This window comes from Xyrauchen texanus, chromosome 24 (assembly GCF_025860055.1).
Source record: "Xyrauchen texanus isolate HMW12.3.18 chromosome 24, RBS_HiC_50CHRs, whole genome shotgun sequence".
NCBI classification, from domain to species: Eukaryota; Metazoa; Chordata; class Actinopteri; order Cypriniformes; family Catostomidae; genus Xyrauchen; species Xyrauchen texanus.
The window spans coordinates 20,712,327-20,784,415 of NC_068299.1; the positions used below are offsets into that span (position 1 = coordinate 20,712,327).

Genomic DNA, 72,089 nt, shown 5'->3' on the forward strand with positions numbered 1-72,089 from the left:
GCATAATGTCGAGATCACGCTTTACAATAACGTACATGTACTATTTGGTAAGTGGGGCATTGAACCAGGATAAACGCTAAAATACATAGGGTATAACGGGGCTAAAGGCAAGAAAAATTTGCTTTTATCTGGTGAAGGTGTAAGTTTATCAAGATTCAAGAAATGCATTTATTTTGATTGAATATTGATGGAGCAACATAATTTGTGTGAAAATAAATAACAACAGAAGGTTGTTTTGATAACAATTATAAAAAAAAAAAAAAAAACACCAAAAACTATCCTTTCACTTATTGGACATTAATTAATTTTGCTATATATATTCATTAGCTACATACATTTGCAACATTTAAAAAATATATATTAAATATTAGATCAAATTACCTCAAAATCAAACTTTAGACACCACACGCAGTGATCTCATGGAACAGGGAAAATTTGCAGAGCATAGTGACAAACAGGCGTTTAGATAGTAATGTGGAAATTGTTTCATGCTATTTAGGGTTTTGGGAGAAAATAAAATCAAAGGTGCCTTTTACCCCATTGTACCCTACTTTTTTAAAAGTATATCCGCAAGACTAAAACCTTATTTTAACATGAGACTAGTGTGCACAAATTACCTCCTTTGTCTGTGCAGAAGTATATCAATCTGCATCATTTACATGATCTGCGCAAGGATTCCTGAGAGGCACTGCTTTGAAAAATATCTACCCATGGGAATTATGTCAGAAAAGCACAACCAGAAATTCATCCACCTAGAAAAGTAGTCCCACTGTTAAAAAGATAATGTAGACAGATTAGCGTCTCAAATAACACATTTTGTTTGGACAAAGTGTGTGTGTGTGTGTGTGTGTGTGTGTGTGTGTGTGTGTGTGTGTGTGTGTGTGTGTGTGTGTGTGTGTGTGTGTGTGTGTGTGTGTGTGTGTGTGTGTGTGTGTGTGTGTGTGTAAAATATATATAACAGTTAGTTCCGGTCCTCGAATCTGATTAGACGAGAGACGTTCCATGAGCACTGATGGTGTCACAGCATCAGCACTCAGACACTTCACTGTGTGTATCACTCCACTTGTGTTCGTCCTGTTCTAAACTAAAGTATAAGCGTAGTGCATATGTGTTAGGAGTTACTGTCTTTATTTTTGAAGTTACATATGTTAGCCAGCAGGTGGTGGCAAAAGATCGTTTTTGTGTGTAATATGAGCCAGTTGGTGAGGTAAAGTTTGTCCTAATATTTTTTAAATGTACTTGTTCATTGAACTGTCGTGTATAAGCAATATCACACTCGCAATTGTGCTATATGGCCCTATATCAGCACTTTTGGAATGACCTACGGCACTCGGCCTGAGGCCAAATCACAGCAGTGCTGATGTAGGGCCATATCGCACTCTTGCTCATGTGATACTGCTTAAATACGCTTTAGCAAAAAGCTTTAACAAAAATATGAACGGCACGTTTCAAACTCCTTCAAGGATCCTTTAAGCAACATATGAATTAATTTGGGATATTGATGGTGTTTGAATCTCTTATTTCCCATAAAACCAGCAAAGAAACATCTTTTTCCTTTTTGAATGGTAGCCAATTCTTGACGTCAAGTTGCAAAACAAAAATAGACAAAGTCAGATTTTCACCCACGGGTAATGAACTCATCCAGCCCACTAGTGTGAGGCCCGGCCCAGCCACAGAATATGAGCGCTCGCCTCTAGATGACACTTCCCCTCACTTGCTTTGACCGAGACACAGCTTGCACATATAACTGTGCTTTACCTCTGGGACACACAGTACATGTACACAGGACATGCATCAGCAACAACTCCACTAACAGTATGTCATGAATAACATGACCGCTCTCTGCCTCATCACAAAGTGTGTAAAACAGCAGTGAAAATGATTTTGCAGGATAGTATGTGTTCCTACATCAAAAGTTTTTGTTGGTCTTTGAACACTGCACTTCAAAGGCAAAAAAGCAGTTACTCCTACAATGTGAAGTATATGAAAATGGCTTCAAATTCAATTGGTTTTAGTGTAGATTTTGTTGTTACTACAATTCACACACTGTTTTCTCTGAATCTTGAGCATAGTTGAGCCAAACCCGCCTGTCAAGGGACAGATCATAATCTAAGACAGGGGTTTTCAAACTGGGGTTCAGTGTAAAGGATGACCGATAATAGATTTAGCTGATAACGATAACTGAGATGGTGGAATAATTTTTTTTTAAATCAGTTTTATTAAACGTTAAAAAAAAGAAATTACTTACTATGACGGGCAAAGACACCGAGGCTACAAGAGTACAAAATGTTTAAAATCCCAAATGCAGTTTATTGTGCAAGCAAAACCCCAATATAACCAGAAAAAAGGTTCATGACTCAATTTTGCTAAATGTTTAGTTACTGCAGTTTGCCTTTACATGGCAGCATAGTCTTAAACCTACACCTATCTCTAACTGAAACTTGCTTCTGAAATCAGAGGGAAATGATTGTTTCATAATAATAATTTTTAAGACCAAGATACAGCCCTAATGTTTCTGCAGGACCAAGATGTTGATCTAGGTCAGCATAATACAACTTAACACTCATTATAAGGGGTCTTCTATATCAGCTGGACAACAGTAATTTAATGAATGTTACAGAGTTGTCTCATGCTACATCAACTAACCCCTCCCCAACCCCATTCTCTGTAGCCAAAGGCAATAGCTGACAGCCACAGTGGACTGGGAGGTTCCACTTGATGGGCTCTAGGCTGCCTCAGTCAGCTCACTTTAATGGAGGTAATGGCTGTTTGTCATCCAATAGCCTTCTCTGCTCTTCCTTCTGTGCACCACTGCGTTGGAGAAAACTGCGAGCACCACAGGAAGGGCTGACAAGTGAAAGAGAGAGAGAGCGGGGAGAGCGAGAGATAGAGGGGAGAAAGGGCGAGAAAAGGAAACTGTGGACCATCTTACTGGAGCAGTCGATTTTTTTTCTTTTTTGCCTTCGAGTCATGGAACATGCCTGTAAGTGCTCATTTAACTCTCTGACTCTGTACATGTGTCTGTGTGAATGCATGTGTTCGTGTTGTCTTAAATGAGTTATGAAAGTTTCTAATGCAGTATTTTAACAACTGTTCGCATTTATACTAGCACAATGTTTTAATTTGGTCTGAAAAGGTTGTCCCCATGTGTTACTGTAATAATAATGATCTGTTGACAGATGCACTCTTGTGACTTGTATGCTTTTAACATGTCTTAGATTGTATTGATGTTTTCAGTATCGGCTTACATTATGGGAATCCAGCTTGCATGATGTTTAGTCGTTGAATAAACAGACACAGGCTAGCACTGGTGCTGTATTACAGGCAAGCTATATTTGGTCCATGTGATATGATGTGTTCGATTGGATTTGCAATGCTTTTTTTTTTGTGTCACAGTAAGATGGAAATGCGGCTATTAGGTTCTGTCTGTCATTCTGCCTTTTTTATTTTTGACAGTGGAGAGGAAACCTGTATGAATTAGACAGAAATTGAGACAGAAATCATTGCTGGTCAGTCTGTTTGTGACTCTTGTAATTGCAAAAAGTGAAAATCTGAATTGAACAACATTAAAATTTACTCACTGTGGTTGTAACCAAGGTGTCAGGTATACCAAAATAGAGCTGTTTTCCTGTCTGAAATACATTCCATAGTGTTATGTGTGTGTGCACACGTGTAATTTTTCTGTGTTAATGCTTTTGACACACACTACAACCTCCATCTGGATATTTTGCAAAGCAAATCCTTATTTGTTTGAGAGTGGTTTGCAAACTCTCAGGTTTTGGGATTTTACACAGAAAACATATACATATCTATTTACATACAAGCATGGTCATTCTTTCATGCCATGAATGAAATGTAGATAATTTATGCTATGGCAAATTTGGTCATGGGGTTCAATTGAAATCAGTGGAAATGATACAGAATATGAGGCATAACCTGCTGCTAAATTAAAAGCCATTTATTTCTAATATGTTGCAGGTTACGCTCATCATCATGCAAGGATTTGTGTAGCAATATCTTGTAGTAAATGATTTGTGTGTTCATTACATGTACTCTAGGGTTGCAACGGTATGAGATTTTCACGTTATGATAACCGTCTCAGAAAATATCATGGTATCACAGTATACGGTATTACACAATTACTATTATCAGTGAAAACAGAAGGGTTATTTTATTTATTTATTTATTTTTGAGCAAACACTTTAATATAATTGAAACTTGAAACCATTTATTTTATTGAAGTATGTGTAAAAAAAGTCTCCCTTTTGAAAATAAAATAAAAAGAAAAAATAAGATAGCTAACAGAATTATAATAAACAGAATTATAAACATGATAAAAAATATAATTTTTAACTATAACATGTTATATAACTAAAGCATGTTAGTTTACATGTTAGCATAGCATGTTAAATGAACTACTAAATGAAAAATAACATCAGCTGTGTGAGCTTTTGTAGTAATGTCCTGTGATTATTAATAATTAACATCTACTGCTTCTGTCTGTACCTTTTGTCTCAGTGGTTCTCAACTGGTTTTGCTTCAGGACAGATTTTACATTGGACATCAATTGGCGACCTGCCATAGATCAAACATAACCTGTATTTAATGTATCCTGGGTTGCATTTCCTTTTATGTTGTATAGTTTTGTTCATGGATTTCCAGTACAAGGACATGCCGTATAATACTTTTCCTTGAGCAGAATATTGCACTACAGATCGCTAAGTTTGATCAAAGGAGAAAGCGAGACGTGCATGGTTGCCATGATTGCACAAAATACTTATAACAATAGGCAGAATATTTCAAATTTTTCTCAAACTGGTGGTGTTTCGTCTCTTATCTGGCAACCCTAAGCATTTTAAACGCTTGTGGAGACACATTAGGTCCCAATACAAGTGAACTGAAATATCCAATAAAAAAAAAAAATGCTTTTACGATAAATGAGCCGCGGGCCGTATGTTGCCCATGTCTGCTTTAGCTGTTTGCGAGATTATCATTAAATCAACGTCGGCAGTCCTAAATAGTCTATACCTTGGGCGGCCGCCAAAATATCATCAATTGGAGAACCTGGCATTGTTCTTTCCCTACTGTCCCCGACCCAGTCCAACTAGACCAGTTGAGAAACACTGCATCAACTCGCACACAAACTCATGTCAGATCCCGTTGCCTCACTTTTCTCAGACATTTTCTCTGCTGCGCGCACTTGTGCGTGTCGCAAGTTGACTAGTCTGACAGGCAGACAAGGAATAAAGAGATGCGCATGCGAGATTCTCCGTCCAGTTGCATTTTTTTCTCAATACCGTAGATAAGCAAATGTACATGGTATGATAACCGTCAATTTTCAAACCGTGGTATACCATGAAACCAGTATACCACTGCAACCCTAATGTACTCCGTATGGACCCAACATTGCCAAAATGTTGTGTAATTGTAATAAGTAATTCTTCTGTAGTTTGTGATACTTTAGTAGTTTTGAAGTTGAGCCCATTTTCAATTCAAAAAGTATGTTGTGCCCGATTAGTCATCTACATTTTCAATATTTTTTTCGTGCCGATTTAAAAATTTTGCAATGCAAAAATGGTATACAATGCGTCTGTACTTTTTATGTCAGGTTTTGTATGGTCGTAAGGTGGACATAATCATAACACTAGTTCACCCATGAATGAAAATTCTCCCATCATTTACTCACCCTCATGCCATCCCAGATGTGTATGCCTTTCTTTCTTCAGTAGAACACAAACAAAGATTTTTGGAAGAACATTTCAGATCTGTAGGTCAATAAAATGCAAGGGAATGGGCCCCCAAATTTTTGAAGCTCCAAAAAGCACACAACCATCATAAAAGTAATCCATACGATTGAATATCTATGCTCTGTTGTAAAAAAAACCCGCTGCATTTCCAGATTTTTCTGTATTTCACGGGTCAGTTCTCATGTGAACTTGCCAGTATGCTTACGAGAGGCAGTTTGGATTTTTTGTGTTCTGCTGCAGAAAGACAGTCATACAAATCTGGGATGGCATGAGGGTGAGTAAATGATGAGAGAAGTTTAAATTTTTGGGTGAACTAATCCTTTAACCCTGTATACCATCAGAAAAAAGTAACAAAAGTTGAATGTTGCCTTGTCATATAAATCCTACAAGTAATAAAAAATAATAAATCCTACATATGTTAAACTTAATGGCATTTTGTTAAACCACATAAGTAGTGTTTTCCATTTTTTTGCATCCTTTTACCACTCAAGATTGTGCTATTTGTCTCCCCTCAGCCAGAAAACATTGGTGGTCCACCCAATGTTGGGTCAAGTCTGTGTATGTTTCCAATGGACCAACAGCATTATTAGTGTCTGTTTCAATGCTTGATGAAATTTAATGCTCTTCACATCCCCCTCAGATGTACTATTATTAAATGTCCCAGATTTACAAATAAGAGCCATCTTTGCAGGAGAAAAACACTAACAGGCAGGATGTCAAGTATTGATCGACAAGGTTTTCCATACCTTGTTGTACTCCATTATTGGGTAAAAGGGCCAACAGGAGCCAGAGCCCTGTCAATCCGAACATCCCCAGCACTGCATCCCCAAGAAAAGGATTGATTGGTTGATCTTTGCATGTCATATCTGAAGTATCACTATGATCATAGTGATGCTTAAAACTTGGTTAAAGGGATAGTTCACCTAAAAATGAAAATTTTTATTTATTACCCTCATGTGTTCAAAACAATGATTGCCATTGTCAACATTCACTTGCATGTTATGGAAAAAAAGATTTGATCGAGGCTAACATACTACCTAATAACTCCTAGTGTTTCAAGGAAGAAAGAAAGCGATATGGGTTTGGAACAATGTGACAGTCAATAAATGATGCCTGAATTTTCATTTTTGGGGGAAATATCCCTTTAAGAAAAGGGGAAAATGAAATGTATGAGTTATCTTAGGTTCTTGGCTAATTTAGGCAAGAGCTGGTTTCTGTGGTCTAGAACAATGGTTCTCAGCTGATGGGTCGCAAACCAAAAATGGGTTGCATGTCTGTTCCTGAATGCAGATAAAAAAATGCACCTATTCCTATAACTGTTCATTGTTAGGATACCAAATTAAATGGGCTTTTTAACTTTTTTAAAAAGGAAGGAGAAATTATTGTCTTCTCTTTAGTTGCTGACATTAAAGGCTGTAAATCACACTTCTGCTGCTTTTTGTGCATTTGCAGAATTGTTTCTCATTCAAGTTGTCATGTAGATTAACAAACTGAGAACCACTGGTCTAGATATTTGCATACCATGACAAGGGCAAAAAATCATGTTTCCTCATATGTAAGAACTTTTCTCAGGGTTTAAAGTTAATAAATAAATCATCTGAGCAGAGGAAAGAACTAAATGGCATCACTTAAACAATAATTAGCTTATATTTTGTGCTGAGATTAGCATTAATAATTGATGAGTTCTTCCGATGTCTTTTCCAGTGATACAGCAATTACATTCAGTGGAAAGTTTTAGGATTGTGGGTGGACTCCAAAGATATTGAATGAAGTGATCATTTTGATTAACAGTATCTCAAATCTGACCGATATGTTTTTTTTTTTTTTTAATGGCTGATGCTGATATCCAGAGAGCAGGGGGGCCGATAGGATGATACAATTCCGATATATCACACAATTTAATATAGTAAATAACAAACATAAAATTGCAACAACAAAAAAAACTCTGCATAAACTTTTATTTAGCACTATTTACTCAATTTCAAACAAAATTTAAAAATAATATTGTATTTTAAATGGTAGATAGCAGTTTCTACAGATTTCTGTTTAGTCCTCAATTTTTATTTTATTTATTTGCACATGAAGAAGTTGTTAATATATAAGAAATAAGGAAATGACAGTACACACAGTAGTCCAGCAACCATGGATGGCATGTCCAGATTAGCAATCGCATTTACTCAAAAAATACTGAATCAAACCAATTGTACATACAGTGCATTGTGAATAAGACATTTACTTATAGCACAGGTCAAGTGCTTTTACCTTGGGTTGCATCCGAAAATCTAGGCAGCTGACTTGCTTCCTAGCTGCCTAATCCAGTGGTTATACATTTTTGGGGTTATGTTTTTTTTTTTTTTTTTTAATCCTCATCCAGTAATAATTAATGACTGTGACTGTGATCCAAGCCAGCACTATAAAAAAGTATCACATGACAGTGCTGTCTACATGCTTTTGGTAGCGGTCAGGACCTCCTACCAAAAAAAAAAAAGAAAAAAAGATTTGATTCATAGAGTGGAACTTCTAAGTTTAAAAGCTGAATTACACCAGGGACTCTTATTTTGAAATGGTTGCACTTCACTGCATCCAGCTGCTCACTTTAACAGATAAGGGAAACAAAATGTGCAATCCTAGAATAATCTATAACATATTACAATTGAAACAATTAAAAGTAAACATTGACATATTTCATCAACAGTACATCATCCACATCATCATCATCCATTGAGCATTAGTCATAAATTTCCGATATAGCATAATGATTGAGAACTGCTATGCAACAACTGGAAATGCTCACAAGCCCCCACATGCATGGAGGAAATACAACAATCACGTTTTCACACTGAAAGAAACAGCACATGCATATATTTAGTTAAATCACATTCTTTAGAAGTTTGATCATCACATTAGGTCAACCATGATTCCCATCTTTCCGCCTCCAAATTTTGTTGTATCATTTAAGATATTTAAGACTTGTTCTGACCTTCAATTTTGGAAAACTGAATTTAAGCCCCAATGAACTAAAAAACAAATGTAGGCCTACTTCATTCAGAACATATTGAAAACAGGTTGGGTCTTCATAAATGTAGCTTTGTGTAAAAAAAAAAAAAAAAAAGCCAGTAAAATTAAAAAATGTTGTCTTTGTTTCCCATGATATTGAGATTATCATGGGAAACAAAGACCGTAGCCTATGCACTATATAGGGATTAGGGAGGGATCGATCAGACTGTTCTTAAGTGAACTGACAAAATCAGACTGTTCTAAAAGCTAAATGAGCTAGCTGATTAAAGTCATGTGTGTCTGCGTGGTCAAACGCAGCAGCCGTGAAAAGATAAAATATTTTAATCTTGTGCAGTGTGTGCTGTAAGCAGTCATGAAACAAAGCAGCTGATGTCTCCATAATAAAAAAAAGCTCTGCTGCTTCATTTCTTTCAGCCACCCACGCTGCCTTTCTCCCATTGACATTATGGAACATGCTGCTACCGAGGAACTATGTAAAACCACCTTTTGTTACTTAAAAGTTTTTATAATGACTGGAAAGGTGGATTCACAATGAAATAAGATAACAAGCCACTGCTTTCTTTAAACATTAATTAAAGAGAGTGTAAAGACTCCGCAAAACTAGTCCAATGCATTTCAATAAATGAACAGCGACCGATCAAACTAAAACAGACACAACCTTTTTAGACTATATAAAAACAAAAAAACATATTGATTGTTCCACAGAGATAAGATATACAGTGCATCTGGAAAGTATTCACAGCGCTTCACTTTTTCCACATTTTGTTGTTACAGCCTTATTCCAAAATGGATTAAATTCATTATTTTCCTCAAAATTCTACAAACAATACCCCATAATGACAATATGAAAGAAGTTTGTTTGAAAAAAAAATAAAAAATATCACATGTACATAAGTATTCACAGCATTTGCCATGACACTCAAAATTGAGCTCAGGTGCATCTTGTTTCCACTGATCATCCTTGATGTTTCTACAACTTGATTGGAGTCGACCTGTGGTAAATTCAGTTGATTGGACATGATGTGGAAAGGCACACACCTGTCTATATAAGGTCCCACAGTTAACAGTGCATGTCAGAGCACAAACCAAGCCATGAAGTCCAAGGAATTGTCTGTAGACCTCCGAGACAGGATTGTATCGAGGCACAGATCTGGGGAAGGGTACAGAAAAATTTCCATCATCCGTAAATGGAAGAAGTTTGGAACCACCAGGACTCTTCCTAGAGCTGGCCACCTGGCCAAACTGAGCGATCGGGGGAGAAGGGCCTTAGTCAGGGAGTTGACCAAGATCCTGATGGTCACTCTGACAGAGCTCCAGCGTTTCTCTGTGGAGAGTGGAGAACCTTCCAGAAGAACAACCATCTCTGCAGCACTTCACCAATCAGGCCTGTATGGTAGAGTGGCCACACGGAAGCCACTCCTCAGTAAAAGGCACATTACAGCCCGCCTGGAGTTTGCCAAAAGGCACCTGAAGGATTCAGACCATGAGAAACAAAATTCTCTGGTATGATGAAACAAAGATTGAACTCTTTGACCTGAATGGCAAGCGTCATGTCTGGAGGAAACCAGGCACCGCTCATCACCTGGCCAATACAACCCTACAGTGAAGCATGGTAGTGGCAGCATCATGCTGTGGGGATTTTTTTCAGTGTCAGGAACTGGGAGACTAGTCAAGATCAAGGGAAAGATGAATGCAGCAATGTACAGAGACATCCTTGATGAAAACCTACTCCAGAGCGCTCTGGACCTCAGACTCGGGCAAAGGTTCATCTTCCAACAGGACAACGACCCTAAGCACACAGCCAAGATAACAAAGGAGTGGCTATGGGACAACCAGCCAGAGCCCAGACTTGAACCTGATTGAACATCTCTGGAGAGATCTGAAAATGGCTGTGCACCGACACTCCCCATCCAACCTGATGGAGCTTGAGAGCTCCTGCAAAGAAGAATGGGAGAAACTGCCCAAAAATAGGTGTGCCAAGCTTGTCGCATCATACACAAAAAGACTGGAGGCTGTAATTGGTGCCAAAGGTGCTTCAATAAAGTATTGAGCAAAGGCTACGAATACTTGTGTACAAAGATTTCAAACAAACCTCTTTCACGTTGTCATTATGGGGTATTGTTTGTAGAATTTTGAGTATAATTCATTTATGAGAATAATTAATTTAATCCATTATGGAATAAGGCTGTAACATAACAAAATGTGGAAGAAGTGAAGCGCTGTGAATACTTTCCGGATGCACTGTAGTTGGCAAACATTAACTGCACTGAAGTTGATGCAATTAATTCGTTTTTATTACCATAACACCGCCCTTTCCCTTTTTCACCGTGAGCGCGATCTCCAAAGCAGCACTGGACATTGCGTATTGCGGAGCATGACTTGAATGGATTTGGACTGACACAATTTAGACAAATTAATAAAGATTTCTGCCACAAGTATTCATTTGTACATGCAATTATCATTTAATTATCAAAGGTACAAATACTCTTTTTGAAGTTGAAATATTCCATTCAAAATCCTCTTGGCTCAGTGATCTAAGAGGGCACGTGCCCTTAGTCTGACTGGGCATGCCCATTCTGAATGTGAACAGAACGAAGGTTGGAGTTAACGCTAGGTCATTCTCTAATGTGCAGCATAATAAAGACTGATACAAGTATTTGAGGGTTATGTTTGTTTTGATGGTTTGCAAAGAGATTCGTTTTGCCATTAGCCGTCTGCCATTACGGTCTTCCCATATGCACTTAGGCTGCACTCTAATGCGACTGGATGGATTATTCTCTCTACAGTAAATCCATGCTTCAGTCTCTTGGGATATCTGACTATATTGGAATTCAGATTAAGGTTCTCTAGTTTTCTCAAAACAGTCGAGCTTACAAGTGAATTTGACTTGTGTGACTGGACAGATTTACTTATTCGGTATGGTGATTCATGCCCCAAACCCATTTAATTATAAAATACAAACAAAATAACTAAACACAAAATATCTTTTGTGCTCCAAAGCAAAAGGTGCAATCACACACCGTTCATAATTCTCAAAAGATTAAACCAATTTGCATTCAGAATGGATCGATGTGGTCAATAGATGGCAGCGTTCTCCAGAATACTGTCAAGAGCATGAGGAGGTGTGTTGTGCTTTGGTGACTCACCATGCTCCACTTCTGTTTTTAAACTTGGGCCTGAGGCATAATCAGTTGTAAGGAACTCATTATAGAATGCAAGGATTCAGATCTCTTGTATGCATACAACTGAAGCTGTCTTTAATAGTTTCCAGCAATGTATTTTAATCATTGCAATTCATTCCAAGTTTTTTGTGCTAAAAATACAATGTGAGTTTGACCTGATCATAATTTGTATGTCTGTAACTTGGTCTATTTCATCTTTGTCCAGAATACACAGAAAATTATAATAATATACGGTTCTGCAATTAATTTGCTCTTACAACTGGGTTGTTTTGGCTGAAGTTTGCTTTCAATAGATTTTCTGGGGCATATGCATGCATCTGTTTCTCTCTTTCTCTGTGTGTGTGTGTGTGTGTGTGTGTGTGTGTGTGTGTGTGTGTGTGTGTGTGTGTGTGTGTGTGGGTGGAATTATGCAGACATGTTAACTGATATCAGACAGACATGCATCTCTGACCACTTAATGGCCATTCAGAAGTATTTTAACCCCAGCAAAGGGGCTCCTTTTGGCCAAATGAAACTACAATAAATCTATAACAAAAGTAGTGGATTAATTAGAAAATGTTTCAGTTTGGTGTTTTTGCAGGGGGTGTGTCTCATGCAGCAGGACAGGATTTTATTCAGAATCTTCCTTAGTTATTTGGAGTTACCGGACGATATTATCTGTATTACAAAACAGCACGTTATTGCGGGGGACAGTCCATTTAGAGCAATCTGACTTTAAAAATATCTTGCCTTAGGGTACATTGTGGCAACATGATCACACAGAAAGTTGGCATGTTGTTTTCAAGAGTACTGGTACCATAGGATCGGCCACATTGTGCTGACTGACCGTCAAGTGCCATAACCCATCAGACATTTTTGCATCAACATCCGAGTTCAGATCCCATGTTGAAACCAGGAAGTAATCTCCTTTACATAATCTGTGATTATGCATTTTCCCCTCTAACGTTACATTTTTAATTGCATCTGTGGATAGGTTTAGGTTTGGGTTGTGGGTACAGTTTATAAAATATGCATTCCTCTTCACTGTATCACAGCCTGTACAGCTGAAAGAAACTCACTACACAACTTGCTTTTGGCGCCCCTCCGTGGACATTTCACCCAGAAAATGGAGCTCACGCATGTCCATACACTCAACAACACTACAACTTTGGCCACTGGGGCAGTGATTAAATTTTTCATTAAACAGACAGATTTCAGCTAAAGTTAACATACTGTTTACAATTTCACTGAGTGATCAGTCTGCATTGTGCTAAAGGGTTTACTCAGTAGCTTTCCAGTTATTGCTTGCCCCTATCAGGGTTTGTGACTTTTATACAAAACCTTTACTTCACAGCATCTAAAATCAAAAAAATAATTTGTGTTCATTAACCTTTTAAACTGACTTTTGCATCACAGACCACTAATAAAAAACAGTAACAATTTTAAAAAAAACAATAAACCTCGTAAGTAATGCAATCTGAATGCATCATCAAATCACTATATTTATAAATTGCTGTATCTGATTAGAAAAAAGTGTTATAATTGATAGTAAAGAGGACCTTCAGGAAGCGGGGAAGGGGTGGAGAGCTAACACTTGATGAGAACATTCGACTTGCTGTGCGCAGAACAATAGCTCACATCTCTCGAGTAGGCTTGTTCCGTAAGCCTTCCTGCACGGAATTCCACCCACCAATTCTGCTGTGGAAAAGAGGGTTGGGGGGGGGGAGCGTGGGCCTAAAGTCGACAGGGCATTTGGCCTCTTCTGAAAAAAAAAAAACAAACAAACAAAAAAAACAGAACAGCATACTTTGTTCTCATGCAACCTATAAAAGCGGAGCCGTAGGCTGTAAATGTGTCCTTTTATGAATACAAAAAAATAAGTAAAATACTGGTGTTTTATAGAACACTGTAGCTCAAAATTCTAAAGAATGTAATATAAGTAACATAGATTCAAGTAAAACATGTAAAAAAAAAATTATTGGCATAGGAAAACCATTAATAATGGATGATCTTTGGGTTTTAACCTAATATGAACACTCTGAATTAAAAATTAAAGAATTAAAAATTCAGAAAGCCTAGTTTTTCTATAATGTCAGACAATTAGCAACACACTATTTCTACACATGATAAACAGTTTAATTTGGTTTCTACTGTATAGTATAGCTTTATTTATAGGCCAAAAATAACATGAATACTCACAATATGCTGTATTTTCGTATGATGACACTTTTGTCCACAGCTTCTTCTTTTTTACGGACATAATTTGTCTATGCTTTAAGCGAGGCTGTGCAAGGAGGGGCTTGAAACTTCCTCTTTATTACCTCTGACTGGTTGTAATCTGCAAAAAAGGAATGACAGGCATTTCAATCCGGACTATTAGAGCACGACTGCGTTTCTTACAAGTTTACAAATGTATAGCAAAGCTAGTTTGAGAAGAAGATCTCAGAGTTGAAGAAGTGAAATGACTCTTCTGTTATGTCGATCGTGTGGGCTTTGTTGCAGAAGTTTTGAGGCGTCGTATGATTTTTGCTTAGCGGCCCATTGAAGAGAGGGATGGGCCAGACGTCTGTCTCCAGCTTGTTTCAGAAGAGAGCGAGCGGTAAGTGTCCGAAGAGCTTGTTCAATGAGTTACTGTTTACTCGCCTGTTCCGCTGTCTCTTTAAACGCTCAGGAAGTGGACACTTGAGGTGGTCAATCCTTATTAATGGTCTTAATACGTTCATTTAAGATCTTGACGTTTGCACATTGGCTTTAACCTTTTTTTTTTTTTTTTTTACACCGCAAGCGACGCAACAAACTAGAACGATCATGTTACAATCAAATAGGGCTAAGTTGTCTAAAAGAGAGCTTGTCGATCGTAGTTTGCTCGCTTGAGGGCAGTTTACACCGAACGCGCTGTTTTTCTATGTTTTCCTATGTAGGCTAAACATACGCTAGAAGAACGTCTTTGACGGTTGCGTCGCGTTCAGATTTTGTTTGAGCGTCTCGCTCATGAACGCCGCGTTATTTAGACGCCGTGTCAGGTTCTACCCTTAAGAACGCGTCTCGAGACGTCCTCGTTCTGTTAAATGCGTTGCGTTGGTTCGCGTCTAGATTACTTTACTTTTTTTTTTTTTTTTTTTGTGCAATAACGAATAATTTAGTTAAGTCTGAACGGCCCCTTACAGCAGTGGTTCTCAACCAGCGGGGTCGGGACCCACTGGGGGCCTCATCCCACTTCCATGGGGTCCTCAAGATCTCTTAAAATGATTTAAAATATGATAGATTATTATAATTTGTTAATAATGTACTGCCCCATGTACTCAGGAAATTACTGTTTCGCTCTTTTATTTTGCTGTAGTGTTTGTTGTAATATGAAGGCGATACTGTTGCATTGTTTGTGTTTACTGTTATGTGTAATTTAGTTCCTAATTGTTGTCAAGCCAGTGTGCGTATTATTTATTTTTGATCCATTATCAAATTCTGAACCATGGCCTCATATTTAGAGGTGCTAATCCTCATCCCAGCTGCTTCACACTCGACTGCCAAGCGATCCAGTGAGAGCTGAAGGTCACGGACCGATGATGACATGAAGACAACATCATCTGCAAAAAGCAGCGATGATATCCCCAGCCCACCGAACCGCACACCTTCCCCACCCCGACTACGCCTCGATATCCTGTCCATGAATATCACAAACAGGATTGGTGACAAAGCGCAGCCTTGGCGGAGACCAACCCCCACATGGAATGAACTCGACTTTGTGCCGAGGACCCGGACACAGCCCTCGCTTTGGACATACAGGGATTGGATCGCCCTAAGAAGGGACCCCCCCACCCCGTACTCCCGCAGCACCTCCCACAGTCTCTCCCGGGGGACCCGGTCATACTCCTTCTCCAGATCCACAAAACACATGTAGACCGGATGGGCATACTCCCAGGCCCCCTCCAGGATCCTTGCAGAGTAAAGATCTGGTCCGTCGCTCCACGGCCAGGACGAAAACCGCATTGTTCCTCTTCAATCTGAGGTTCGACAATCGGCCGAACCCTCCTCTCCAGCACCTTGGAGTAAACTTTACCAGGGAGGCTGAGAAGTGTGATACCCCTGTAGTTGGCACACACTCTCTGATCCCCCTTTTGAAGAAGGGAACCACCACCCCGTTCTGCCACTCCTTAGGCACTGTCCCAGATTTCCACGCAATGTTGAAGAGGCGTGTCATCCATGACACCCCCTCCACATCCAGAGCTTTCAGCATTTCTGGTCGGATCTCATCAATCCCCGGGGCTTTGCCACTGCGGAGGTGGTTCTCAGCAGGAAACCGATGGAGTGCGTACTCCAGGTAGGGAATGAGGTTTTGCCCCAAGTGAAGGAGTTCAAGTACCTCGGGGTCTTGTTCACGAGTGAGGGGACAATGGAGCGGGAGGTTGGCCGGAGAGTCGGGGCAGCAGGGGCGGTATTGCACTCGCTCTATCGCACCGTTGTCACGTAAAAGAGAGCTGAGCCGAAGGCAAAGCTCTCGATCTACCGGTCAATTTTTGTTCCTACCCTCACCTATGGTCATGAAGGTTGGGTCATGACCGAAAGAACTAGGTCGCGAGTACAAGCGGCCGAAATGGGCTTCCTCAGAAGGGTGGCGGGCTTCTCCCTTAGAGATAGGGTGAGGAGCTCAGTCATCCGTGAGGAGCTCGGAGTAGAGCCGCTGCTCCTTTGCGTTGAAAGGAGTCAGTTGAGGTGGTTTGGGCATCTGGAAGGATGCCCCCTGGCCGCCTCCCTAGGGAGGTGTTTCAGGCACGTCCAGCTGGGAGGAGGCCTCGGGGAAGACCCAGGACTAGGTGGAGAGATTACATCTCCACACTGGCCTGGGAACGCCTCGGGGTCGCCCAGTCAGAGCTGGTTAATGTGGCTCTGGATAGGGAAGTTTGGGGCCCCCTGCTGGAGCAGCTGCCCCCGCGACCCGACTTCGGATAAGCGGTTGAAGATGGATGGATGGATGGATGGATATCAAATTCTGCGTCTATGGGCACACTGTGACTGGTTTGGTTTCAATTCAAGAGAATATTCAACACATCTGGTGACTATGAAGGATGCTGATTTCAAGTTGTTTTTTAAGCAAACGAAACTCAAATGGCGTGTTAAGCTTCAATCAAACTAATTTCAAACAAGTACACTTTGCATTAAACTATAATCTTGTGCTTCTTTCTGTACCAATGTTTAATCACGAGATCTACCCCTGCATTCATTTCTGCATAACTTCCATTATTGCCTGAGAGCTATGATGTAAAAACCTCCATGACCTTTTTGGTTTACCAGACCTTAAAGGAAATTATCCTTGTGTGTTTTCATGAACAAACAAATTGCAGATGTATGTCATGATTTACATATTTTTTTATTTGGTCCTGTATGTAAAGTATACACTCGATGTTAAAGGAAATGTGAACACAAACAAAATACCTTTTAATAACTTTTGGTCAATTGAATTAACTCTGTTTAGATAGGTCCAGAAATCATTTGATACTCTCTTTGGCTAGGCCTATTCTTTTTATGTTGTATTTTGTACTACATAATTTTGTAGTAGAGGCCATTTCAGACCATTATGAACTAAAGAATTTCCTTTCTGTCAATTGGGGAACAAAGTGTTTACTGAAATTGGTCTGTTGTTTTTTCCCCCTTTGCTGGATTAAAAGTCTGAAATGCAGCTAGTTAATGTTAATACAAACACAGATTTAAAATGTATAGCCTTACACAAAGCACTTAACTGATGTAAAAAAAACAAAAAAAAACAGGTTACAATCACTTTGAAGATTAAGTTCTTAGAGTAAGTAATGAGAATTAATCTAAACTGATTTTCAGAGTGGCTTTTTTGAGACATCACACTTAACCCTGATCTCTCTTTACACACTGTATTTATTTTTTAGAACATTTAAGGCAAGTGAAATGCATGATTGTTCTATAAGAAATATGCAGTCAAAAGTTATGAAATGAGCAGCACTGAAATATGATTCCACTGAGCTTTTTAAACATTAAGTCGCGCATGCCACCTTTAGAGGCTTATTGTTTGAATAGAAGCCTTTATAATGGTCACACATTATACATAATTTTTTTTGGCATATATACAGTGAAATTCTTTTTTTTTCACATATCCCAGCTAATCTGGGGTCAGTGTGCAGGGTCAACCATGATATGTCGCCCCTGGAGCCGATAGGGTCAAGGGCGTTGCTCAACAGTGGCATCTTGGCGGTGCTGGGGCTTTAACCCCCGACCTTCTGGTCAGTAATCCAGAGCATTAACCAAAATGATGTACACACTTAAAAGAAATGTAAAACAATATTTGAAGCACATAATTTTGCTTGGCAAAAAAAAACATTTAAATTACTGTTCAAAATTAAGAAAAAAATATTTGAAGAATATCTCAGCTCTTTAGGTCCTCTCAATGCAAGTGAATTGGTACCAAACTTTAAAGCTCCAAAAGCACATGAAGGCAGCGTAGAAGTAATACATATGACTCCAGTGGTTAAATACATGTCTTCTGAAGTGATACGATAGGTGTGAGTGAGAAACAGATCAATATACAAGTCATTTTTTGACTATAAGCATCTGAAGATGAGCTCACGAGAGAGGACTCGAATTGCTTTCGCATCTGTACAATGCATTATTAGAAATAAATGTTTTATTTATTTATTTTTTGATCAACAACTGACTGTAGAGAACAGAAAGGGTATTTTGAGACATTATTCAATCTTAAAAAAAAAAAAAAAAAAAACTCTGTGCAGTTGTGTAACATAATTACATACTGAATAAGTCTGTGAGGCCAAAACGTCTGTGTTCTCTTGTACTGTGAGATATGAAATTGAGAAAAAGTAGTGTGGATCATCATGCTGTTGAGACTGTCAAATAGTTTTTGTGGATTTAAGCACCCTGTACTGGCAGAGCGCAGGAATTCCATTTCTTTGAGACATTGTTCAATGAAAAATGGGAATACCAGCCAGTTGCCAAATATATACACTTAAGTCGCATAACATGACATTTGGTTGCAAATGCGAATGATTTCCACTCATTGTAGTAGAGGGTTGCGTATGGAGTAAAATATTTATCTTGGGATTTTAAAATCAGTAATGAGATCTTTTAAATAAAGATTGCAATGCATTGGAAAATCTATATTTTTCCCACCCCTAAGATTGATGGAAAAAAATGACTTAAATATTGATCTGTTTCTCACCAACACCTATCATATCGCTTCTGTAGACATGGTTTTAACCACTGGAGTGGTATGGATTATTTTTATGCTGACTTCATGTGCTTTTATAGCTTCAAAATGTTGGTACATGTTTACTTGCATTGTGAGGACCAACAGAGCTGAACTATTCTTCTAAAAATTGTTGTTTGTGTTCAGCAGAAGAAAGTCATTCACATCTGGGATGGCATGAGTTTGAGTAAATGATGAGAGAAGTTTCATACATCTGAAAATGGAACCTTTTTTTGTACTTGATTAAAAAAAAAAAAAAAAGGTCTAGAATCCTTTATTTGCTGATGCCACTTAGTTTGATATTTTGTTATGCAATGATTCATACATTTCTAAGTGTGGACCTAAATATCCAATTATGTGATGGGGTCACTGTATGCACAGATTATTGTTTCAAGCATTGTCAGGGCCCTCCCCTTTAATAGATGAGATGAGCAATTCAGTCACTGAAATCTAATGCACACTAAATACTCAACGTTGTTTCTTGATCATAATTTGAGGTAGCGCTGATACAGTATATGTTCATATTATTTGTTTAATATAATCATGCAACTGTTTAAGTGCCTAAAGTATCAGACTGGCATCAGTAAACAAAGTAATTCAATAATGTAGCTCTACCCTGAAGAATCTCCATCTGTGCCCTTCAGATGAATTATCCTTGCTCAGCTGTGAACCGGTGCTCTCTTTGTTTTAATTGATCCTCTGAGGCTTGATCTTAAGAACTGTATGCATCACTGGGAGTTATAGGAGTAACATAATCTATTAATAATTCAATCAGAGGCTAACTGGTTGTTGACAGGCCAATGAAGTCTGTGTCTGTGGCTCCTTGAGGAGAATGGGTTAGTTAAGAAGCTTTTTGGTATTCTCATGATGATGGTGGTGAAATGACCACGGACATTACATTTATTATAATTATTATTACTTTCAGGACATAAGATCAAAAGTTCCTTTCTTTTTCTTGTAAAACTTAAAATCTACTGTTCATTAAAGAGTAAAAAGATCCATCAGGATGTAGTGGGACTAAAACTCAGTCTAGCAGAGGGCAATGGTGACACCAGAATAGAAATGCTATTAATTCTGTCCTGCTGAAAATACATAATTATTTTAGATATATGCTTGTACACTGTCAATGATTACATACATTTTAAGCATTTCAAATTAATATTGTAGGTTTTAAAAAATATTGTCACTGATTTGCCTACATTTTTCTAAACTATTCTTTTCAAAATTATGTTTAATAAAATAATGCTTGCCATAGTATACATTTACCGTTGAAATCAGACATTACTTTTGGCATTTTCAAGAGAACCATCAAATATCAGGACACTTGGCATTATTGTACATAATATTCAGCATTATACAGTTTAATATAGTACAATCATGTGTAAGCACAGTGCAGATTTATGCTGAAAAATCTCATCCCAGTGCCCATTGTATTACATGCGCTTGCTTGATGAATAAACCATCTAAAACACTTAAAAACAGGCACATCTTGACCTCTGAGACATCAGTGATATCCACAATTGCACAATTGATTACATTGACACTGAAATCGAGATATGATGTTGCACAAAATACTAACCGCAAAGCGCAGTTTAATCAATATGATTGCGCCATTTTGATTTAATAAATGCACTCAATTGCTAGCTTGGTGTAGTTTAACGGAGACATCTAATCGATAATGAAATTCATTGTCGATGATTTCTATTATTGATTAGTTGTCGCAGCCCTACTGCCTGGTATATTCCTGTTGCATGTGGCCTCATGTGGCATGTGACTCTCAGTGAGCCTCACACATTTCTGTGTGAAAACATCCAGTCTTTATTGGAAGTGTTTGCTGGTCGCTAAAGTTTTTGCAATGCTGGTTGCTTAAACTTTTTAGGATGTTTTGTGCTTAAGTGTTTTAGAAACTTTTACCTAGAAATGGAAACTGGAGTCTAAGAGGAAGTTGCAAAAAATGTACTTGAGACTTTTAAGCAATTGACTTCAGAAATTTTCAAAATTAGAAATTTTGAGCTACACAAGTCTTTAGGTTTACAAGGATAAATATTTTTTTTCTGAAAGTTATTGTACTGTTTAGATAAAATTTTAAATCTGTTACCCTTTTTCCTATGATAATATGTGGGAATTGGCTTCTTTATTTAACAGCAGCTTCAATACAGTTATGCCAACCTGATTTCTTGAAAAGTTGTATATATTTTACGAGTTGCTTATTTCGTATGTTCTCGCACGATGTTGTTCGCATAAACTCATACGACTTCATCACGTGCATATTCCCGGATGTCTAATGTGGAAGTAAGCATGAGTTCCACGCACGAGGCATTAAGGACCCCTTATCTAAACTTAACCAATCAGCAGAGTGTGTAAACGTGATAGGAAACTGTTGTATGTGACAGAAGCAAGTAATTTTTGCGTATTAGATGGAACGATGTCCAGCGACGTCATTGGCTGTAGTGAAAGTCGTTGGAATTCAAATGAGTGCAGTTGTACGATATGAAACGAATTAGCCTAATTTAGAAAAGTCGTACGAATCCTGACGACTTTGCCATGAGAGTGTGTTGGTTTATGCATTGATGATAAGGTACATAAGCATACAGACTCTAAAAATGGCATAGTATTAAAGATAATTTTGATAAAAGTCCCTGTAAAGCAGTCAATGGAAAGGAGGCGGCGAGAACCGGCTTTTCAACATAAATAATAGTTTAATAATAAACTGAAACAGAATACACAAATACACAAATGAAGGACATGTCTGTAAACTATCTCTCTATCCCACACAATCCTCTGCAGTCGGCCTTTATCCCTCTCGGAGGCCTGATAAGGGACCGGGTGTGTATGATCACAACCCGGCCACGCCCTCCGCCCTGCCACAGCCCCATATTAGTTCTATTTAAGACGGAAATCTTAGAGATTATGCTTTAAAAAAACGTATGAAATTAGTCTGCAGTCTATATAGAAAACTTTTACCAAAAGGGATGTAGAATTAAGAATTAAATTAGACTTGAGATTTGAATCTGTAGAGGTGTGTGAACATGACTCATTTTATTAAAATGTTTTATGTATCTATTATTGTTTTATGCATATTAATTATTGTTATTTCTGGAATAGGGAACTGAAAAAAAAAACTCATGACGACCACTTTATTACTTCTTTTTCTGTTTTAACACGTACATGCTCAACTGTATTTTGAGGAGCTTTGTGGGATATGTCAACCAGTCAGTTGCTGATACATTAGCTTAAATTAAAAAAAAAAAAAGTTCTGAAACTTAAAAGGTCATTGTGAAGAGAGTAAAAAACAACAAATGAAGTGTGCCTTTGAGTTCTGTCTTTTAGTTTCAGTTTGTCTTTTTTTTTTTAGTTTGTTAGCTTGTGTTTTGACAGTATAATCAGATAATGTGATAACAGCTCATAGTTCAGACCTCAGAGAAATAAATGTGAATGTTACTCTTTTCAGTATTTATGTAATTGATTTTTAGTTAGTAGTGAAGCCCCCTTAACAATGACTCCCCCAAACCTACTAGTGACCAAGGTCTTTTCTTTAATTTCTGCAGAGAACAATATAAGTATGTATGCATTTGCTTGGAATGACCGATTGTCTCATTGCTTTGGAGCCTGACTCTTTATTTGTTGTTCTCAGCACTTTGATTGTGATAAGCCACTTGTTAATGCTCTTGTGATAATTTTACACTTAATCTGGTGAGATGTACCTGTGCTGTTTAGTCAGATTCAGCATGTGTGTCATTGTTTTTGTTATGTTGGGATGGAGTGTTAAAGTATATTTTCTTTAATATCCCATTGGATGAGCCATGGGGAAAAGCAAAGAAGGATTAATGTGTGGTTGAGGAAAAGAGTAAAATTCTTGGCTGAATTGCAAGCCTTAAACTTCAAGTTGGAACGTAATGAAAAATGAGTCTGTTCTGTGACTGTGTAATGAAAGATCTTGCTTGACCCATTTTCATCAGTTTATTCAAGTATTCATATGCATTCATGGAAGAATATATTCTTGCTTCTTAGTAAAGCAAAACATTTAGTTTTGTGGCTTTTATTTATCTATGTGCTAGTGTAGAGCAAAAATGTAACTTATTGCATATATACACATTTCAAACGTACAGTCGTTGTCTTCCGCAGATACAGAATAAAAATATTGATGAATCATCTTGCACTACACACATTTTTGTCCAATCAAATGCTTTCTAGAATGAGAATGCCCCCACCCCCTAAAACCACCTGCCACCAACTTGTAAGCAAAAAATGTATCCCATTGATTTGTCCCCCCCCCAACGTCCTGTTTCAGTGGAAATATGTTAACACCGGAAATAATTCTGATTTGTGAAGTGATTTCATTGGTTCTTTAATTTTTGGTGTTCGCTGTGGATAAAAACATTCATTCACACAGACATATTTACTGTTAAAAAACATGTCGACACTTTTCCATTGTTTAGCTCTGCTTAGTATTTTGATTTCTTTTTAATAATTTCTCTCACCTCTTTTCTGTGTTCACTTTTAGTGGAGGGACTGGAAAAATCTTCTCTGGCCAACTGTGATGTGGTTGGAAGCTCACAGTCTCCTCAGCTCAAAGAAAAGGGGAAACTCTCGACTTTGGGCAAGATCTTTAAACCTTGGAAATGGAGGAAGAAAAGGACCAGTGATAAGTTCCAGGACCTCTCCAAAGGTACATCCCACTAGCATTCAGGAGCAAAGCAAGATTTGTGGTATGCCGCTGACACATCCCAATTTATTAATAGGTGTTTGCATGTCTTTTAACCAGCCTGATCTCATGAAATTTACGTGAACATGACAACATTTTTCAATTCAAACTGTATGTGCTCTATAACACGTTTGGCTGCAGGTTTCCAGTGAAATGTCCAGCTGGGGGCACCAAAAGCAAGTAAAATGGTGTTGTATTCATGCAAAGTTTTAAGGTGAATTGTAGATGGATGTTTTTAAAGCTTACCTCCCTAACCTAAAACCTTTGCCTGAACCTAACCAATAGTGTTTTAAAATATGAACGAAGCGTTTAAAAGAGACATCTTACCAAATTAAACCCGGGCTGGTTTGAGTATTTCTGTAACTGCTGATCTCCTGGGATTTTCACACACAACAGTCTCTAGAATTTACTCAGAATGGTGCCAAAAACAAAAAACATCTAGTAAGCAGCAGTTCTGTGGATGGAAATACCTGGTTGATGAGAGAGGTCAACAGAGAATGGCCATAATGGTTTGAACTAACAAAGTCTACGGGAACTCTGATAATCGCTCTGTACAATTGTGGTGAGAAAAACAGCATCTAAGAGCGCTATTCTGAGATGCGGGTTGTCGCTGTTTTGGCAATATGGGGAGGACCTACACAATATTAGGCACAATGTTGTGGCTGATCAGTGTATATAGGTGGGTCTTTAATACAAGCATTAAAATTGATCATTTTTCAAAAGGTGCATTAGAGTGAAAGTGGATATCATAAAGTAGCAGGATTTGAGTACTAGAGAAAAAAATAAATATTTAAGTCATAATGAGTTATTAAATTCATGAGTTGAGTGAAAGTAAAGAAAACATACAGTTGTTGTAGTGCCTCAGTTCAATACAATTCCTGGAAACTGCAGGGCATTGTACCTGGAGACACGTATAACAAGTTTTGCAAAAATGTATATAGTGTCACGTTTTCACAATGAGACCAGGTTGCTTTTAATGCTTACTGCAACACTAAATTGCATATGTTCATTATGTAATAATTTTAGTGCTAGTCATTTTCTCGCAACTCTATTAAGAAAGTTGTTGCATCTTCCAGCATGGCATACAGTTGGTGATTTAATTTCCATGTGCGATGGATGGACACATGGATCATACCTTTTTATTGCACACAAAATATTACAGCTGCCTTCAATTTCATTGAACTGTGACAACAACAGTGGCAATTTACAATAATAACTTGATATAAAGATAGCTTGACATGCTCTGTATCTTTCATCTTTATAGTGTTGGAGAGGAAAATATCCACCAGACAAACTCGAGAAGAGCTCATAAGGAAAGGTGTCCTTATACCTGACCAAGGTGAGAATCTCAAGAAATGTTATACTGAGACTTGGGTATATTTTGTATGGCCAGCCCAGAGCATTCATACAGTACATACTCCTTGCACTGTTGGTCAGTGAGGTTAAAAAAAAAAAAAAGGGTCTGTTTGTGTTTCATGAAATTACAAGCCAAATGCGACAAAGACGTCAGTTTACAGCTTATAAACTCAAAGCTTTTTTTTTTTTTTCTCCGGGCCATTAGGCTACTTGATATTATTTTATTTGTGAGTGAAATAATGTAATTTACTCGAACTTTCCGATCGGCTTGACAATTTGGCCGTACTTTTGACAGTAGTGTACTAGTAGTAATAATAATACAGTATTTCATAAGTTATGGACATGGAACGCGTCTAATTTGTCAGCAAATTATAAGGCACCTGATAAGAGTTGGTTATATTGCTATATGCATTGTAATGTCTTTAAACCTACACCAATGTTGTGTTATTCAGGTGAGTAGTTAATTAATTTGATGATTTGTTTTTCAGCATGGAATGTCAAAAGTATTGCAAATTATGTATTATTATATTTATGTATTATTCTTTAAGTGATTTAAGATCAAGCATACAATAATTTTCTAATTTATTTTCTGTAACATGTATTACAATCATATGTAGCCTACCTACATTTCAACATGTTCACATACTTTGAACTAATTTTTGATGCTACATTAATTTAATAAATATTTTTACTTGCATTGGTTTTGCTTATTTTTGAAACCTATAGTTAGCATTTTTGCTGTGTACTCAGAACGACGCAGACAAACCAACGCAGGACTATAAATGCAAACAAATGTGTTGGCCACTACGTGGAGCCTACGGCATGGGTTTGATGCAGAAATATAAATCAGCCTTTACTAAGGAGACCCTATTTATCCAAAACGGCTTATAATACATGTCTCTTTAGGGACAGTTCCCAGACGCATCCCAAGGTTAAATGCCCTGCTCAAGGGCACAATGGTGATTGGAGGACTCAACGTGTATCCACTTCATGAAGTGCCAGTGGGTTTTCAGCCAAAATCTTTTAAACACTATGGTTCCACCACCGACAGTTAAGACAAATTAATTAGCACATTTTTCTGTCCATAGCCACACGTACCACTGAATAGTCAATTGAGAACCAGAGGAGGCTTCTACAAGTCAAGATTGTTCTTTGTTTTAACACTCAAGTACTTTGTGAAAATGTATTTTTTCATTAAATAGCTTCCATTGATGTTCTCCATTTAATCAAAGCTTTACACTTTGCTCTACACACATTCAAATTGAATTGAATTGACTTCCCCTATATGTGAGAACAGAAGATTCCCTGTCAATTTTTTTAGGCTTTGATTCACCTCTTTCAACTTAGTCTTTAAAAAATTCAAATTGGCAAATTTGTTTAACTTTTGTATTATCTCTCCTTTTCAGGAGGTATCTTTCTAAATTGCACATTTTACATCTATTGAGTCCTCAATCTCACGTGTGAATCTTAAGCAATGTATGAATTTGCTTTGCATAATAAATGAAAATGCAAACAAAACTAGCAAGCTACTCCAACAGCAGAAAGAGTTTTACAATACCAAAACTCTTGTTGAACAGTGTTGTTTAAGAGCATGGCACTAGCAACACTAAAGTCACATGTTCGATTGTCAAGGAACACATGAACTGATAAAATGTATAGCTTTAATGCACCTAAAGTCATTTTGGATAACAGCATCTACCAAATGCATTAATGTTGCAGCTGTTTGACTTGTCGTTTAAAATACAGACATGCAGTCTAGATCAGATTTGGTAAAAAGTTCCATGATAACTGAAGCCATGTTTACCTATCTTTAGATGATCCTTTAAGCACAGAGACCTTGAACGGTCATGCCGTGCCTGGTGAAGTTACTGAAAAAGTCAAAGTGGACATTGAGACACAAGACAAGGCACCTGAAGAAAAGGCAGAGTTGTCAACTGTTGCGGAAGACCCAGAAGGTAATGCTTTTGAGCATTTTTTAAGTGTGTCTTTTGTTTAATTCATCCATAACAGGGGAAGAGGGCCAACTCAATTGTAAGATATGATGTGAAGTCTAATCTTGCCACTAATCTATCATTTAGCCTCTTTTGATCTTAAAAATTGAGGCACTAATGAGTAACATTACTCCGCTTGATTGGAGAGCTACTGATTGACCCTGTGATACTTTGTTCAAACAAGTCTTTTTATGGATTTTGCAGCATGCTTGTATTGTTGTTATTTTCCTTGATAGTATTTTGCTCAGTGCATGCACAGATCAAATTGATCAATATTTAAATGGCTATTGTAGAAATTGTTAATCTAAAGGCAAAGTTGTGATGCAATTATGAGAGGCGAATTGTCGACAAATGGCCCATTCACATAGAAAGAGACGCAATTGATCACTGTTAACACATTTGCGGCTTTACAATAGGTGACGCTAATCAACAAGCAATTTGACCTCAATATGGTTGGTGGCGCAAAGCATCTATCAGCTGGACTATAATGTGGGCTGGATATGTGCTATACCCAAGCTTCGATTGAAGTTTTCATGTATCACATGTTCACATTGCAAGTTTGATTACTACATAAGCGCAAACCAATCTGTTTTGGTATCAATGGCCCATATTTGAATCTTGATATTGAGGTGGGCTGGATGTGAGCTAGTTGTGAGCTTTGGCAGAGGTGAAAATGATCAGTGAATAACAACTTAAATTTCAGTTCCTCACACAAACAGATTGTATGGCTTCAGAAGACTTTAAATATATTGCACAAGTCGTAATGATGTATTTTAAAGTTGCACGCCATTTTTTTTTTTAATATTTTGAGACCGACATTAATAAATTCAAAGTCTGTAAGGGCAAATGTTCTGTAACAAAATGAATGAATGATGACTGTCAGTGAACATATATGGTGAACTGCAGTGTTTAAAGGAAGCTGTGTAGCTTCAAAGCAAATGTCATCCCTTTTAAGGATGTGATCATGTCTTTAATTAACAACACAAGTAAAAACTAATTAAAGACATGATCACATCCTCAAAAGGGATGTGATCATGTCTTTAATTAACAACACAAGTAAAAACTAATTAAAGACATGATCACATCCTCAAAAGGGATGTGATCATGTCTTTAATTAACAACACAAGTAAAAACTAATTGTTGAAGATTTCCTGTGTAGATTATTTCCAGTGTGCTGTATGTTCATCTTTAAGGAAGGTCAAGTTTTTATCATGGGCAATGGGTGTCCATGGTAAACTCACGGCCTTGAGTGACTTATTGCTTTTGTCGATATCAATATGAATATAAACAATTTTGCTAATATTATTTCTATAATTTGTTTTACAATTAAGTTACCACACAATGTAAGAGCTTGCCGCAATAATGTAGAATGTGCAGTCACAGGTGTGCGCTTTTCAAATTGTACAATGGCTTTGAGCATGGCTGAACCAATCAGGATTTAGATAATTTAAATCATCCAATAAGAACACTTAAAATTAAAAAAAAAATACTATCATACTGGTGGTGAGAAGTCTCCATTTGCCACGTTATAATTGTAACTTGATTATTTACATAGTTAAATATTTATGAAAATAAATGATCAGACTAAACAATTCTTCTGCCAATTTATATAGTTCATAAGCCTGACTGTGGGCTATTTACGGTTGCCAAGCAACATAGCAACTTATCTGCATTTCAGAATGATTTTGAACGTGGCTCATCCAATTGGAATTTAGAGTCTAAATGCTAACATTTAAAAAATAACCTAACACTGTGGTGACAACAATTCTCTTTCACATTTTGGAATTGTTATATGATGTGATCATTCACACCCCCACACCCCCAAAAAAAGTTTCCTCCTGAAATGCTATTTATTGTATTTACACTACCGATTTAGTTACTGACCTGATCTGGGTGACCTGGGTCAATAACAGTTTAGGGTGCTTTGCTCCTCTGTGCTCCTGTAGAGAGGAATGACATCAAGATCAGCCCGCAGGCCACTGCGTCAGACACTCCAAAAGCCCCCGCTAAAAAACACCAGGTCATTCCCCCAAAGCCCTCCGCTGAGGCCACGGTCACAGGTGTGAAGATAGTTGGCCAAGCAGGGGCTAAAAAAGTGACCAAAAGCACCAGTAAGCAGGTCTCCTCCACGCCTCCTTCAAAGCAAACCACTCGAAGTGCCAATGGTAAGTATATGAGTATATGAATGGAGCATCGTGTTTGCATGCTCTGCATGGAGGGGTCCTGTCTGCGTAACCCCCTTCTGACCTCGTTGGGATCTACCCTTTTTTTGGAAAACTTCTGTGCAAAATTAAATCAGGAATGTCATAGATATCTGCCGTTGTTTGATAACAGGCAAATGTGCAGTTTAAGTGAGCGTTGTTTTCACAATACTTGCATGCCAGTTATAGGTTTTGACTAGTTTGGGCTTATGATATTCAAAGCTGTAGGATCCCACCCTTATTCATTTGAGACCAGTAAGGTTGTCTCTGTGCTTTTGCCTGCTTTACATATCTACTCTCTCATCGGTAGTATAATATCATTTTTTATTGATGTAATGTTTGAAAATGTTACTGGACTTTGTACATTTGTGCTGCAGGGAATCAGTTTTTCTACATTGTTGCTGTTCCTTTTGCCCATTTATTGTGTATATTATGCTCTGCGTTGATGGCTTTACAACTTCCTCATTATACAGAAGACTTTTCTGATATTTACAGTGGCCCCAAAAAGGGACACTTTTAAACAAGTCGCATTTAAAAATGTCAATGTTATCACATACTGTTCAAAATATCTAACCAAGTGGCATCTGCAAACAAATGAGGCTATAAATTATCTATTTTTACAGAACTAAACTTTTGCAAGCCAGTATTTAAAAAATTGGTCTCAAGGGTTTTTTAGTGGATGTATGAAGTTAGTTCCTCCTCAAGTTCGCAGTTACCATATCAGAGTAACCACAGGTGAAGTTCATCACAGCAACTTTGGATATGTTCCACAAAGTTCGACAACCTATAAAGTGTTCAAATCTTAATTTGTCTTTATTTTTGAACTGCACATCTATTGTTTTATTATCTGAAACCTAAAAAAACTAACAATATCTTGAGAAGTGTGTCTGTGCCATATCTCTATAAAATAAATGCCACTTTGTTTGATATTTTGTTGTATAACGCAAAGATTTGTTGAAGTGTTGCTTAAGTGTCCAAATTCTTTTGAGAGCACTGTATTTTATTAAGCAATTCTATTTAATTTAGTATATTTAATTTCAACTCATGTACTGCATTGCATTTTAAGTAACTTTATAAGTGTATGTAAGATTAGAGTGTTTTATGATAAGAAATTTTGTGATCTTTCTGGCTCTTGTGAATGTGAAATGAGCCTGCAAGTGAACTTTACCCATCTGACATTACCTCTTAGCACTGAGATGCTGTTCAGTACAACCGATCAATTTAATTCTTATCTCTGAGTCTTGTTTAGCTCTTTTTATATTTGAAGTCATGCCACTGTTATTGGCATAGCCACAAGCACGCATGCTAAAATCTTTTCTAGATGTTCTCTGATATCAATGCATTTCTTCACAGTTAAATCTTCCAATCCCAAGAAAACTGTAGTCACATCCAAGAATTCCACTCAAACTTCAGGACAATCATCTTCAGTGACCTGCTCGAAGACCCCAAAGAACAACAAAGCACAACTAACAGCAGCAGAAATAAAGTCTGTCAAGAAATCTGAACCATCCAGGGCACCGCGGCCCCCTCCCAAACCCTCATCTTATATGGGTAACTCTCCTCTGGAAAGCTCCTCTAAAAAGGACCAAAAGAAAAAAGTGACCTCTAATACTAATGAGAAGTCAGTTGAGGAGACATCTCAGGATGGGAAGGGTGCAAATCGTCCTGCGGAATCCTCCGTGGAGCTGGACAAAAAGAAGCCACATGTTAACGATGCAACAGAGGAAACCGCCTTCACTGGATCCTCACATGAACTTTCCTCAGACACTTTAAATGAACCTGTAAGCGCAGAGAGTGAAGGAGAAAAGGTAAAGACAACAGCAGACCAAACACAGAGGTGAGTTTACATGTATTCACATACCGTATGTATTTATTGGCAAAATCTACTATAAGGGTCTGTTCACACGGAACATGTTTTTTGAGTTTGCCTGTGTTGTTTTATTTCTTTTTTCTAAATATGCACTAAACATCTTTGTATCTCGCATAGTGTCGCGCTGTTTTTTTCCGCATCTTGCACACGAACACTGGATTTTTAAGACACTTGCAAGTTTAAAGAACTTAAACTTTTAAAAATGCTTTAATATTATTTCCCAGAACATGTGGATGCTCAATATTTTCTTACTGAATATTTTGGCTTAGTCCAGTCATGCTGTATGTCTTCTTGCAAACAGACATTTAATGAGGATGGGGTTAACTCACAATGATGTAACTATAATGCTATGATGCAACTTCTGGCAAAATATTTATTTTTAGGTTTTAGTTGTGGTATTTATTCATAGTATGCCAAAATAGCTGGTTTTGTGTCCAAGTATTTCATGAAATGTCAAATTAGACATCTCGTAACTTAGATTGGACTAAGTTAGTGATTAAGTTTTTGGTATATTTTGACTTGTCAAATTTGGTACATCATAACATGATTATAAGTGTTGCCCTTTCTGAGTCTGTAAACATGAATTTTGGACAGTTAAAGGGATAGTTTGCCCATAAATTACAATTATGTCATTATTTTCTGTCATAATTTACCTGTATGACTTTCCTCTGTGAAACACAAAAGGTTTATGTTCCTTTAAAAAATAAATTCAAAAGAGAGTGTAATAGCATGAGGGTGAGTAAATGATGACAGCATTTTCATTTTTCAGTGAACTCTCTCCTTAAATAGTTAGGTGTTCATAATGTTTTCGGATTTAAGCCATATTAACTTTAGTTAACACAAGGTCAGTATGTTTTTTTTCTATGACTGAATCTTAAAATTTTAGAATTTTCCCCAATCTTGGTTATATTCTTGTCTTGATGTAAACTGATGATCCTTGATTACGAAGTGTTTTAGCAAGTCTCTTTTGTTTGGTCTTCTGTAGTTTTGTTGGGACTGAGGAAGGAGAGAGAACACAAACTGTCAATGTGGAAAGCCCAGAAGTAACGGTCATTCCTGACTCCATTAGAGAAAACCAGGCCAATGACTCTGATTCAGATGGGCCTATACTCTACAAGGATGATGAAGAGGAGGATGAAGATGATGATGAGTATACCTCTAGTACGTGCTCAAGTCTGGCTTGCATTTTTCCCCGATCCCAGCCCCCCCTCTCCCCATATTTCCTGTCTATCAATAAAGGAATTAAAAGGCATTAGCCAAATTAAGATTATGTAACTTGATTGAAAACTTTCTGGCTGAACAGCTATTTTCCAAAACCCTTAAAGGGATAGTTCACCCAAAAATGAAAACGATGACATACTGTAATTCACTTTGATCCTGCATGATCAAAATGTGATGTCTCAGTCACCATTCACTTTTATTGTATACTTCGCATACATAAAATCTCCCTTTGTGTTTCACAGAGGAAATAAATATACACAAGTTTAAAACAACATGAGGGTGACTAAATGAAGACAGATTTGTAATTTTTTTTGTGAACTGTGCCTTAAATAGGCTGCACTTTCTGTATAAGTATTTAGAGTATTCTAGTAAAGGTACACGTCAACCTGAAGTTTATGTATAATCAAAACAAAACCGGATATACATTTCCAAGAGGTATCTTTCTTGGTTTCAGCATTTTGGAACTTTATCTTGTAATGTCAAAGAAGTTTGGCAAAGCTATGATCCAAGCCTTTACTTTGTCAAACAGGAAAAACATGCTGGCTTTCGTCAGTGTTACTTTTTGACATGCAGGCTTTGCAGGGTTGTTGGCAGTGCACTATGCTCACCACATTCCTCCCTGTTTCTCATTTTTCTTTTTTTTTTCCACACTACAAACTCCATATGTTTCACTTGTGTTACCTGACAGTGTTTTGTGTGAATATTTATTTTTCTAGGCTCCCTTGCGAGCAAAATTCACCGCAAAGACACACTTGCCATTAAACTTGGAAACCGGCCTAGCAAGAGGGAGCTAGAAGAGAAGAACATACTCCCCCGGACGTCAGAGACAGAGCGACAGGAACTATGGCAGCAGATTGGCTGCAAATTAGTGAGGTATATTAAACCTCTGCTTCGACCTTACTGCTGGTAAATAGACACTAGTGACTAAACGACATAAGGTCTGGACCACATTGCAGTTTATTCTGACCAAGAACTGCTCATTTTGACAGTGAGAGACCGCCTGCTTGACATGCAAATTGACAAACCACAGTACTTTTTGTTTTTATGTGTTAGGGGCATTTTTGTTCTGAAATAACTCATAGCACAATAACAGACAGTGTGAAAAACAAATTCATAGAACAATAAATAATGATGTCTTTGCAAACTGTTTCTAAAACACTGAAAAATAGTGGAGAATGTACAGGTATATAGATTGCCTGTCCAAAAATAATAAGCACAGACTATTTCACTAACATGCAGGTAACTCAGAAGTCCTTGTGCCACTAAACTTGTAAACTTTGGCAAATCCAGTAATTATTTCTACCTCAGAAGCAATCATTGTATCTATCTGGTACCTTGTGAACACAACTTTGTTTCCAAGCATACTGATTAAAAAAAAAAAAAAGAAATCTGTGCATACTCACTTCAAGCATTTGTGTAAATTCAGCCAATCACATTAGAGCTTGCCAGATCAAGAAAGCCCTTTCACGATTTGTGAGTGATATGGATCAAATATACAATATTCTGTGTGTGTGTGTGTGTGTGTGTGTGTGTGTGTATTATTCACCATATCTTTGAAGAGCTTACACATTTCACATCTAAATAATTTTTCACTGATCAAGTTTTATTTGTCATAATTATTTTACTTATGTTATTTGATTGAGGGACATGCCCTCTTTTATAATTAACACTAGTGATGTACCATGAGACTGATCAGTGTGGTTCCTCCCAGACTGATTCTTGTTTTGTTTTTCCATAGACAGCTGAGTCAGAGGCCCACCACAGAAGAGCTCGAACAACGAAATATTCTGAAACGTATGTTTGCTCTGTAGCAATCTCATTCTGTAGACAGTAATTTTGTTTGGAGTGCTCAAAGCTGTAATGTTTCTTCTTGCTTTATTGTTGCATCTGCTGTTGGATACCCATTTATTGTATCACAGTCGTTCTGCAGACCCTGTGTTTTTCCATCTGTTCTGCTGCCTTTTTTATAGCTGTGATTTGATTGATGTAGACTAAGAATATAATGATGGAGTTTGGCTCGAATAAGCCAAACAGTGTCAGTATTTCCCAGAGTTAGTGTTGCCCAAAACTCAATATGCTATAATTCTTTTTAGCAGCAACTATCCCAAGAGGGCTTTAATGTCCCAAATCTAGAATTGCATTATATCATTATTTATTGTTTCCTGAATTAAAATATAATTTAAAATGTAATCAGTTTGTCTCATGTAGTAAGGTAAGGGTTAGGCCCTGTGAACAAATGCTACAGCACCCTCAATTGAATATGTAAGCCTAATAATACAAAGCAGATTTCCTTGAATCCCAGTGAACACATACACAAAATTCCTGCATCAAAACTAATACATGTGAATTATTTTGCAAATCAGTACATCCTGCTTTCAATGTACACATGAGCATTTTAATGGTTATGATCTCCACTCACGCATAAAGAATTATCTCACTTGGTCCACCACCTGTTGCTTCCAATTTATGCTCCGGAGTAAAGTGTTCTATATCAGCGGTTCTAAGATCAATTTCATAGTGTCATTTGTGGATTAAACATCAAGTTGTTTTGGCATTTAAACAAAACAACAAAAACGACATTTGAATACATTATGTCTCCAGAGCACCCCCACTATTTTCAGAAGCACCCTCTGTGATTTTGGTCTGGAACTGGGCATGGTATTCAAGGTTGAGAATATCATCACAGGATACATCACTTTAAACAGAGAGGTTGTTGCCATCACACACAAATGACCTATTAAATGTCAAACAGGATCACCTACATGATTTGAAATCAAATTCCATGACTGAAGACTCTATCAGGGTCCGATATTAACCCAGGTTTAGGACAAAAATGTCACCAAAAAGTAAAAAAAAAAAAATATTTTGTATTCTGTAAGGAATCTTTTTTTTTTTTTTTTTTGTAACATCTGATATTTTTCTGTATATTCTATTCCAGGCTTAGTTAATTATTCAGATGGATAATTTGTGAACTGAGTAGATTGAAATATTTGACACAAAAACATACACTCATGTGGTAAAAATGCCCCAGGTGCAAATATTGGCCCTTAATTAAAAAGTTAAGTGGACATTGGAACACTCAAGCAATTCTTATGGTCTTATGGAAAATGTAGTATCCGCCCAATCTAGCAGAAATGTTTTGACAATCATCGCTACCCAAAATAGCAGCAGTTATGATCATTTTGAAGATTCATGACGAAATAGTCTTCTCCTCCTTACACGCAATAGTAGTTGTTCTCCAATCGTCTGCACTGCATGGATGAACTGCCCTAGGTATTTACAGTTGCAAATACAGGTGGAGTATGTTTGAAGCTAAAACACAAAGATTTAATTAAACCATGACAGTGCCACATTAACAAACATACAATATTTAGGAATTTATGGAAACTCAAAAATTATAATACAAAATATCAGATTAAGTGATTTGAAAGTGAATCATAAACATTACAGCTAATACAGGTCATTGGATAGGATATAAAATAATAAATAAAATAATCTTTCTTGTGCCACTTTAGAAAAAAATGAGGAAGAAGAACAAGAGGCCAAGCAGGAGATTAAAAGAAGACTCTCCCGAAAGGTACAACCGCATGCAGTCTGCAGTCCGACAGACAGATTTTCTTTTTGAAATTGTTTATGTGAAATCTATCATTGAATGAAGTTACTTTAAACAGTTTATCACTCTAATTTCAAATAGCTCATAATAACCTGTTACTTCAGTGTAATACTGCACAGAGTTATGACTCATCATGCATCAAAGTCATCATCATTGTGACCTCAACTAGTGGAAAATGGTGCATTGTGGGATATTGTGCCCTCTGCTGGCCGTACATGGTATAAAATAAAACATTTAAAATATGAGGAGCCTTGTAATTCAATATACATCAGTTTGTTAGTAAAGAAAGACATGAACATGACTAAATGACATTTTGAGGAAGTAGTTGAATGTATGATTTAAAAATGTCAGACGCTGCTCCTGCTATTGCAAAATTTGAGCAGTACAAATTACATTCCTGTTTTGGTTAATTACAAATTAAAATAAGCATGGTATTATGGGTAGTGTAAATTGGTTAATATTCCCGATGTGCAGCAAGATTGGTGGCCAGAAGTGGCTAGTAGTCTGGCATTTTAATTAGGCCCTTCTAATTTAACATGCTCCTAATGCCCAATTGTATTTGGAGAATCAGGACAGAGAATTTAAATGGGCAAAAAGACCAGATCTATAAAATGGATCAATAGTGAATTAAAATTTAGCTGTTCTGGCTGAACCTGCAATAATGGACAATGTAATGTGTTATTACACAAATAGCCACATGTCATGACCGCAGAAGTTCGATCTGTTGCATTGGCTTAATGTCAATATTAATATCTGTGCATAGAAACCACCCGTAGATATTTTCACTGGTTAGATCAGTCGGATCTCCTAATATAAGTGTATTACCTGGCTCTTTGCCAAAGACTTTGTTTGACTTGCATTAATTGGTTCATACACAAACAATAACGTGTTACTTTAGCTAGCGAGAACATTTTAAACTCCCATTGAACGTGACTGCACACATTAAAAGGTGACTGATGAAATTGCTCTGTGTCTGCAGCTAAGTGTGCGGCCCACAGTCGCAGAGTTAGTGGCACGAAGAATATTGCGGTTCAATGAATACGTGGAGGTCACAGAAGCAAAAGACTATGATCGGCGTGCTGACAAGCCGTGGACCAGGTTAACCCCTGGGGATAAAGTAAGACATTTTTCTGTCATGCTGTAGCTTTAAATTGTGCATGTGTGTTGAGCTCTGATGCGTCCATACCTAGCTTTTTAGAGCTTATAGCTCATTATATCTATATAGCTCATTAATATTAATGACTGAGAAAAATGATGAACAACACATCTAATCAAAGACTTAAGTCTGCTGTGTTTAACCTGGTGAAAGGTGCAAATGAATGTGTATTTTAGTGTATTTCCTCATTTATAGTTAAGAGAAGAACAAATCACAGATGCCACCTACTGGGCATTGAATTTGTGTGTTTAAGTCATCATATTTTGTCAAATTAAAAATATCGGTATTTGATTATACTGGGTACAGCATTTGGAAGTGCTGTTTTTGTAAGTGACATTACATAGCATTACATTAACATTGTGATAAAGCTTTACATCACAAGTCTCCTGCATTACAAATTTTCAGTTGTCCTGGAACAGAATTGATTGTCATTCTTTCTCTTCTTTTTCTCAGGCTGCTATACGTAAAGAACTCAATGAATTTAAAAGCAAAGAGATGGAGGTCCATGAAGAGAGCAGACAGTTTACCAGGTAATGTTGTGTACTAGAAGCCTAATCACAGCATTGGGGAGTAGCTAACTACATGTAGCGACGCTACTAACTTAACTACATTTTTCATTAGCTTGACAGAAGCTCAGCTGCTATTAAAACGGAGTAGCTTTTCCAGTAGCGAACTACTTTTTACAGCAAGTAGTGGGGTAGCGTGACCAAACGCTACATCATTTTGGTCAGATGATAACTAACAGCCTTCCTTATTGCGTAGAAGCCAAACATTTACCGGCAAAACGTCTGATAATCAGGCAGCGTATTTCTGTCTGCTGATCAGAATCAGGCAGCGTCGTCGTCGTCTTTGGTAATCGCAGATCACAAACAAAAATAGTGAATTACCGCCATCTACTGAGAGCTTATCACAGCTCACTTGGATAAGAAGAGATTGTCTGATAGTTATATAAATCGAGCAACCACAGTTTGTTTACCTTTACAAGACCTACAGGGGCAGGTAAATCTGAAGATGATAAAGTCAGTCAGTTGTGATTGGTATACTCTGTGCAGAGATTGTCGGAAACGGAACGCCCATCACCTCTTTGTAGTAAAAAATCAAAATCAGAGAAGGAATTTGAGTTGATTTATGTTAGCGATCATAGCCCAAAGTTCGTTGGTAAACACCCAATCAGTTATTGTTTGCGTTAGCTCAACGCATAAACATATTGGTAAAGCACTGCATTACTACAAGTTATTGCTCTATTCTTTATGACAACTCCAATAACATCGACAAACATTTCACATATTTCAAAAAAATTTACATTGGAGACCTAGAAGCTGCGCTGAGCGTAACTTACACAACACACACAAATACTTAAGCATGCTAAAAAAACACAAAAGCAACAATTATTAATAATACTCACAGGTTGTGATTCGGAGGAGGAAGCTGATACAAATAAACTTGGTACTGAACCTTCCTTCAGTATCAACCGGCTCGCGAATCCACACTTGAAAGCATTCATGTTCGTAAAGCAATCGTCATTAAAATGATGCGAACACAGCACAAGGGTCGGGCTATACTTGTGTGGTATAGTTGTAAATATAAACTCTAGCCACTGATTCTTCACATGCTCGTCCCTGGGCAGTGAAAAAAAGGTCGCTTTTGATATGCACTTCAGAACACAGCGTCTTGTTGTCAACATGATGTTTTCAAGTTTTCCCTGGTGTCTGCGCGCGCAATGAGTGAGCGCGGCCAATTTGATAATTTTTCGTCTTGACGTCACAACGAAAAGGAAAATGACTTATTGGAAAAACGATTCATTACATTGACTCAGAGTCGACTCCTACTTTTGAGAGACAATAATTTTTTTTCGGTGAACTTTCATATATAAAACTTTGCAGGATGTTTTTGTTCACTTAAATCTATGTTACACAGTACATGAAAGGTAATTTTCAAAATTCCATAGTAGGTGCTCTTTAATACATTAATTAATAAATGTCATTAGTGTACATTTTGTTATTAATATTATTGGTTTGATAGTAACATAAAAATATATTGCCTCATTAAGTAGTTTAAATGTAGTTGGTACTTTTTGATAGTAGCTTGTAGTGTAGCTAACTTTTTTTTCAAAAGAGTTGCTTGACTGTAGCTTAACTACTTAAAATGATGAGTAGCTTGTCAAACTACAGTTGCAAAATAGCTTCTCCAACACTGCCTAATCAAAGGAGGTTGAAAGGTTTTTGCTTAGTATAATGTACAACAAACACATCAGTATACATGTTTAAAAATCTGAACATGTGTACTGATTTTTGGGGTTATTATTACGTCATATATTCAGGTCAAAAGTCAATATTGCATCCTCTGGATGAATTATGCCTGGAATCTGTTCCTACTCGCATGCATACTCAAAGAACGTATTGTTTTACTTGCAAAAAAGTGTGTCCTTCGTCAAATACAGCACATACTCTGACAGTATGCGATTTCTGACTCAATACTACTAGGGCAAGACTACTGTAAAACAACAGAAAAATGCACACCTTTCATGTTTGCAACGATATGGGTCAAATCGGTGGAAATGGATGTATAAATTGCAATTACAACAGCAATGCGTTTTTCTGCATTATTTATTTGCCCGAAATCTTAGTTCGATAAGTGCCTCGATTGGTTGGTAGACTTGCTGTACTATTGATGATAAGATCTAATCAGCTGCTTTTTCCACATAGATGCCTCGTTTCCCATAAATATTTCTCAGATCTGTTCTTTGTTCTGTTTGTTGGGATGGGTCCTAAAATAGCTTCTGCTCTCTCTGTGTTTTGGCAGGTTTCATCGGCCCTGAGGTGGTGCCTGGTAGTGGGGGTGCTGGCAGGCCGCTAACTCGAGGCTCTCTCTTCCTGTCTCTTCGCCATGCTCCCTGCTGAGAGGCTAACAGACTGACTCCCTGTGGCAGCCGCCGATTCTCTGGCACTGGCTGCGCTCCATGCTGGCAGTCCTGTCTTTGCTTATTGCGGTCAGCCACTGGGGGGCTCAAGCATAGTTAAAAATGGGACTGAAATGCCACTGCAAGCAGAAAACAGAGAGAGAAAGAGAGGGACCTTCAAACACGATAAAGCAATGTAATTGTTCTGACCAGTTTTTTCATGTCTGCTATTTGAATTTTTTGCACACACTAAGGACAAGACTTGCTCTTTTCATTCACAGTGTCCCTGATATTCTTTCAAGGTAAAACTTAAGAACATGCAGTGACTCGTTCTTGTATTGTTGCTGCGTGCAAACACTGCAGCTCTGAGGATTTTTGTTTTGTTTTTGTATATACTAGTTTTCTTGCAGTACTTCAGTGCAGAGTCCAGTAATATCTATGAATATTCATGCATGTGAAAAACATTTTATAAGACATATGTACCTGGTTCTTGCTATCAGTGTACCTTAAAATGGATATTGAGGTCCATTTGGACATCACAAGGTCCAGGATTATTACTGCCATTATTCATCTGTATCTAGATTAATAAAGTACTCAATATAATAGAATGTAATCAGATTTATGTTGTGCCTTGACTGTGTTTTTTGTTTAAATGTCTGATTACTTGATGTATGTACGTGGTCATATTGTAACATATAACTGCTGTTCAGGAAAATAATCTAATCATGTTTATGACTTAATCCATGTTTATTGACCTGTTTAAGAACTTATTTCCCCTAAATGTTATCACAATTTTCCCAAAGTTACTGCTAATGTCACACTGATTTTGGCTTGTCAAAAATGTTAATTAATTGGAGGATTTTATTGTGCCTAGCCATACCCAAGTTGTTACAAGATAATTTAGTTGAACAGTAATTTTACTCACAAAATTGTAAAGAGCTTCTCCATATTTATAAAAAGGCAGATTTTATGAATGAAATGTGTCAATATTGCATTGCTGCACATTCTGGTGCTTGATATAATTGTCGGGTCGTATGTCAAAGGTAGAATTTGCTGAACAGGCACTCGTGTCCAGCTTTGTGAGTTTTTCTATTTTGTTTGTTAATATAGTTAGAAATTGGGGAAACTTTTTTAAATTATTTCAAATCAATTGTACAGACTATGTATGATACTGTATATGTGAATACATCCAGTATATTGCACATTGGTTTGATTCCTTTCAAATAACAACACATCCAAAGGATGATGCAAAACACTTTAACTTGTATTTAATACTTTAAATGATTTAGTTGCGAGTTTGATCCTAGTTGAAAACTTCAAGCTCTCTCATTTACAAAAGAGAAATCGGAATCACTATTGAAGAATTTTAGATTGCATATTTATATACATTTAACCTTTCTAATCAAGGAAGTACCATTAAGAATGTAAAAAGTAAAGTTTACTGTAGTGTAGATTATTATACACTTTCAAAACCCTCACACATTCATTACATTGCATATTGATTTATATTAAAATTTTGTCTGTGTAATTTGGGCCATATTTGCAATATTTATAATTAATGATAATAATGTGGATGAGGACGTCTTTTTGTTCATTAAAAAGCAGTACCACAAAAAATAGAAAATACGATAAATATAGAAAAATGTCACCGCTATAAGAAATAAGCTTTAAGAAAATTTCCAACACTTTTTGTAAAACAAAATTTTTTTTTATTAAAAATGCTAGTAGCGTCTATTTCCTCACTGGGTTTACATCTGTGTTACTTAATTTCACCATCTGTTTGCTGTCTTTTGTTTTTATGCTTAATAAAGTTAAAGGTTAAGGAATCCAAACATTATGAGTGAGTTTGATTTGCAAACTGTTCAGGCAGCATTTCAATGTGCAGTCAACTGTAAAGAATGATGATAAATCTTTAAAAAAAAAACCAGAACATTTCTAATGGACTAAGCCTCTTTGATTATATTTAGCCTTTGATTACTCATGGTGTTTAATTAGAGAAATTAATAAATGCCATTGTACAGCTTTTGTATGGAACATTAGCCTCAATTTCAAATCAACATTTGAAAATGGTGTGTGGTGGTGGTGTAGTGGGCTTAAGCACATAACTGTTAATCAGAATGTCTCTGGTTTGATCCCCACAGCCACCACCATTGTGTCCTTGAACAAGGCACTTAACTCTGGGTGGAATTGTCCCTGTAATATGTAAACTGTAAATCGCTTTGGATAAATGTGTCTGCCAAATGCATAAAAAAATAAAAATACTGTTGGATTTTAGAATGTATATTGCATGATTTGGCGAAGTCATGCAAAATCACTCTCAGAACATTTTATGCTGTAGATGCTGAATAATTATGAGCATGAATTTTATTGCATTGGCGACTTCCACATGCTGAAAGGCTACAGAGATATATTAAGAAGCAAAATACATTTTTGAAAAGCAACTCTATAATAAGCTAGTTTTATTGTAAATGGCGTACATGCATAAAATAAAGCAATTTATCAAACTTGTTGAAATTCTAAGAAGAAAAACATCCTGCAGTGGCCTTATAAGTGTTATTATAATGTATTAAAGATATTAATACTAAGTTAAACTGACTGTATTAACATGTCATTATTGTAAGTGATCAGTCAAAAGCTCATTATTATTGTGAGCACTGGATACTCTCCAGGAATTCTTTTGTGCGCAAGTCAGCAAAACGGGTCTGCTTTGCTCTTAAACTGTTTTACCAGTGACGCACAACATGTCATGTATTGTGTATACTGTAGAATTGTCTTGATATTGACATATTTGTGTTTGTGTTGGATTTACTCTTGTATACACAGTCGTGGATCTGTGATAGCCAACAACCAAGTGACTCCGCAACAAATCATCTACAAGTCTTCTATATTGCTGTTTTGAAAGAACAGTACATGATGGCTTGTACAGAAAAGATGCTCAAAGTCACCCTATTCCTTGATATAATGAAATGCTCTTTCATTTCTGAAAAGGACTAAAATGGTTATGTATACAGTGTGTCAAGGCAAAGAAATATTTAATATCTACCTGTAGGCTGGTCACACCTTTCTTATCAAATCCTGTCTTTAATCTTTTAGACATGGCCTGTCATCACAGGCGCCAAATGCAATCCATATGATTTCAAGCTTGTTTTTCTCCTGTAGTTGCTTTTGCGCTCTGATAAGATGTTTCTGCCATCTGTGTTCTCACTCATTTAATCATAGAAATGCTCATGTTCCTACATATAACATTTTAAATTGAAACCCCAATGATCTTATATTGAATTACAGCATGACAGATGGATTTTCAAAGGTAATTGTGCACATATTTTTAGTCTATGACTCATCATCCTTTTTAATACCTTGCATTATTTTATTTTTTTTAATGCACTCGGAAACTTAAAGGGATAGTTTACCCCAAAATTAAAAGTTTGTCATCATTTACTCACCCTTAAGTTGTTCCAAACCGGAATGACTTTTTTCTGTGTGACAAAAAAGTTGTTGGTTCAATAAGTTGTTTCAGCCTCAATCAGCATTCATTGTATGGAAAAAGTTTACAATGAAAGGAAGGAAGGTTATACGTGTTTAAAATAACATAAGAGGGTGGAAATGATGACAGACTGCCCATTTTTGGGTGACCTGTCTGTCACTAAGTAAACTGCTCAATATGCAATCTCTATAGTGTCAATTAAATGCATATCAGATTATTTATCATATATATACTAAATATACATGTCACTTAATGGTTATTGATGTAGTGATAGCTGTGACCTTGCATGTATGCCAGCAACATTGATCTCAGCCTCTAAAGAATGTTAAGTGGATTCATAGCAGTTTTTCCACAATATTCTTTTTGCATGGTCAGCCCAGGAGCAGTTATGCCAGACAACAGTTATGCACGACTGAGAGGGATGTTTGTTAGAGCCCTCATGCCATCCCACCTCCTGATTTATAAAAGCTTAACAAAAAAAAAAACCCTGACCATCTGCAGAATTTGTATAATTCCAACTAATTGTACTCTTCAGCAGCCTAACTCAACAATATTCCACATAAAAAGAACAAAAGATGGTGTTCAGCATGAGCACGGCCGGTGATCTGCTGTGCCAGTATGTTGCTCCTGAGTCCTGACACAGCAGAAATGATTCTGTTATAGGAATAACAAACTGCAGGGCCAGCTGGTGAGGATGCTGTTGCCAGCAACAACACCGCTGAGATGCCATACCCAAAGATACCAAATAATTTATCAATGATGTCATGCTAATATGAAGTTTTCCCACCATTCATCAGAACAAACAACGGAAAATTCCACCACTTATTATCTCAAGTATTGGCTTGATTTACTGGTGACTAAACAATTTACAGTCCATCAAAGCAACTTCACAGATTCCCATATTTGCTAAGTTTCAGCCTCAGGACAGTAAATGGTGTATGTAAACTAATGTGCAGTGTAACCATGGATCTCTTTGAATTCTGTGAACTAAATCAGAGTTCTTGACCATTTACAGACCCCACCCCACTCAGACTTTTCTTTCCAGGGAATCGCAGTGTTAAAATAGCAAAGTTTTCTTAAAAACACAAATAAGACCATTAACTAACATTCCAACATTTTATAATGCAAGCAGATCATTTAACCATCCTCATGTTGTTCCTAAACCATATGACTTTTTCTTCAGAGAAACACAAAAGGAGATGTTAGGCAGAATGCTAGTCTCAGTCACCATTCACTTCTTTTACACCATGCATCTATTTTCCATTCAATGAAAATAAATGGTGACCGAGGCTCACATTCTGCACAACATTGTTTTTTTTTTCACATATGAAAGTCAAACGGGTTTGGAACAACATTAGAGTAAATTATATTTTTGGGTGGACTATCCCTTTAAGATATTTGTATTTACAGTGCTGTGAAAAAGTATTTGGCCCCATCATGATTTCTCCTGTTTTTGTGTTTATCTCATACTAAATTGTTTCAAAACCTCAAACAAATCTAACATAAATCTAAGGCAATATGAGTACACACAAAATACAGTTTTTAAATGATGTTATTTATTGAAGCAAATAATGGGCATGTGTGAAAAGTATTTGCTCCCATAGTTGCTAATTCCCCAAATCTATGAAACTGCATTCATAATGGGGTTCAGCTGGACTAGACACACACAGGCCTGATTACTGCCAGTCTTGTTTGAATCAAGACCTAAATATAACTTTTCTGCAGCATGAAGTTGGCTAAAAGGTATCACCCTGTAGCACACTATGCCATGGTCTAAAGAAATTCCAGAGAAAGGAATTTCATAGGATCTGGGACTCCAAAGAACCACAGTTTTCTCCATTTGGAGCTATTATCTCCAAATGGAGAAAACTTGGCACAGTTGTGAACCTTCCCAGAAGTGCCTGATCTTCCAAAATTCCTCCAAGAACACAGCGACGACTCATTCAGGAAGTCACAACAAAGCCAAGGAAAACATCCAAGGAACTGCAGGCCTCTCTCACATCAATTAAGTTCACCGTTCATGACTCCACTATCAGAAAGACACTGGCCAAAAATGCCATCCATGGAAGAGTGGCGAGGTAAAATCCACGGCTACCCCAGAACAACATTAAGGCTTGTGTGAATTTTGCCAGAACATGCCTTGATGATCCTCAAACCTTTTGGAAGAATGCTCTGTGGACTGATGAGTCTAAAGTAGAACTGTTTGGAAGACAGGGGTCCCGTTACATCTGGTGTAAATCAAAAACAGAATTCCACAAAAAGAACATCATACCTAAGGTCAAGCATGGTGGTGGTAGTGTGATGGTGTGGGGATGCTTTGCTGCTTCAGGGTCACTTGCAATAATTGAGGGAAAAATGAATTCCATTCTCTAACAGAAAATCCTAAAGAAGAATGTCCAGTCATCTGTCCGTGAGTTGCTCAAGAGCAAAAAAGACAATGATCCAAAGCATAGAAGTCTACTTCTGAATGACAAAAAAAAAGCCAAAATAAAGTTTTGGAGTGGGCCATTCAAAATCAAGACTTGAACCCCATTGAGATGCTGTGGCAGGACCTTAAACGGGCAATTTGTGCTTGAAAACCCTCCCATGTGGCTGAACTAAAGCAGTTCTGCAAAGAAGAGTGGGCCAAAATTCCACCACAGCATTGTGAAAGACTGATCTCCAGTTATCAGAAGTGCTGTTGCTGCTAAAGGTGGCACAACCAGCAAATAATTTAAGGGCATGTTAGTTCTTTACATGGGCAATATAGGTGTTGGATAATGTTTTTGCTTCAATAAAAAATAATAACATTTGAAAACTATATTTTGTGTTTACTGAGGTTGCCTTTATTTCATGCTATATCTCGTTTGAAGATCAAAAACTATTTAGTATATGAAAAAAATACACAAATATAGAATAAATCAGGAAGGGAGAAAATACTTTTTCATAGCACTGTATATCATCTCCACAGACATCTGGTCCTAAATTAAAACAAAAACTATAAACCACCAATACATTTGTGTAAGGGTAACACATTTTCAACTTTATTTTCTTTAAAAACACTTGTGGTCAAACAACTAAATTCAATATTCTCCCCCAAAACAGAGTAATAATAATAATAATAAAAAAAGAGAACATTCATTGGTCCTCAAACAAGAGGAGTTAGAGCACCCAGGAGGTGCCCAGTCCAAGAAGTCAATCCCTAAGCATCTTCGGGTTTGTCAGTAGGTGGGCCACATGGCTGCAGCATCTTCTCCATCAGGTTAAAGCGAACCCGAGCCTTGCTCTCATTCTCAGCGATGGCGAAGTAATTTAGCAGGTCGAAATGGCCCATGTATGAGCAATATGAGTCTCTGTGCTGGTTAACCAGCCATTCCCATTTGCTGGTGTCAGCGTGGCCAGTGCCAATGTACTTGGACTGCAGATGCTCCAGCTGACTGTGGATGTTGTAACGGTCTGTCATCTTCAATTAAAGAAATCTGGATTTCATACACAAAGAAAGAGAATACAACATTAAGTAATTAGAGCACATTCTTGTGAATTTGGCACCTGATAAAACAGATTATGAATGGGGCATGTCAATCTTCTGTGAAAACTCAGATTTATGTATTTGTGTTGAGAGGAAAACCCCTTTAACATAAACACACACAGGTTTGTAGTAGGTAAGGATATCTTATAGATTTCCATTGATTTAATAGGAAGCTAAAGATATTTTCTATTCTCTAACCCTAACAGAATCCTGTGAACATTAGTAGACTAAAAGCCAAACATGATTTGGCCGATTTATTGGCCTTTTTTTTTTTTTTTTTTTTTTTTACTAGTGAGGACTACCTAAAATGTTCTCGATAGTGGATTTTCAACAGGTTTCATTATATTAGCGAGGACATTTTCAAAAATCACAAATATAGTGAAACCTGTATAAATATTGCACATATTAATGTATGTGTAAATGTACACACATACAAGCTGTTTGTTTGGGAAACTATTTAAAGTGCAGTGTTTAACAACTAGCTTAATAATTAACAGTTATACAGCAAAACAGGCAATTGATTCTAGATGTTGGCAATTTCGAGTATTATTCTCGTTCATGTTTTGCGAAGCTAGCCAATTTAGCCTAATAGAACGAATCACATATTCTTCATTAATTTGCCCCTTGTACCACAATAATGCCTTAGGTATTAATTTTGCAAATAAGTAAGCTGTGTCCTTACCTACAACAGAAAAGGAGAAATATATGAAAAAAGTAAATTAAAGTTTCCAATACAAAAAGACGGACTTGGCTCGTTAGCTGCAGGACGAAACAAGCAGTAAGCTTCTACAGGAAAGGAAGGGGTAACTCAGAAATTGATCCGTATGGGAAACTATGTCGTAGATAGAGTTCCGCTGGTATTTATGTTGATTTTTGTTTGTTATAAGTTCATATGACGGAGACGAAATGGCAGACTGACTGTATTGATGTTGATTACACTCAAAAGCTATAGATGTTTTCAGAGAAGCACCATATTTAAGTTTTGACTGGAATGAAAACGGTCTCTTCAAAGGCATACACTGTATAAAGCCATTTTGAGTTCCTCCTATATCACATCTTACTTTCACAACTCGTGTTTCTGAAGTTGTTTTTTGTTGTTGTTGTTTTTTTCTCAAATAAAAGTTTTTTTGAACAAAGTTTTTCAACTTTTCGTCTGCTGAATGATCAACACCAATTTAAACAACAGTAGCCTAGGCCTACAACGATTGAGCAGGCAATTCTGTCCCTCACAACCTCGTTTTCATTCCTGTCAAAAAAATGCAATATGCTGCAGATTATTTTATCCATCCATCCATCCATTCATCGTCAACCGCTTATCCTGTGTACAGGGTCGCGGGGGGCTGGAGCCTATCCCAGCTAACATTGGGCGAAAGGCGGGGGACACCCTGGACAGGTCGCCAGTCCATCGCAGAGATTATTTTATCTTGAACGTAATTTTAATAATTAATTTATTAATTCAGAATAAATTATAATTTATAATAAATTTAATAATTTAAATTTCTTATTTCACCATTACTTAGGGTGCATTATCCTTAGGGTGTGGATTAAAAGGGTGTTTAAAACGGTGTTAATATTGAAGTTGCTCGGCGTCATGCGAGGTTCGGACGTGTGAATTCGAGCTCTGCGCACTTTGCTAGTTTGTCTATGTCTTAAACTGGTAAGACTCGATACACACTGATTCTTAACTGTGCTAGGAAGACAATTTCAAATAATTCTAAATCCTCAGGCTCTGGAGATATTAAAAGACACTTACGTGCTCAAACTGAAGCCCCTGAGCGGCAGGCCGCAGGCCCGTGAGGTGAAGGAAATTCGGCAACAATTGATGAATGTGTCGGTAATGCTGATGAAGGTCGTTGCTGACTTGGAAGAGCTTGCTGTAATATGTCGATTGATCACTGTCATAGAGACGAAATTCAATGAGATTGTTACAAGAGTGGCGGTTGTTGAGAAACGGATCGATTATCTGGAGTCATCAGAGAAGGAATTAGCTGCTAATCCACTAGCGACCAATGTGGACTTGGAGCGCATTTGGGAAAAGTTGGAAGATATAGAGAATTGTAACTGAAGGAATTACGTCCAAATTGTTAGAATTCCAGAGCGAGCAGAGGGTCAGACTATGGTGGAATTTCTGGACTGACTCTTTCCGAGTCTGCTCAACATAATAGGCCATAAACTGGAAATCAAGCGAGCTCATAGAGTTCCGGCTGAGTGAGACAGGCCACGATCAAGGCTGGCCAAATTTCTGAGATCATCCAATAAAGATCTTGTGCTATGCTATGCAAGGAGTAAAAGAAGGCTTTCCTGAAATAACCACAACATTTTCTTTTTCCCAGACTAGAATAGATGCTAAGGATGGACGCAAAGTATTTACATGTCCCCAACAAGCATTATCCATCATAAAGACAATGAGTAAGTCATTGTGTGATACTCACGTTGCAGCAGAGTGGGCCTGACTTAATGAACATTCACTTGACCGTCCGAGAAAAGCTTTTTTGTTTCTTTTGGTGCTGGTTCTGCCTAGCGGCTGGAGTTTGTTTTTTTGTAGTAACACACCTTCAGGATAGTGTTGTGGATGAATCTGCACGTTCTTTGTGCTTATGCCTCCTATTGGTTGGAGTTTGTTTTGTGGAGTATTTCTTGAAGGACATTGGAGTGATTAGGTCATTTGCTGTACTCACGTAACTGTCAAATAGGCCAGCTCATTGAACATTCGTTTGACTGCCTGAGGAAACTGAACAGGTTTTTTTTTTGTGCTGGTTCCGCTAGCGGCTGAAGCTTGTTTTGTGGAGAAACACACCTTCGGGACAGTTATGTTATGTGGATGAATCTACACGTTCTTTGTGCTTATCCCACCTATTGGCTGGAGTTTGTTTTATAGATTTTCTTCTGTTATGTAATTCTGTCTTACATAATTTGTAAATAAAAACACCGGACTTGAGCAATCCAATGGCAAAGTTGTCGCGGGGGCTCTCATAGGCGTACATGGACTGTTTGAGTTTTGAGGGATGGACGCCGGTTGGCGCTTTCATGCATGGGGTTAATACGCACGTTTTTCTTTTTTCTATTTGTTTGGTTCTGGGGGACGTTCAGGGTTTGTTTGTTGCACTGATGTTGGAATGACACACAATCTATTTTTTCTAATATGTTTAAATGTCAAATGTTAATATGAGTGGATTGTCTCTCTCCACGTGGAATGTGAATTGGTTGTGGCACCCCTTAAAAAGAAGGAAGGTTTTTTCTTTTCTTAAACATAAGAAATGTGATATAGTGTTTCTTCAAGAAACGCATTTTTCCCTTCAGGAAGCTGAAAAATGTTGGAAGATATGGGGTGGGCATATTTTTTTAGTGCTAGCTCAAGTAAGAGCAGGGGAGTCATAACATTGATAAGTAAACATCTACAATTCAAATGTCTCAAACATAGTAAAGATAAAAAGGAAGAGTCATTATTGTTTTATCAGAAATTCAGGAGCAAATGTTGATTTTGGCTAATACGCTGATGATCAGGGATTTGTATAGATCTTTAAAGGATGTTGCAAGCCGCTGGCACCCCTCATGATATAATATTGGGAGGAGACTTTAATGGACTCAATCCTTGATCATAGTGAAGCCAAAGTGTGTAAGCCCCCTAGAGCAACATTAACGCTTCACAAGATGTGTAAAAATCTTTGTCTTGCAGATATTTGGAGACTTTTGGACCCATCTGGTAGGGACTATACATTCTTTTCATCAGTCCATAAGATTTATTCTAGAATAGATTTCTTATAAAAGTCCCTCTTTTCATCTGTTGTTGACTGCTCAATCGGAAACATCTCAGATCATGCCCTGGTGAGTTTAAAGATGTTGCCACATACAGAGAAAAAAAAATCATATACAGTAGTTGGTGCTTTAATGTATCTCTTTTGCAAAATCCTGAATTCCAACAAATGTTAAAGGCTGAAATCAATGTTTAAATGGAGACCAACTGGTACTCAGTATCCTCTGTGGGCGAGGCTTGGGAGGCCCTTAAGGCAGTTCTTAGGGATCAGATCATGCAGTATGCCTTATTCATCCAAAAATCCAAAGCACAAGTTTGAAGGGAATATAAAAAGTGCCGATGCAGAGCTGAAGTGCAGAATGCCGCCTGATGGTCTCAGAGAATTGACACGATTGCAATAGAGATTTAACACTATTTTGTCGTGGAAAATCTCTTGATTCTGAGATAAACTTGGAGGAGCTTGGCGAGATAATTAGGGCCTTGATTACAGGCAAGGCCCTGGGTCCAGATGACTTTGCCGCTGAGTTTTTTAGATCTTATGCTACAGAATTGGCTCCACTTTTTCTACAGAATCATTGTTTATACAGAATCATTAAAGAATGATTTCGTGGTGTATGGAGTGGTGGTGGCGTAGTGGGCTAAACCACATAACTAGTAATCAGAAGGTCACTGGTTCGATCCCCACGGCCGCCACCATTGAGTCCTTGAGCAAGGCACTTAACTCCAGGTTGCTCCAGCGGGATTGTCCCTGTATTAAGTGCACTGTAAGTTGCTTTGGATAAAAGCGTCTGCCAAATGCATAAATGTAAATGTAAATGTAGAATGGACAGCTTCCGCTAACCATGGCGCAAGCCCAGATCAGTCTGATTCTTAAAAAGGACAAAGATTCAAGCAAGTGTAAGAATTACCATCCAATTTCACCGATCCAGTTAGATGTTACAATAAACAATTTTGGAAAACCGATTAAGTTATGACATCCAGGGCTGGACTGGGAAGAGAAATCGGCCCTGGATTTTACATGGCAACTTGCCCAACTGTTGGGAGGGGGGTGGGGGTGGGGGAGTGTTCGCTGTTCTTTTCTGCATATCGCGGCGCTGTTTTTTGGTCCATTCTGCATGATGAAGCGGCTCATTCTTGCTTATCGTGGCACATTTGGCATCTATACAAAAAGGTGTTTGATATAGTAGAATGGATTATCTATTTAAGATTTTGGAAATGTACAGGTATGGGGATACGTTTATCGGATGGATTAAGTTACTTTATAGGCACCCGATAGCAGCTGTACAAACAAATGGATTAATTTCAGATGACTTTACTCTGGATAGGGGCACACGGTAGGGTTGCCTTCTTTCCCCATTACTGTTCTGTCTTGCCTGGAACAATTAGCAGCCACGATAAGAAAGGAGGATTTTCCAGGGGTGATGGTGGGAAGTGTGGCGCATAAGATTCGGCTTTACGCAGATTATATTTTATTATTTGTCTCTGACCATTCTAGATCTATGCCTTGCCACCACAGATTTGTTAATTCCTTTTCTAAGTTGTTGGGAGAGTTAATTGGACTCAATCTGAAGCTTTGGCTCTGACAGGCTTTTTATCCAGGCACCTTTCAGTGTCCCAAACAGGGCATTAAGTATTTTGGTATTTTTTTCCAGCCAATTTGTGTGATTTAGTTGTGATTTGGAGTTAATTTTGACCCTCCAAATATTGCACTCGCTCTATCGCACCGTTGTCACGAAAAGAGAGCTGAGCCGAAAGGCAAAGCTCTCGATCTACTGGTCAATTTTTGTTCCTACCCTCACCTATGGTCATGAGGGTTGGGTCATGACCGAAAGAACTAGGTCGCGAGTACAAGTGGCCGAAATGGGCTTCCTCAGAATGGTGGCGGGCTTCTCCCTTAGAGATAGGGTGAGGAGCTCAGTCATCCGTGAGGAGCTCGGAGTAGAGCCGCTGCTCCTTTGCGTTGAAAGGAGTCAGTTGAGGTGGTTTGGGCATCTGGTAAGGATGCCCCCTGGCCGCCTCCCTAGGGAGGTGTTTCAGGCACGTCCAGCTGGGAGGAGGCCTCGGGGAAGACCCAGGACTAGGTGGAGAGATTACATCTCCACACTGGCCTGGGAACGCCTCGGGGTCCCCCAGTCAGAGCTGGTTAATGTGGCTCGGGATTGGGAAGTTTGGGGCCCCCTGCTGGAGCAGCTGCCCCCACGACTCGACTTCGGATAAGCGGTTGAAGATGGATGGATGGATGGATGGTATCTATTAATTAACCATTTATCACTAATCAATTTCGCCATCCCCCAGAATTGGCAAGATCAGTGGTCTGATCAAACCCCCATCATGCTACAGTTGAAAAGTATTTTTTGTTCCCACTCTTTTTTTCTGATTAACAATTTTTTTATTGATTCACATATTAAACACAGAAAGACAATATATATATATATACAGAATCAACAATTAACCCCCACTATTACCCTTCCCACTCCCCAACCTCACCCTGGCCCCAACAACATCCCAGTGGTCACACATATTGACAACTATTTTTTGTTCCCACTCTTAAAACTAGTGGTGTACATATTACCATGTTACTTGTAGAACAAACTAGAGCTTTTCTAATGCACATTTACCGGAACATATTTGCGCTTTCTCTTACATCATATACAATGTGCAAGTGTAAAAACACTCAAGCTCTTTTTGCTGATCAGTGTAATGGTTTGCTTTTTGAATCATCATAAAATTATGCATTTAAGAAAGACTTGGAGAAAGAAGAGATGAGAGCACTGCTGGCTTGTGAAGGCACTCATTCAGGTGTAACTGCTCTTCATAGATGTGTGATAGCTGCTAATTAAAATCAGTTAATCGTTAAAAATAGCAGGTTAGTTACTGAAATCAGAATGTCAGCATTGAGAGTGAAGTGCAGCAATCATTTTTTCTTGCATGTGAAATTCACCACTTTTTAGTTCTCTGACAGCCTCATTAATTTTCAGCAGCACTGTGCTACTGTATTTGAAAAGAAATGGCTAGAATTGAAAAAAGAACCGAGCAAGGCTGCAGTATACAGATGCTTAATCTGAAAGAAAAACATTGGTTAGTGAATGTCTGTCAAGGGGCTATTGTGTATTTAATGTTCAATTAATGAATTGGCAATGTATTCTGGTCAAAAGTTCATCTTTTAGTAATATGATTAATCTATAAATACATTTATTTAGTAGTATGTAGATATTTGTGTTTCTACTGCAGTACTTTTGATAAATTACTTGGGAAAATACCTACTTTCCTTCCGATTTTGAATGATTGCCATGAATTTATAACTAGCTATTTATGCTTAAACAAAAATGACATTTTAACATAAAATGACATAGTTAGGGTCAAACTTGACTTGGAGACAATAACTTATTTTATTTTTATTTGGGATGGACTTTATGACAACCAGGGCTGGATTAACATAAGGGCCATTTCAGCTAGCGTAATTAGGTCTGTGATCATCTCTTTCATTTATAGGCTACCCATACGTACATCGGAAATGTGACTAGATCGTGATGAAATAGCAGAATTCAAAAACGTGACAGAGCAGTCCGAACGCCCATGCATACCATGAGCGCTGCGACTGACCTGAGAAACATTTACTTTCAGAATACTTCAGCAATAATGACATGTGTTCCGTCTTTCTGTTGGCTGTTTAAAAGAAGCCCGATTCGAGAATTAATCATTCATTTGAATCGGTTCTTTTCAGTGAATTGGCCAAATGAGCATGCAAAATGGCCTGAATCGATTGTGATTCAGTCCAGTTCGATCGGACCGCTCATGGAATCTTCTGGTGCAGTTTCTCACTCATTAAAACAGTAATGGGATATTTGCGAACAAACTGCACTGGGTGGATTAAGTGGATATTTATCTAAAATCAACTGAAACAAAAGGCAGCATTTTGAGAGGTAACTTCGTGAATCTTCAGCAAGTGCTGTGTGAAAAAGGAGCTGTTCACATCGAATGTGCTTTTGCGTCCGCTCGCGCTATTTTTCAGTCGTTTACCATGGAAAAATTCGCTAGATGGATCTCTTTTGACGTTGCACTGTGTTTTAGCATAGCTCACTGGAGCGCTGCATTTTTGGACGCTGTATCAAGTTAAAAAATAACTTAAACTGTTAAAACGTGTCTCGAGACACCTGCGTTCTGCTTTAATTGCTGCGCTGCGTCTTGCTTTTTTAGCGCGATAACTATTCTGACCAGTTGCTGTCTTTAAGAAATGCTTTAGCCAATAGTTCCATGAAAGCTACACATAGACTAGAAAAGACAAAAAAGGCTTCCCTCAAAGTCTCCAGAATTTAACGGTTTAAGTGTCTCACCTGGGGAGCATGCCCCCGTACCTCATATAAAGGTATGCTTTTGTCAGATTTATGTTCGAACCCTCAGATGAACTGCTGCAGGCACCCGTGCCTCACATTGCTTCAGGAGAGAGCTCCATCTGTGTCTGGAATAGTTAGTGCTATATGTGTAATAATAAATGCTGCTCTGTTGAGTGCTTGACAAGCACTGCTTGTGTGAAATGCAGTTTTGTAAAAAAACAACAACAACTCTGTAGCAAAGAGAGCCTTTTACACATATGTACAGCCTTTTCCAGTAAATATAATGCATTTTTCCAGTTAGAGGTCATGTGTGGACAAAATCTTTTTGAAAATACTGGTGAATTTTACTCTGTCAATTTCCCTTTTAATATCAATACATTTTAATATTGATGTTATGTCTGAACAGCACTTGCCAGTAAATGTAACTCAACAATTTTCCTGTCATTTAGCTGGTTGCATGTGTGAAAGGGGCTGAGGCTAACAAGATGTTGTTTTTAAAAGGACTAGATGTTTTAAACACGTTTTACATTTACAACTTTAGAATGAATTAGATCTAATTTAACAGTCAATTACTTCAGCCCACAATCTTTATTACCTCAAGTTCCATTTACTCCCTACTGCACTTTGTAGAAGTATTTAAAGAGGTTTTCCTCTAGAATCTTTTTTTAAGCTTTAATTATGCTGTATTCAGCAAATCCGCTGAGGGATGAAAAGAGGGCGATGACACCAAATGTAAATATCTTATTAACCAATTCTTTACAGGGAGCAATCAACCAAAATGTTCACTCTGGAATACATGTTGCACATAAAAGTGTTGGATTCTTAATTAGGTTTGAAACATTCTCATATTTGCAAGTGAAGCAGTCCTTCAAAACACCTTCACCCAAAGGCCGCCACTTCAGAACAGTAAAATGCAGACCACAACGATGACCTGAATGACTGCTGCCTCTCTCTCTCTCTCTGTCCTGCTCTCTGCTGTATCCTGCCTTAGGTTATGTGCTGTGCTGTCCAGAATTACTAGCTCTCTGTTCCTTAATTTCCTCTGGGTGTTGCAGCAAGACCAAATGTGAGGGAAACTCTGGAACAAAATAACTGAAATGGCAGCTCACAGGTCATGATTATTTGATATAAAAGTATCACAGAACCACATTATTGGCCCTTACAGCTGGCAAGGGTCTCAAATAGATAACAATTCTGGTAATAACTGAAAACAGCACGAACAGTCTTATATAGTATCTGTTTAACAAGAGTCCTCTGTGAAAAGAGATTACATAAAATATGTTCATCCAAAGATAGTTTGATTTTCAAAAAAAACATTCATAACATAACCTCGGCTCCCTTAGACAAAAGGAACGAGACATTGTGTGCTAATGCATATGGGGAATTGCACTTCAACACAACCTAGTTGAAACCTCTATGCAATAATGCCAATATTCTAATATTGGTATAGTGTTTGAGCCCCACCGTTTTAGGCACGATGCTTCCTGCTATAAAATCAGGTGCACAAACACCATTGCTCAGATTTTTCTGACGGCGGGACAAGGAGCGCTTCGCTTGCACCTCAGAAGAACTCTTGTAGTGTGGCCAGCGTTCACAATGTCTCATTCTTTTTGTCTCAGGGAACCGAGGTTACGTACATAACTGAGATGTTCCCTTATGACTCCGTATGCTTGATATTGTGTGCTAATGCATATGGGGAACAAAATGCCATCACGCCGCACTACACGACATAACCTTCCAGAGAGAAAACATGACGCCGCAGTCCTGTGGGACAGGGACTGACATGAGTATGCTGCAAGTGAGTGATCCTCATGTTGGGCCAGGAGGGGAGCACTTAGAACGAATATATGAACTATAGTCATATAGTATGAATTAACCCCTTCTCAAACCCAGTCGTAGCCACATTGACAGACCGGGGCCAAACTCCAGACATGAATTGTCAATTGGTAGTGCATGTAAGTCACCGACCCATTTTACTGAGGCCAGATCCAGCAGTAGCGCAGTCCTAATGGAGAGCATGCGCAAATCAACAGAGTCCAAAGGCTCGAAGGGGGGCCCTGTGAGAGCATTTAGGACCAAAATTGGTTGATACCAATCTGTCCTTTAAAAATCAAATTACCAATGTTTGTAGAACAGCATTCTGCCACCTAAGAAATATTGCTAAATTATGACTCATGCTCTCTGTTACTGATGCTGAAAAACTAATTAATGCGTTCATGACCTCAAGACTAGATTATTGTAATGCATTACTGGGAGGATGTCCAGCAAGATCAATAAATAAACTTCAATTGGTTCAAAATGCAGCTGCCAGAGTGCTGACTAGAACCAAGAAATATGATCATATTAGCCTCATTTTATCATCGTTACATTGGCTACCTGTTAAATTTCTCTTTCATTTTATAATTCTGTTAACCACGTTAAAAGATTTGAATGGTCTAGCTCTGCAGTACTTAAGTGACCTTATACCATGCTATATTCCATCACGTTCATTATGATCACAAAATTCTGACCACAAAAGGAGTTAGATAATTTTCATATTTGGCTCTTAAACTATAGAATAGTCTCCCTAACATGAGATGAAGACACACTCATTCAGTTTAAGTCTAGACTAAAGGCTCATCTATTTAGCCAGGCATACACCTAATTTATTCTTCAACTCACAATTAGGCTACTTTAGTTAGGTCTGAGGGAACCAGACACCAGAAACATTGATCATGATCTATATATAACTCTGCAATAAACTGAATGGCATCTGTGCTTATATTATTTTATTTGTTTCCCTGTCTCAACCTCAGGACTCCTATCCTGAGGTCACAAGAACCGTCTGGATCCAGCTCCATTCCTGCCTCGTGTTGGACTTCACTGCTACGGGTCTTTAAGTGATGATGACAAATAGCAGCCGGTGCCAGCCAAACATCACTTCAGTCTATTATGATGGACTTAAAGAGGATGAACTGATGCCAACTCCAACCACAAGACATGGGATACATCATATGCTATTGCCTGAACCTTGGATTTAGGATGGACCTCACCGAAATTACTGGCCAGGTTGAACTGTGATGCACCTCACTGATCTCTGCCTGGATCACCTCGATCTAATTATGGACTACACTCTTGAAATGGAATATATTGACTATCAATTAATTGCAAATAAAAACCTTCATCAGCCAACCAACAAGGACAATACATCTATGTGAACTTCTACAGTTAATCCAGGATGGACTTCAAAAACATTAGTCATTAATGTTAGAGATCATATAAAATCTTTGTTTAAACACTGACCCGTAACACTAACTTATTATACACTTAGTTTAATAATTTTAAACCATATCTTGACCTATGCACAATAGGGATGTGCTTCTCCATAACTGAGGCCAATGCGATACATCTCGATGCATAGCCAATGATACGATACATTAAAGACATATGAAGCAGCTACTGATGCGATGCGATATGATTCACCCCTATTATAATGCAGTGCGATCCGATTTTGAATTGATTCAACACAATGCGATTCAATGCAATACGATGCAATGGAAAAAATATGATGCTATGTAATTCAATATGGTACAGATAGTTGGCTTTTATTTCTTTGGTTCAGACAGCAAATCATAAATTAACTTAAGTGCCTTCTGACTTCTAACGCATGGCCCTTTCACAAACAGGCCTTTGTAGCCAGCGGGGAGTGATAAAAGTGTAATCGTTTGCTCAACCAGCGTCCTGCTAGTAGCTACAGTAGCTACTAGTAGCTACAGCTGAATCCGAGGGCGAGGTGTGGGAGTCAGACGTCTATGCACTCACATCGTGTCGGCGCTTTAAGTGTGTTGTTAAATTAGTCGTACTGCCTGTATATTTTATAGCAGCACAACATATTTTACAAATTGCACGGGTTTTATAAAAATTTTAATATATCTTATAAAACCTAAAGTGTTTCCAAACAATGGATTTTTAATTATTTGGTGGAAGATGCAGCTCTACCTCTGCCGTGTTAATCTATATTCTATGTGACTCTTAGGACACGCCTCGGTCTCCGTAGTGTTATGATATTTCATGATGAGAGAACGCACTAGAGAAACAGTTTAGAGAGGATAAATCAATCTACATATAAAATATTGGTCACAAATGTTTGGTCACTTTCTAAATAATAAAAGTATAGCGCAACTACTAATAATTATATATAAATAAATAGTTTTTTACCGATACATATATGTTAGAAATTATGCATCGCGATACAAATGCCAACTTGTATCCGATGCAAACTTTTTTAAATCGATGCATTGCATCGTTTACTTTAATGCCGATGCACCAATGCGAATCGGTGAATCTTACCATCCCTAATGCACAAGTAATATTGGCATTATATTAATGATGATAGCCAGAGGGGAACTGGCCCCCACAGTGAGCTTGATTTCTCCCAAGGTTATTTTTCTCCATTAACCAACATCTTATGGAGTTTTGTGTTCCTTGCCACAGTCGCCTTCAGCTTGCTCACTGGGGTTCTAAATACAATTATTATTTAATTACTTATTTTTACAATTTACACAATTCACAATCGTATTTTATCAAACTACACAATGATGACTAAGACATTATAGATTTTAGAGTTTCATTTTCTGTTAATGCATGATTATCTGTAAAGCTGTTTTGAAACGATGTGTGTTGTGAAAGGCGCTATACAAATAAAACTGACTTGACTTTCATGTACAGGGCATTTTACTGAGTCTTCGCCATGTGAAAGACACCAATCAGTGAACACATTACATTTTAGCATGTAGAGGCATCTCGTGGACGGCTCTCTGGCCTGTAAAATGGTGTTCATGACGGAATGCGTCAGTTCTGATGCGTTTAGCGTGCTACATTCAGGGGCCACACATGTAGGTTCCACAGTTGGATTGGGGATGCCAGATTGTGCCCTGTGCCTGAGAGAGGAGATCCTTCCTCAGCGGTATTTCCCATGGTGAGCTGTAAAATATCTAAAACATTTGCTGATGACAGAATGAAGGAGGCACACTGGGGGAAGCGCATACTTGCGTTTCGCAGGAAATACGTGGACCAGCGTGTGATGGCAACATAAATACACCACTACTGTTGTGCTGCCCGAACAAATCAGAATGTGGGGATTCACAAAATCAGAATGAAAAGCTCTCAAAGCTAAAAAGACAGCCAGTAGCTCTAGGCAGTTGACATGTCCCAGCCGTTTCGCACCTGTTTCCAGCTGTCTAAAGTGGGGCTGAAAATATTAGTCGATGTTATCAACAACGTCAAAAATAAAAAATTGTTGACAAAAATGTTCAATGTCGAATAGTCATTTGATCTCATTTAACGTAACATGAGAGTAGTGGCTTGGTTCAGCATCGTGGCCAGGGGGACCCAACGTCTCATTCCCTCCATCAGGGAACGGAGGTTACAACAGTAACCTAGACGTTCCCCGTCTGTCACTCACTTCGATGTTGTGTCAAGTGAAGCAACACTAGGGGTCCCTATTCAATCACGCCATGCGCTGAATCATGTACATGCGCTGCTGATGTAGGTGCGGGCAGGCAGTTGCATGCCAAAGTGACAGGCTGTGTCAGATTGCACGTACCCTTCCCCAATGCCTCATAAAATCATAAACTTCTTAGGTTCCTGGCACCCCGAAGGGGGGAACAAAGCGAAGTGCCAAGCATGGGAGCAGGCCACGGCAGCTGCGCCTTAGGGAGGATGAACATCCAGGGAGCGCGAATCTAGTGGACACTCCTGGGGGAAAGGGGAGGGGACAGGGTCATGCCAAAGGGGAGGATTTGTACTGACATGCCTGGCCATCGAACGCGAACCATAGGAAAGGTCCGTGTCGAGGCAAGACAGAGATGTGGAAGTACGCGTACTTCAGATCTACCGCTGCGAACCAATCTTGATGCCGTACGCAAGTTAGAATGTGTCTTTGCGTGAGCATTTTGAACAAGAGTTTGTGCAAAGCCCGGTTGAAAACTCACAAGTCCAAGCTACCGCCTTTCTTGGGTACGATGAAGTAAGGGCTGTACACCGCCGAAAGGGGGCGGGTGCCTGGGGGGAGGGTGCCTGGTGAACTGAATCGCATAGATGAGTCGGATGTTCCTGGCCAACCAGCGCGACGGGTTGGGAAGTGAGAGCCACGCGTCCAAGCTCCGTGCGAGGGGCACTAATGGCACGATAGTTTTTGATGTACCTGGCGAGGCTTCGCAGCGGGGCGGGTCATCACCTGGGTCATCCGTCTCAGGAACGCTTGGGAGCCTTCCAGGTCCTCGAGGATGTTCGGGAGATGGGGGGGGGGGTGCCCAATTTGAGGCGGAGCTGGCTGACATTTGGAAGCCACAGGAGGAAACCCTCCGCGAGCAGACGGAGCATGGCCCGCGCTGGTATGGCGGCGGGGCATGATGTGGGAAATGGCCTCCGTCTGTTTCTTCACCGCTGAGAAATGCTGGGCGAAGTCGCCAAAGGTGTCACCGAATAGACCGAGCTGGGAGACGGGGGCATTGAGAAAGCATGCTTTGTCTACATCCCGCATCTCGACCAGATTCAGCCATAGATGACACTCCTGGACCACGAGGTTGGCCATTGCCTGCCTGAGTGTCCACACTGTGACCTTCATGGCCCTGAGGGTGAGGTCGGTCAGAGAGCGCAATTCCTGCAACATGTCGGGGTCAGGACTACCCAAGTGCATATCTTTGAGTGGCTTGGCCTGGTGAACTTGCAGGAGGGCCATGGCATGCAGGTCACAGTAGGCTTTGGCAGTCAGTGACAATGTCATCCTACAGGCCTTGGAGGGAAGCAACGGGCGATCCCGCCAGGTGGCGGCGTTCTCGGGACACAGGTGGATCGCAACCGCTCTGTCCACCTGGGGGACCTCCGAGTATCCATCAGCCACCCCACCGTCGAGGGTAGTGAAAGCGGATGAGCGAAGAGGTCGGTTGTGGGCAGTGAAAGGTGCCTGCCACGACCTCGTCAGCTCATCATGCACCTCCGGGAAGAAAGGAACCTGGGGGGGCATGGCTATGAGTGGCGCCCAGACCCGAGGAACCAATAGTCTAGCCGTTAAGGCTGTGGGGAGGATGGAGGGTTCCAGTCCAGCCCCACCCATGGCAAGCATGTCGGACATATGGGCGTTGACCGCATCCAGGAAATACACAGGGGCGGAAGGGCGTCTTTATAAAGAAGCTTCCTGAAAAGGATGTTCAACAGCAGCCGTGTATTTGCTCTTTTAGAGAAAATAAACTCTTTTACAAATATTCTCTTTTAGCGGCACTGTCTAAGCATCCAGGGCAGGCTGCACTGCCGTGCAAAGAATGAGAAAGCCGCTGATATGCGCCGTAGGATCAACAGCATAAGCTCTGCAGAGGTGAGCGGAACAGTAAGTGATATCAGCTCACTGATCGCACAATCGCTCAGCTCTGAAGAAGAAATCTGAATGGACAGACACATGATTCCCTCCTTTTATACCCGCATGTCCGGGGGAGGGACATGCAAATTCTGTCTGCCAATTTCTCATTGGCCTTTTCTCAATTTCAGAGGTAACCGAGGCCTTCAAGAAGTCCCCAGTGTCGCTTCACTTGACACAATGTCGAAGTGAGTGACAGAAGGGGAACTATGAATGCCAAACTGGCATTTCTCTGTGCAGTCAGCATCTCTTCTATGAGTTGTGTGAATTTCACGATGAAAGGGGGAGAGATTGAAACTGCACCCGGCTGAGGCACACTCTGTCGCGGGGATGCTCATCCCTCGAGTGTGCACGCTTAATGCAGCTTGATTATAACGTGATGGCTCACAACTTATTGAATTATAATATATGTTACTGTGCATTTCTTATCATGAAGAAAATTGGCAATATGCAGCTTTATTAATAAGAGAGTTTTTTTTGTGAGTTAAAGATGGATTGAAGTGAACAGAAAGGTGAGAGAGGGTAGTCTTCACCCCATTATACACTGCAACAAAATACATTTTTGATTTGGCATGTTTTCCAATATAAATATCTAAAAATCCTTTAAAACAACATACATTTTGTTTAGCAGCAATACAGCAGAAGAAAAACTTGTTATCTGAGAATGTTGAATATAATATTAAAAATACAAATATTTTTAAATATCATAAAAAACCTTTTAAAAAGATGCATTCACCTGAGAAGCAACATATAAGATATTTAGACTTAGTTCTCAAGTAAATGTATATTATTTTAAGAATTTGAAGACTATTTTAAATGCAAAACAAGACAAAAACACTTGATAACAATAGGATGTTTTGCAGTGAATTTCTTAATAAAAAGTGTTTTTTTTTTTCTTTAATTCAGTGAATGTCATTTAGAGGTATTTTTTTAATATTATTTTGTCCTCTATTGTTGGTAAGCAGGTTAAATACAACCTTTTAAGTCAGGGCACAATCTGAATAATCGGTGAAGAGCTAATGATTCATCGTTGCAATAATCAAAGAATAGTAGAATAAGCCTTCTAATAATCGTTAGATTAATCGATTATCAAAATAATCGTTAGTTGCAGCCCTAGTCGAAAGTTGGGCGTCCATTACACACCGTGCCCCAACCTGTATTGGATGAATTTGCAGTCAGTACTTTTTTCTCCTTTTTTTCTGAAAACTTGACCCAGCATAACACCTTGTTGATAGAAGGCTGGCGCTGTCCATGGTGCTAGATCAGCCAGACAGTGGCGCGTTACCACCATGCACAGGAAAAAATTACTTCAGTGGTAATGTTTTTTCAGTTTGAACTGAAACAGACACCAAAGAATGGTCTATATAAGCTCGATCATGAGGTGCGCACACATGAACTCCTAAAAAGGAGATTTACTTGCTGGGGACTTGCTTTCCCCTGTTGACATTAGACCAGATTTTCCATAGGCAAAGCGGCAACTCTCTGTGCTCGCTCAGTAGTGACTCTGATTAATAACCAATCACTGAGGTAATTCAAAACACATACACTGTTCATTTTCAATGGGGAGAGCGCTGCATCGATACATTTCGTGAACGTGCAGGGAGACAGAGACAGACTGAAACAAAGGACTTCAAATTGATACAATGTTCCCTTGAACGCAAATATAAAAAGCCACCTGTAACGCAGTGCAATTGGTACATGAAGTGTGCGTCCTTCAGATCTATTGACGCAAATCAGTCCTGAGGATGGATGTGCAATAAGATCTGTTTCTGAGTTAACATTTTGAATGGGCGCCTCGCAAGCGATTCGAGCTTCTCAGAACAAGAATGGGCCGAAACCTTCCGTCCTTCTCCAGAATGAGGAATTAACGGCTGTAAATCCCACTGTGTGTGTGTGTAGCAGACTGTGCACGCACCACTGCCATATCGTGTGGTCAGACCACAGATTGTGGTCGATCATTGTAAACACCAGCTCTTACACATCCGTGAGGACTTGCCACACATTCGCGCAGTGGGACAGCAGGCTTATTAATTCATATGAAACGACCTCTATCGTGTTCTATCTAAGAAGATTGTGTATTTCAGCTTGTAACACTGGCGAGGTCTTCGGAAGGAACCGTGGAAGACAGAACACTGTTAAAACGAGGTGGCCAATGTTAAAATTGGATAGTATAACCATGTTAGATTTTTTTTTATCACCCAGTTGGAATGCGGTGCAATTGGGAAGGAGTTGTGCATAATGAGAGGGTTTAAAGTGGAAAAGCTCTTCATTGAAAAGTGTGAGTTGGACATAACAGTTTTCTTTACCGTGATCCACATTAGAGAGGATGTAATCGCTGCCCGGGTGAGCTGATTAGAGCGCACGGCAGGATTTTGACAGTTTGTTATGAACTTCAGGGAAGAACGAGACAGATCTGCAAGACATGGTTGCTTTACGGCATCCACACTGCAGGAAACATTCATCAAGGTGAGATTGTGTAGGTTCCTCTGGAGGAGACCACTCGATATCAAGCTCTTCGACCACCCTTGAAAGGACGCAAAGTATGGGGGGAGGGGCGGCAGCATCATCCACTGACCACTCGCCTGAAGCAATGAGAGACATGACATCGTAATCATCCCCAGCATCAGAACCGTAGAACAAGACGATGCCACGCACTCCTATGAAGGGCCGGAGCTCGTCACACACATAATGTATAGGCTTAGACGTGTTGCATGGAAATCGAGGGGCTCATGGGGCATGTGCCAGCATAAGGTACACTTACGGAACGACATCTTTGAAAAAAGACGCTAACACATAATTTACTCTTTTGTATATATTTATACACACAATACACAATATACAATTGCTTTGTAAGGATACACAACACCTGCCGAAGCACTGCGGGGAATCAGGATGCTGAAGCGGCCCATTCACCAGCAAAGCATCAAGCGGCGAGGCTAAGAACACTGCAGAGGAGTGGAGAGTCTTCTCGTTGCCATGAAGATTCCGCCTGCTGACTCGTGTAGTCAACTGTGAAGCAGTAGAGGGCGTCTTGACGAGAGATGAATCACTGTCTTGTAAGAAGAAAATTCTGAGGAATGGTGTTTGTGCACCTGCTTTTATAATGGACAGCTTCACGCCTAAAAGGGCAAGGCTCAAATACCATAACCAATATTAGAATATTGCCGTTATTGTAGAGAGGTTTCAACTAGGTTGTGTGAAAGGACAACCCATATGTGTTAGCACTCAATGTCAAGTGTACTGAGTCGTAAGGGAACCAATGTCTCTCAAAGAAATGTCAGATGTTCAATGAAATATTAGAAATCTAGTGTCAATGCAACTCTGATAATCAGAACAAAGGATATTAACAGAGTTCTGAGTAGGCAGAATGACAGTCTCACTCACCAGTCATTTCAACTGAATGAAAAAAAAAATGCAATTAAAGTGAATGGTGACAGAGACTGTCATTCTGCCTGAAAGAAAGTAATTTGAATCTGGAACATCTTGATGACAGAATTTTCACTTTTGGGCATACTGTACAAACTAACTCAACTTGTAAAATACCATTTTATAATCTTGGTCCATTTTGCAGAACCACAGCAAATAATTACTAACACTTGCACTTGTGTAATATCATATAATAGCAGTGTAACATAAAATTACAACTATATCTACAGTAAATATTCTGTGCCATCTTTCTAAAAACTGATTCTACAGTGAATAATTTATTTATGATGCTGCATATATATATATATATATATATATATATATATATATATATATATATATATATATAAAAACAAAGATCTTGAAGGTATTCTAAAGCATAAAATATTTTTTTCAGACAAAATGTCTCAATGTGAGTGTCTACTAGACAATCACATTGGACGTTTACATTAGAACAAGAAATTTGCATCAGCGTGCAAGCACAAACAATTTGTCACCACTTAAGCTTGAAAATTATCCATTGTTGCAAGAGACAGTTCTTTTTGTCTTCGCAGTTATATGAAGTTTACAGTAAATTACAGAAACAGTGTGTCATGTCCAACAGTCATTTAATTATTCATTTGAATTGCTCCCAAGAAACATAATTGAATAAGACAGCTTAACTAAATTACTATGTTGGTCAGAAAAGCAAGTTCAAATCTAAATATGTTTTAAAATAATATTTTAAATGCAGTGAAAACTGAAAACTTTGAATAAACTTCATGTCCCCGACAAGATGTCAGACACCTGTGGTGACCTGCGTGACCTCTGAGCTCATGTCAACACTGGGCTGGCAGTGCGACTCCAGCGATGACATCTCCAGGACTAGTCATACCTGCTGATTGGTCCTATCTACCGTGTGGCCACTAGACTGGCCCTCACGCTGGGGGTTCCTGGTGCGTGTGGAGTTTTGCAGGTCCAGCACGGACGGACTGGAAACACAGAACTCCCGGAAACATCGCTTGAAGTTCTCATCCAGAAAGGCATAGAGGACCGGGTTGAGGCAGCTGTTGGTGTAACCGAGAGCAATGCAGAAATGCCAGGTGACGGTCTGGAGGAGTGAGTTGGGGATGGTCACAAGTGCCTTGATAATAACAAAGATGTGGATCGGGGTCCAGCAGATGATGAAAATCGCCACCACCACCAGTACCATTCGGGTGATGCGCCGCAGGTTGCGATCCTTTTCCTTGGAGCCAGACAGCATGCGTACACTTTTTAGGCGAAGAATCATCAAGCCGTAACAGACTGTGATAATGAGTACAGGCATGATGAAGGCAAAAATGAAGACACAGATCTTTAGGAGATTCTCCCAGTACCAGGGAGGATGGGGAAAGATCAATATGCAGTCGGTGATGGCAAATGCTGTGAAAGTAAGAATATATATATATGTATCACACACGCACACAGAAACATACCACAGGACAATAATTCATGGTGAGATGCGTGAAAATAAATTTAGACTTAGGTATTTGCAAAAAATACATATTTACCCCACTTGTAATTATTACATTAAGGCATTGTTAATGGTACACCAGAAACCCAAACCTTTCTTTTTTTTTTACGGCCATGAGACATCCTTTTGATTTTCCTTCCAAATGACTGAAAGCAACACCAATCTAAACTCGCTCAATAACAATTTTCTGCCTCAGCACTTCTCTTGTGTTTACAATTTCTGTCTCCACAGTAATAAAAGTTTACAGTCTTGTTTAAATGTGTGCTCATTAAAAAATATTAAACAAATAGTACTTTTAAAAATATGTTAAAATCATGTGATTCCAAAGATTCCATTAATATAACTTAATAAAAGCTGATTTATCTACATTGAGCTGGGCTGCCTCATGGGGGCCACCAAGTGGCAATAACAGGACCAGCTGAATACTACTTATCTCAGTAACACATTTGAAGAAAAAAAATTAAATATCATAGCTCAGTAGGTCCTTGAAAGGCATGTTGATGGTCATCAGACCTTTGAAGCTCCAAAAAGAACAGGCACTCAGCATAAACATCACCCAAACAACTCCAGCGGTTAAATTAAAGAGCAACATGCAGGTTGAATTTATAACTGAATTAATACATTATATTGTCTGCAGAGGTCTTTTAAAAACACATATGCAGAAATTACTAATGAAATCTCATTTGATGTAGAGATTTTGATGAAAATGTGCTAGGCTCTGGAATACGCCTTTCCCGCTATAGCAACGCGTCATATGACGTAGGGCGAGGCAAAAAAAAAAGAGCTCGCGGTCAGCTCTCTATTGTTGGGTGTTGATGTAGTTAGAGCAGTAGTGAGAGACAGAAAGTTTTAGATCGAGTTTTAGAGAAGCCATAATGGTAAATTATTGTGTTTGTGCTGGTTGCACGAATTCCAGCCTGTCAGGACATCGTGTCCATCATTTTCCTTCTAGGCCCTCCCGTCTGATTTTGTATCCCCGTAGGCTAACGTTATACTCTCCAGTAAATTGCAAAACCACACCGGAGAACTCAGTTTCTTCATCCGCATCCATTGTAACCTGAGCTTGAACTTGACCAGACTCCCTCGCCCATCGTCACTTCCGGTTAGTGCTTTATAGACGCGGAAGTTATTTTATCACAATTTATCTCAAAATATCGTTAATGGCTAAATATATATTACTCCAGTTCAGAAAATCTAGTTGTTTTATCATCAACATACACTATGCTATATAGGGGTGTCCAACCTGCATGTTGCTCTTTAATGTCTTATAAAGAGAATCGATCGCTTTTGGTGCTAAGAAAATCAATATTTAATAATTGGTAAGCAGCGGTATATGCGTGTGACGTAACCCGTCGAATGCTGAGTTCACGCAGTCACTCGTGTGATGAATTCGCGTTGGCAATTTGTTGATGGAATCTCGGTTGAGACATCCATGATAAGCACACAAATGGACCATTGTGAAAAGCATACAAATACACATGCAGATCTAAACCAAAACCCAAAAAGCGTCTTTCCAGCGTTCCTCCAACTCAGTTGTAAACAGCGCTGCTCTTCCAGCTGTGACACACATGTCCTTGCGTGAACATGCCAACACGATTAGTCGCACGTGTATTCCATTGCTAACCGGAAGTGAACCGTTGTAGTTGTAAATATTGATCTTTTTCACACCAAAAGCAATTGTTTCTGTTTGTAAGACAGTTGTTTGGATGATGTTTTTGGAGCTTCAAAGGTCTGATCACCATCCACTTGGATTTTAAGGATGCACTGAGCTAAGATATATTTCTATTTTTCTTCAAATGTGTTCTGCAGAGGAAAGAAAGTCATACACACCTGGGATATCATGAGGGTGAGTAAATGATGAGATAATTAACATTTTTGGCTGAACTAACCCTTTAAGGGTCTTCCACTGAACTCGTTTTATCAATATCACAAGTTTCACCTCTTAAGTGTATGGTATTTTTGTGTGTATTTATATTTTTTTGCTTGCTAGCTGCATATTCAGTTATTATTCACACAAATATTTACAGTTAATTGCATGTATGCAGCATTGTCACAAATTTCTTTAAAACAACACAAAAAATGTTTGCAAATGGCATTGCAATTTTTGAGGAGCAAATTCAGTAATTTTGAGTCTGCAATAATCAAGAAAACGTGCAGCAATAGTCATAGTAAATACTGTATGTTTCTAATAGTAATAGTGATTTATTCGATTTTTGTTTTGTTTTATTAGCTTAAGAAAATTAAAGCCATACATAACTGCACTAATATCTGAATTTAACATTTACTGTATATAGGAGAATATGGTGTAAACATACAACTGTCGCGGTACTCAATAGTGGTGGAGGCCATGACCATGACAGGGAGCCCAATGGCAGACGAAAGGATCCAGTTACACACGTTGACAATCTTGGCATTACGGGGTGTTCTGAAGTCCAAGGCTTTAACCGGGTGACACACAGCTATGTAGCGGTCAATGCTCATAGTGGTGAGGGTGAAGATACTGGTAAACATGTTGTAATAATCAATGGACATGACAATCTTGCACATCACATCTCCAAAAGGCCATGTACCCATCAGGTAGTTGACACTCTGGAATGGCAGCGTGCTTGTCGCCAGGGAATCCGCTAAAGCAAGGTTGAAGATGTAGATGTTGGTTGCAGTTTTCATTTTGGTGTATCTGCAATGGTTCAAAACAGATTGAAATCATTACGATAACTGTTAAGAAGCGAAATTCTGAACATGAAATAAAAATCAGTTAGATCAAGGTGAGCAATGGAAGTGAAGGTTATTAAAGCAAAAACTAGCAATTTCAATCCTATTTGGATTATACCTTTTTCCATATTACTGAAATATATTTAATTTACAATACACATTGTTCTTCAAGCCATTAGGGAAGTAAGCAAATGCAAATTATGGTAAAATATCAATACAACAGTGACCTTGATTGAAATGTTAATGTAAGAGGACAAATAACAACCATTATGTACATCATTATGCAAATGTTGTCGTCCACCATTGCCATATTGAGTAATATATAATCAACTCCATCCTGTATTTGCAAGCTTTCGAGCTATGTTTAATAACTGTCGAATAAAAATAGGAATGTGTAATTGTAAGAGAACTAAAGACTCACGTTGGTGTATGCTTGGTTTATTGATGACAAATGTGCAGTAATACCCGCATAAATTATAATACAGTAGGATCTAATAATAACGACTAAGCAGGAAAGGTCTCTCAAAGAGCAGACAAATTGGAAATTACAACTGGGAAGGTTTGTATACCATATATAAAGAAATGTTTGGATCAGATGAAGTTTAAACCTAAAAGAATAATACATTCTATGATCCTGCAACAGTTTGGATGTTTTATCGTGGAAAATACAAAGTGTAGAATACAAGAACCCCTCTCTTAATTTGCAAATACTTAGAATGTGGATCAAGGATTAATGGATGGATGGATGGATGGATGGATAGATAAATGAATGGAAGACATTTTCAAGCTGTTGTCCAATAGAAAAACCTATGAATAATAGAGCATATTCTCTCAAGGAGGATATTCTGTCAATCATGATAAAAATGAGATATTGATTTAAACAGCCATTTAGTCTAGGAATATAAAAATGGGAGAACAAAGTGTTTCCTGCATCTAGCTAAATAAGCTAAAATATGCATGAATAATACATAATTCATTGGGACATGTTTCATTTCCATGAAACACTGAAATGCCACATCTACTGTCCATCTTTAGGCCTCTGTCTCTTCCTTAATGAGGAATTTTCAAAGGATTATTGCAGACGGTATATCAAATCAGACCGTTTAATTTCAAGAAATTGCAGATCTACCCATTTAATTGCTTAAACTGGACAAAAGCATATTCAGATATACTGGCATTTTATTAGGAATGCAAAAGACTTCTTTTGGAACTAGATACTCTTCTGTATGAATGCTATTCTTCTGTTAAACACAACATCCAGATAAAAGCAATACCATAATTCGTTACAAAATATGGTACAAACAAAAGATAAAAAACATGAGCCAATTTGGACCATGAAAATACACATTTCTGATTTATTGCAATAGCGGAGGACGTGACAAATGATGAGCTATATATCACTATATAAACATACAACACTATATAAACTACCAGCCATTACAAGGTCCATGGTTTGTCGAAGTTCCAATGTTTAACTTTAAAAGAAATACATATAAATCAGAACATAGCTAAGTCAGTCCAGATATTTACACTGGACAGAAAGAAATATATTGCTAGAGCATGGTTTTTGCAAAACCACATCGGCATGTCTACATTTGATAGATGTGGCAGTAGGCCCTAAGCTTAGCTCATTGTCAAAGAAAAAATGCAGGAAAGCACGACACACCAAGAAACATGTAAACAGAAGTCACAGAATACTTGAAGGTCAAAGAACTACATCTGTAATATGGACTGGCTAAGCCTCCAATCCCATTTACATGCCAGATATTGATATTGGCTTGACATCTTGAACTTGATTCAGTTATTGGATTTCAAGGGAATACCAC

The 72,089-nt window shown here is 38.4% G+C and overlaps 3 protein-coding genes across 5 annotated transcripts in view; 1 reads left to right on the forward strand and 2 right to left on the reverse strand.

The window, feature by feature from the left end:
* The first annotated feature begins 2,735 nt into the window (after nt 1–2,735).
* On the forward strand, nt 2,736–41,986 carry LOC127617968 (phosphatase and actin regulator 2-like). 3 transcript variants are annotated; one of them, XM_052090162.1, is made up of 13 exons: nt 14,263–14,525; nt 23,653–23,817; nt 25,118–25,192; nt 27,024–27,164; nt 29,147–29,365; nt 30,755–31,238; nt 32,257–32,432; nt 33,209–33,365; nt 34,231–34,286; nt 36,008–36,069; nt 37,085–37,222; nt 37,715–37,791; nt 40,064–41,986. In XM_052090162.1, the coding sequence occupies exons 1-13, from the start codon at nt 14,480–14,482 to the stop codon at nt 40,077–40,079; spliced, it is 1,812 nt and encodes a 603-aa protein (XP_051946122.1). In that variant the 5' UTR covers nt 14,263–14,479; the 3' UTR covers nt 40,080–41,986. The 3 variants fall into 3 exon arrangements, with proteins under 3 accessions (XP_051946121.1, XP_051946122.1, XP_051946120.1); XM_052090161.1 differs by lacking the exons at nt 14,263–14,525; nt 29,147–29,365 and adding an exon at nt 2,736–2,983; XM_052090160.1 differs by lacking the exon at nt 29,147–29,365.
* A 4,653-nt stretch (nt 41,987–46,639) lies between these two features.
* On the reverse strand, nt 46,640–47,955 carry LOC127617970 (splicing factor 3B subunit 5-like). Its single transcript, XM_052090163.1, has 2 exons — nt 47,835–47,955; nt 46,640–47,102 (listed from the first exon to the last, which is right to left on the reverse strand). The coding sequence occupies exon 2, from the start codon at nt 47,084–47,086 to the stop codon at nt 46,826–46,828; it is 261 nt and encodes an 86-aa protein (XP_051946123.1). The 5' UTR covers nt 47,087–47,102; nt 47,835–47,955; the 3' UTR covers nt 46,640–46,825.
* Nucleotides 47,956–66,506: 18,551 nt separating this feature from the next.
* Nucleotides 66,507–72,089, reverse strand: part of oprm1 (opioid receptor, mu 1) — a 15,480-nt gene continuing 9,897 nt past the window's right edge. Inside the window, exons 2-3 of the mRNA XM_052090079.1 lie at nt 69,867–70,228; nt 66,507–67,460 (exon numbers count right to left, since the gene is read on the reverse strand). Coding sequence (XP_051946039.1) covers nt 66,928–67,460; nt 69,867–70,228 — 895 coding nt within the window. The 3' untranslated portion in view covers nt 66,507–66,927. The remainder of the gene's footprint in view (nt 67,461–69,866; nt 70,229–72,089) is intronic.

Coding starts and splice junctions, on each gene's coding strand:
- LOC127617970 (XM_052090163.1), bottom strand. CDS start 47,086: ATGACAGACCGTTACAACATCCACAGTCAGCTGGAGCATCTGCAGTCC.
- LOC127617968 (XM_052090162.1), top strand. CDS start 14,480: ATGGGCCAGACGTCTGTCTCCAGCTTGTTTCAGAAGAGAGCGAGCG. Junction 32,433..33,208: donor TGATGATGAGTATACCTCTA/GTACGTGCTCAA, acceptor TTATTTTTCTAG/GCTCCCTTGCGAGCAAAATT. Junction 34,287..36,007: donor ACAACGAAATATTCTGAAAC/GTATGTTTGCTC, acceptor GTGCCACTTTAG/AAAAAAATGAGGAAGAAGAA.